Source organism: Physcomitrium patens, chromosome 16, assembly GCF_059467195.1.
Source record: "Physcomitrium patens ecotype Gransden chromosome 16, ASM5946719v1, whole genome shotgun sequence".
Lineage (NCBI taxonomy): Eukaryota > Viridiplantae > Streptophyta > Bryopsida > Funariales > Funariaceae > Physcomitrium > Physcomitrium patens.
The window spans coordinates 9,755,654-9,827,742 of NC_143425.1; the positions used below are offsets into that span (position 1 = coordinate 9,755,654).

Genomic DNA, 72,089 nt, shown 5'->3' on the forward strand with positions numbered 1-72,089 from the left:
AATCTTTATTTATAGGTGCAAGAGTTTTCATGCATGCCATAAATGAAGGGCCATCTTTTGATATATATGCCACATCTATTGTTGATGGATACAATAAGACTTTAGAGCTTATATCTAGAGATTTTTGGTGGCCGCAAATGTGGAAGGCAGTAAAAGACTTTGTCCAGTCATGTATTTTTGTTCAAGTTCAAAAATTCTTCATCATCAATTCTATCGACTTCTCCAATCATTGGCTATATCCAAATAACCATGGTCTTTCATTTATATGAATTTTATTACATATCTTCCAAGTTCAAGTTCATATGATTCTATATTCATAATTATAGATTGCTTCACCAAAATGGCATATTTTGTACTATGTATAAAATCTATTTTAGGTAAAAAAATATCTAAACTTTTCATTAACAATATCTATCACTATCATGGATTGCCAAAGGATATTATATCAGATAGGAAGACTTAATTTATATCAAGTTTTTAGAAAATCCTATTCAATATTCTAAAGGTGGATATATAGCTTTCTTTGACTTTGTATCCTCAAACTTATAGACAAACAAAATGGAAGAATCAAATTTTGGAGCACTATTTCAGATTCATGTCCTTGACAATATCAAATTTATTAAGATATTTTTGAGAAGAGGAATATATATATCCTTCAAGATCATCATCTATATGATTGTTCAATTTATTTTTAAAAAAGGACTTAATAGCAATTTGAACCAATCCATAGCTTATTACAAAATAAGTTGGCTGCATTTAAGGATATTGATATAAATCTTAGATAAGAATTTCATATGCCATTTTAAATCTCTAGTAGATGCTTCTATCTTATTTGTGAAGAAGAAAGTTGAATCATTATGAATGTATATGGACTATCAATGACTCAATAAGATCACCATCAAGAATATTTATCAATTAGTTTTAATTTTTTAAGACTTTTCAATCAATTCAATCAAGCAAAGATCTATACAAAAATAAATCTATAAAGAACATACAACTTCATATGCATCAAAGAAAGGAATGAATAGAAGACTTTTTTTAAAATTAGATATGAATAATTTGAATATAATGTCATTCTTTTTGGACTTATAAATGTATTAGCTACTTTTTAATATCTAATAAATAATTATTTTTTAAATTTTTTTGATGATTTTTTTATTTATTATCTAAATAATATTTTAATTTATTCTAAGAATACAAAAAAGTATGAACTTTATATTTTTTATGAGTTACAAAAACTTAGAAATGTAATATTGTATGCCAAGATTGATAAGTATATATTTTATACTACTTAAGTTGACTTCTGAATATACATCATTTAAAATGATGGCCTTATAATGGATTGTAAGAAGGTCCAGACTATCATGGATTAGAAGATTACAAAAACAATCAAAGATGTATAATATTTTTTAAAACTTGCTAATTATTACTGAATCTTTATGAAAAGAAATTCTCAAAATGAGGCTCTTTTTACACATTTGACTTATAAAGACAATCTTAAGTATAGCAAAGAAGTTGAAGTATTGTTTGAAGCTTTAAAAATAATATTTATTTTACACCAATTTTATATCTTGTTAATTTCATCAAAGTATTTTTTATGAAAATAGATTCATTAAATTATGCTTTAAGAGTAATATTTTCATAAATAAAAATAAATAACAAACTCCATCCAATAGCTTTTCATTATAAAAAAATATCAACAATCGAGATTATTTATAAGTTGTACAACAAAGGACTTTTGTAATCATGGATTTATTTCAAGAATAGCATCATTATCTAGAAGTTGCTTTGAATTGAGTCATTTTATATACAAATCTTATGAACCTTGAGTATTTCATGTTAATATATATTTTAAATTCTTGTCAAATGGGTTAAAACATGATTTTATTATGATTTAATTTTAAAATTATTTATTGACTAAAATAACAACAAGGTTTATTAGATGCCTTTTTTAGATATTCTTATCTTACACCAAAAGAAAATATAGCTTTTGATCAATTTAGAATAATTTTTTTGAAGCTAAAGTATTTTTGACTTTAAGCAGCAAAATCAATATTTATTATTGATTTAATATTTTTCAAGCAAATTCAATCAAATATGTCCTTTGATCTTTTTGTTCATGATGTAATAAATAATTATTCTAAATCTTATGATACTTCTAAGTTTAAGTACAAGAATAATCTATTATAATTTGAAGGTTAGTTATATATTCTAACAAATGAAGTACAACGTAAATTAAAATAAATCCCTATTAGTTAGAAGTCTATCTTAATTCATAATGATATAATTATCTAATAATGCTATTATTTTATGATTATTATTTGATTAATATTTAACAATTTCAAAAACTCTTCAGTTATAAATTTTAATAGGTGATTTATTAATAATTCATAATTATTAATTAACTTATAATTTGATTAAATAAAATATTCTTTATTTTTTATTAAAAGACTTTCAAGTTTTTTAACTAATTTATTTCCACTTTAATATCTATAATAATAATATAAGTAATATAAAATACTTCAAAATCCATATATTTTGAAAACAAATCATATGTTTATTTTATTTTATCTAGTAATAAAATCATTTAAGATTAAAATTTCATCCAAAAAATTTCATCCACAAATAAAAATTCATCTTCTTTTAATCAACATTCATCTATAATATTCACTGAATTTAAGATTTCAATTATATTGACCTAAATTCATTCAATATATTTTTTCATTCAATTAAATTTTTTATTTAATTTGAGATTATTTATCAAATCTAAATTTATTCAATTTATAAAAGATGATTGTTTTGTATACTATATAATTTGAAGAATTCTTGTTAAAGAGTAATAATTATTAGAAGAGCTTTTAAGTACTCCTAGACCTTTGCTTCCGCTTTGAGATTCTATTTGCTTTCAGCTGCCTCTCCTTTTATAATATCCAACCTTTACTATTGCAATCCTTTTGAGCCTCTAAAATTCAAAAGATTCTATTAGACTATTTGCTAATACAAAATCAGGAATTTTGCTTTTCAGATTGGATCCTTTCTTTTCAACTTTCAATCAATAAGTATTACAATTATAATAAATCTAAAGTCTCTAGTCCTGCTACTATAGCATCTAATTCCCTGCCTTGTACTAATTCATCTTTAATCAGTTAATGCATAACAGCCATTGACAATAGAAAGAATGTGCATGAGATAGATGAAGCAATTTCTTCAATAGTCTTTTCAAGAGAATCCGATAAAGTTTCAAAGATTGGTGAAGAATAGGATATTGGAGCTCAGGTCGCTCCTATTCTAATGTATAAGAATACACTAATAGCAATAAAATTAAGGCTAGTATGTTCAAAATTACTTAGTTGGTAAATTAAAATAAGAGCTTTTCTACTTGCAATATGGTAGCATTGAAAGTGCTTAAAAATTCAAGAATGTGTATAATATTGCCTAAAAAGAGATATTTATCTTGTAACCAAGTAAACTCCAATGAATACTATGCCACACTTTTTCTTTTCTATGCTTCGTTACGTTTTTTTTTTTTTTTTTTTTTTTTTTTTTTATTATTATTATTTTCACCTGCAACTTCTTAATTTTATATATATATTGATGCTATATCTTTTAATGAATTGATGCTACTAAATAATATTAATGAATTGGGATTAATATACTATACTTGTTGATGACTATTGCATTACTATACTTCTTAAGATGGTGTAATCGCTAAGTATTGAATCAACTCAATGAGACTGTAGTGCCACCTTTGAATATTAATCTACAAGAAGAACCTATACACTTGAAGTAATACTCTTTTGTACTAAGAAAAATAAAAAGAGCAAAATGAACCACAAGCATTATATGATAGGTCGTCTTAAGTCCATCAACTACTCATAGAAGAATTTCTATCCTTTTCTTTTGTACCATAGCAATAAGAAAACAACTTAGTTCAAACAAACAACCCCCTTTTGAAGCAGTTATAGCAATAGTACAAACACTTCATAAAAAAAAAAAAAAAAAAAAAAAAAAAGAAAAAGAAAAAAGAAAATTAGTGTTATCACATTATGAGCCTTGACCATCAAAACAACCATAAGAACAATGTAGCAAAAAAATAAGATTTTTGCAATACTACTCCTACCAACCTAATGTATATTTTGTAAAAGAGTATACATCAAGAAAATTAGAGCCTCTTTTTTTAATAAAAAAAATAGAGGTAGGTTCTAAGGCTACCTTGGACCCCTATCAATGCCTTCTTCTTAGATTTGAGGACCAGCCCTCATCTATCTAAATGTAAAAGCTTAATATTTGGCTTTGATTCCTTAGCAATCTAATACTCAAGCACACATAATCCAACCATATGTACATATATTTCATATATAATATAATATCATATATATTATATACTATAAAATATCATATATATAATATTAATACATCAATAATATGATATTAATATTATATCATATATCAATATCATATCTTATATAATTTTAGATTGTATCAATTTTATATACATATTAAATCTTATACAACATAATTCATAACAAAGATGGTCGTATACAAACCATTTCTATAATATATTCAAATCTTCTAATACTAAAAACTTGAATATTTAAAAAAAAATTTAGATGCTCTTAAGATATTTAAAAGATATTTAATTGATACCTTTTACATAAAAATTTCTATCAGATTTTTTATATTAACAATATTTTACCTATTTCTAACTCCTCTAGACTAATCATCTCATAATAATTGCAATGTTGGCACTTTTAATACACTCTATTGTTTTAAAATAATTAATATGTCAATTTAGTGACTCACATACAAATACATGTTATTTAAGCTCATTACAACTATTCAACAGTTGGTCATTTTGCTTACAACAAGACTTAGTAACTAATATCCAAAGATTTTTGATGGCTTCAATTATGGAAGGCAATCAAAGACTTTGTGCAATCGTGTGACATTTGTTCAAGATGAAAGATTCTTTGTTATTGACCTTACAAACTTTTTTAACTATTATCTATTTTAAAATAATCATGGTTTTTTTTTATTTCTATAGATTTTATTATGAATCATCTTGTCTCAAGTTTTTATGATTCTATATTCATGATAGTAGATTAATTCACCAAGATAGTATATTTTATATTATATATAAAATCTATTATAAGTAATAAAATAGATAAGTTTTTTTTTAACAATATTTATTTCTATCATGGATTGTTAAATGATATTATATCAGAGAAAACAACTCAATTTATATGAAGATTTTAGAGTTTTTTTTAAAGATTCTAAAGGCAGATATAATATCATTCTTTTACTTAATAAATATCTTTTTTTACCAATTATGATTATCATCCATAATTTGATACTTTTGACTTTTTAAAAGCTGATTATCATATAGCAAAAGATTTGACAAATTATTTGTCAAAGTTACAAGTAAGAATGAAGGCACTACTAAAAGCACTTAAGAATAAAAAAAGATCAATGTACATGCATATTATAAAGAACAATGTTAATTCTATATTGACAACAAGATATAATTATTTTGTTGTAATATCAAAACTATTTTCTTTTGTGACAAGTTGGATTATTGTAGACTTGGATCATTTCTTATTTGTAAATAGATTAATCATTTGCTTATCGATTGTATCGACAAGAGACTATGATGATCCATCCTATGTTCCATGCATGTCTTTTTGACCCATAGAAGATAATAGATATACCAAAAAGATGATAAATACCATTGTCTCTTATAGAAATGAATAATAATCAAGAATATGAAGTTAAAGAAGTCTTAGACTGTCAAGGACAAAGATTCAATGAGAAAAAATATACACCAAAAGGCTATCTCGATATAAAATATAAACAAGTAGGTATATTAAAAAGAAACTAGAATGGCTATTGCCACAAGACAAGAAACTAAAGACTCTTGAACCTAGACTAGAAGCAAGAAAGGAGTTGACAAGAGTGAAGAAGCCTTCACTCTTGTCTCTATATATACTATCTAACTAGGGGCTACGTGGCGACGTTCTATAGGACCTCCAATATGTGTTGACTTTGTAGGACACATGCCTTGACTTATAAGGCAAGTTTTTCTACGTGTGGGCCACATAGTTAGCTTGATCTTCAAGCTAACAACATGTGTGGCACATGGCCAACTTGTTGACCACGTTTCTAATCCAAAAAGTCAATTAAAGACACCTATGAAGTCAAAGCAGCGTCTAGGAAGTTTCTAGGAAGCTTCTATATTAAATATTATACAATTAACTTACTTTTATCTACTTTTACTTACTTCTACCTATTTCTATATGTAATTATTAGCTTACATGATTATGGCCGTGACATTACCCCCCCTTCTAGAGACGAGTTCCACGAGGAGCGGTCATCATATGTTGAGAAAATCTATGATGCGACGAATTATATTCGCCACATACTCTGATCTCTGTTCTCTTCGAAGATGATTGATAGGGCCTCTCAACCATCGGTAGTGTCCCATACCAGGGCGGGAAGACCACCCAGTTATTTGATCATTATTGAGGCCTTCATAACTTCCTTCGAATAGAATATTCGGAACACCATCAGGAGTTGTTCCTACCTCTAGCAAAATCACCAAACATCGGGAGTCCCTTCCCAAATCGTGATACCAAACGCATTGTATCTCACCATCTGTTCGAGGAAGAACATGTCGTTCTTGAAGATCTTCATCTCGATTGCATCGTCTTGAAGGTTGTGACAATTGTAATGTCTCATCCGGCAGGTCAGCAAACGAAGGTTCTTGAGTTGAATCCGCTGGTTGTTGGCTCTCCATCTAATTAGCGTCACAAATGTAAAGAAGTTACAAACAAGGATAGGAAATTGAATGTTATCTTGCCTCAATCTTGTCTCTTTTATAAGAGAGGTTTTCATCTTGGTTTTGATGGATGTCGTTGATGAAAAACTTTGACTTTAGTTGATGCATTTGCTAGATTCCTGGATGGCTCCCATGTGCGTTCACTAATATCATATCCGCGCCAATGAACAAGATATTCCAGCTTATTTCGGCGCCGCCTTGAGTCTAATATCTCTTCCACCTCAAATTCTTCATTATTATCTACTTCTATAGGAGGCGGTGGCATTTGTCTTCTTCCTTGTATATCCACTGTCTTATATGGTTCAAGAAGAGATACGTGGAATACAGGATGGATCTTCATTGACTCCGGTAGATGTAACCGATATGCAACTGGGTTGATCTGTTCAGAAACAGAAAAGGGGCCAAGCCTACGATAGTCCAACTTGTCACAAGGTCGAGTAGTCTTGATATTGCGACGAAGTAGCCATACCTTATCACCCACGTTGATTTGTGGTTGCTCCTTACGATATAGATCTGCGTTTATCTTTTGTCGTTCTTGAGCTTCCTTCAATTGTGTCTTCATTATTGCATGTAACTCTGACAACCGATTTGCCATATCTTCTGCTGCAGGATTATCAACTTTTGAAAAATCAAAAGTATCAAGTCGTGGATGATAGCCATAATTGGCAAAGAAAGGTGTTTGTTGCGTGGAAGAATGTACCGTATTATTATAAGCAAACTCTGCCAATGGCAGAAGGGTTGTCTAATCATCTTGTTGGTAGTTGATAGTACACCTTAAATATTGCTTCAAGACTTGGTTTACGCGCTCTGTTTGTCCATCAGTTTGAGGATGGAAAGCCGAAGATAGCTTTATGTCCACTTTTAAAATCTTGAAAAGGGTCCTCCAAAATCTTGACACAAATTGAGTTCCCCTATCCGATATGATATCTTTAGGTAATCCATGATAGCGATAGATATTATCAATGAAAAGCTTAGCTGTTTCTTCACCTGTGATAGATTTTGTACATGGCACAAAATGTGCCATCTTGGTGAAACGATCTACTATCACAAATATAGAATCATAAGATCTTGAGCTTGGAAGATCTGTGATGAAATCCATAGAAACAGAAGACCATGGTTGTTCTGGTATAGGTAATGGCTGAAGAAGTCCGTAAGGTCGATGACGAGGAATTTTTGATCTTGAACAAATATCACATGATTGTACAAAGTCTTTGACTGACTTCCACATTTGTGGCCACCAAAAATCTCTTGATATGAGTTCCAAAGTCTTATTATATCCAAAGTGCCCTGCTGCTGGAAAGTCATGACGTGCTTGAAGAACACGTAAACGTGCTTCTCCTTCTGGAACATATAGGCGTCCTTCAAAATATAATAGATTATTCTTGAACTCAAACTTAGAAGGATCATGAGACTTGGAAGAATTATTCTCGATATCATAAACAAGAGGGTCTGAGGACATACTGGACTGGATTTGCTTGAGAAAAGTTGAATCAACAGTCAATGTTGATTTCATTGCTCGGAGATGAAATTGCTCCAGTTTCAAGAGGACTGTTCTTTGTTGCTCAAAAGCTGCATCTCCTTCTTTTGGTGCAAAATAAGAACGTCTAGATAGGGCATCGGATAAACCTTGTTGTTTTCCAGGTCGATAAGTGATAATGAACTCGAATCTTGACAAAGACATACTCCAACGAGCTTGACGACGATTCAACACGCGTGCTGACATGAAATACTCGAGGTTCTTGTGATCTGTATACACAGTGACTGGACTAGAAGCGCCTTCTAGATAATGACGCCATTCTTGAAAGGAATCCACGATCGCAAGAAGTTCTTTATCGTGGATCTCATAATTGATCTCAGCTGCTGAGAATTTTCTTGAATGAAAAGCTATCGGATGGAGTTTGTCATCTATTCCCATTTGTGATAAAACTGCACCCAAGGCAAAATCTGATGCATCTGTTTCCATAAAAAATGCCTTGGAAAAGTCAACACGATATAAGACTGGTGCAGAGACAAACGATGTCTTCAAGGCTTCAAACGCTGCTTCCGCTTCTTGATTCCATTGAAATTTATCTTTACTAGTCAAGCGTGTAAGTGGAGCTGCAACTCGTGAGAAATCTTTGATGAAGATCCGATAGTAATTGGCAAATCCCAAGAAACATTGGACATCTCTTACCGTCCTTGGAATCTTCCAATCCATGATTGTTTGGACTTTCTTAGAATCCATCATGAGACCATCATTTGAAATGATGTATCCTAAAAAGTCAACTTGAGTAGTGTGAAATACACACTTTTCTATCTTGGCGTACAATCCTGCATCTCTAAGTTTTTGTAATACTTGACGAACATGTATTTCATGTTCTTCGACGTTCTTGGAATAGATCAGGATATCGTCTAGATAGCAGACGACAAAATTATCTAAGAATTCACGAAATACATCATTCATGAGATGTTGAAAAGCAGCTGGTGCATTCGTGAGTCCAAAGGGCATGACATTATATTCGAAATGTCCATACCTGGTTCGAAACGCAGTCTTCCATTCATCTCCTTCTTTGATCCGTACTAGATTATATGCTCCTCTTAGATCTATTTTTGTATAGATCTTAGCTTGATTCAACTGGTCAAGGAGTCCTAATATCAAAGGTAATGGATACCTGTTCTTGATTGTGATCTTGTTGAGTCCTCGATAATCAACACACATTCGTAAAGTTCTATCTTTTTTCTTTACGAATAGAATTGAAGCTCCTGCTGGAGATTTTGAATGGCGTATGAAATTCTTCGCTAAATTCTCGTCAATATATGTCTTGAGTTCAGCCATCTCATCTTGCGATAAACTGTAAATTGGTCCAAATGGTGGCTGAGTTCCTTCCTTGAGGTCGATTGAACAATCATATGGACGGTGCTCAGGAAGAATATCTGCATTCTTTTTCTCAAAAACGTCTTGATAATCCTGATATTGACTTGGAATGCCACTTGAAGTCTTTACGTTTTCAGAAATAGGTGCAGCATAAATAGCAAAAGTTGATCCTTCTTTTGCTGCGTGTATAAATGCTTTTGCACCTATCAGTACGGGTTTTACTGTACTAGACTTATAATTTTTTACTTGGTTCGTAGAACTATTAATAACGCTTTTGGAAAAGTCAAGTTTACGCGAATTCCAATCTATTCGAGGGTTATATTTTTCTAGCCAGGATAAACCTAAAATAATTGGATTGGACGGGGATTTAATTATGTTAATAGCTATGTAGCTATCATGACCGTCTATTGTTACTTTTATAGGATGAGTTTCATGAGTGACATCTCCAGAAGACAAGGGACGACCATCTATGACTTCTACATGTACTGGTTTAGGTTTCTGTATAAAGGGTATTTTACGACTTTTAACAAATTGTTCATCTAAAAAACATGCTGAGGCTCCCGAATCTAATAAAGCAGAGGCTTTGTAATTCTTAGGTCCTAAATATAAGTCTATTATAAAACAAGGAGAGGGTTCTGAGGAGAGGATAGGACCTTCATTAGGAATTGTACAAGGTTCCAGCTGCACGGTCCCTATTGTAGCTGGACGAATCCGTTTTCTGACATGTTGTCTTCTTTGACCGTCGTACCCCTCATTTTATAGTTGCGTCGTTTCTTTGGACAATGTTGAACAGTGTGCTTAGGTTCTCCGCAATATAAACATAATCCTTCTTGACGACGACGAATCTTTTCTTGCTCAGTTAGAGGTTTAAAATGTACCGCGTCAATTTGCATGTCTTCTACTTCCGAATGTACGTTTGACAAAGATGTTGATGTTGCCATTGAGTAATAACGTTGAGGTTCCCGTGAATGATTTTCGGATTGAAATTCGAAAAGTCAATTATCACATTTTACCACTAAATCGATTGCTTGACTCAAAGTTTGAGGATCAGGTAAGTTGAGCATCAATTTCTTTACTTCGTATTGCAATCCATAAAGAAATTGACTGATGAGTGCAGCATCATCCCACTTGATGTCAATTGCTAGTTGTCGAAATTGTGAAGCATATACTGTTACTGAGCGATTTCCTTGTCGCAGAATTCGGATCTTATTTGTTGCAACACGAGTTGCATCGTGTTCACCATACATAGATCGAAACTCCGCCAAAAAAGCTTCCAAATTTTCCAATATTGGATTTCGTTGTTCAAGAAAAGACGAAAACCATGATAATGCAGAACCAGAAAGTAGAGTGCCAATAAACCTGACTTGTGATCCTGGAGTTGGATAGCTTTGCGGTTGAAGTTCAATTGCCAATTGTACTTGATTGATGAACCCTCGAAACTTTGATCTCGTACCATCAAATTTCTCAGGTAAGGCAATTCTTGGTTCTCTAGTGCTTATAGGGTGTTGTACAATTGGAGAAGGAACGTGATTTGTTGTAGATGTTGAAGCAGCTCCAATCATCTCTATATCTCCACTTTCTGCTATTCTTGTTCTTTCCTGTGTTGGTGAATTGAGTTGATGCATCGCAAGCATTAACTCCCTCATTTGCTCTTGCATTTGTGCCATTGCACTCTTTATTTCAACAAGCTCTGCCATAATGACACTAAGAAGAAAAATTTGTTTGATATTGCTCAAGACAAAAGAAAAGAAAGACTTGATAACAAAGAAGATACTAAGAACAATATCAGTTTAGAAGTGGGTAATCCGCAAACTTCTAATACGCTTATGTCTTGTCAAGAGAAAGGGGTAATCCACTCTTACTCAAGAAAAAACAAAGCTCTGATATTGTAAGTGTACTCTTGTCAATCTGTCAAGGACAAAGATTCAATGAGAAAAATATACACCAAAAGGCTATCTCGATATAAAATATAAACAAGTAGGTATATTAAAAGGAAACTAGAATGGCTATTGCCACAAGACAAGAAACTAAAGACTCTTGAACCTAGACTAGAAGCAAGAAAGGAGTTGACAAGAGTGAAGAAGCCTTCACTCTTGTCTCTATATATACTATCTAACTAGGGGCTACGTGGCGACGTTCTATAGGACCTCCAATATGTGTTGACTTTGTAGGACACATGCCTTGACTTATAAGGCAAGTTTTTCTACGTGTGGGCCACATAGTTAGCTTGATCTTCAAGCTAACAACATGTGTGGCACATGGCCAACTTGTTGACCACGTTTCTAATCCAAAAAGTCAATTAAAGACACCTATGAAGTCAAAGCAGCGTCTAGGAAGTTTCTAGGAAGCTTCTATATTAAATATTATACAATTAACTTACTTTTATCTACTTTTACTTACTTCTACCTATTTCTATATGTAATTATTAGCTTACATGATTATGGCCGTGACATAGACTCAAGGTGGTGCCAAAATAGATTAAAATATCTTATTTATTGACATGGATATGATATTAATGAATGTACATAGGAATGAGCTAAGAATTTTATAAATACAATGAAGAAGGTTGATACTTTTTATTAGCAACATTCATTAAAATTAAGATGAAAAAAATAATTCTTTATTATAAAATAAACAAGATTTATAAAAGATTACATTATATCTTCTATTCTTATTTATAATTTTTATATATTTATGGCATTAAAGAGATAGAAAATTAATAATTAGTAGATTTAAGACAAAATATATTATTTATTGGACTATTAGATGAGATATGATAATTATCACAATTTTCAAGGTGACGTAATAGAAATGAAGATTCTCAAGAGTAACATGTTTTTCTTTAAGTGAATGATAAAATATAATGTATTTAAATTCATAAAATATTTAATGATAACTTATAGAATTTCATATAAATGTTATTATGTTTAGATATAGATTGTATGTGAGATTTATAAAATAACATGCATACAATTGCTGCGGCATATATAAAAGAATTGTTATTTTAAATTGTTTTGTTTTGATAGAGGATATATTGTTGTATGCAATTGATTGCTTGGAGGCCGTGACATGAAAAAAAAGCATTGAAAATTGGGCAACAATATTATTTGAAGATTCTTGAATCATAGATGAGATCAAATCAATGTTGTATTAAAAAAAGACCTGTTTTGTCAACTTTATGGTATACTAATTTTGTGTCTAAGAGAAATCCTAGCTTTGCTGAGCTTGTGCATTTTAGACCTTGCTAGAATCTTGAATGAATTAGAGAAATTGATCCATTCCAATCAATTGCAAGCTTATCTAAATAAATTGTTAAATTCATTGACATGTAGTCTTTTAGTAAACCAAGAATTGCAAGTACTTTTTTTTTGCCACACTCTCTCTTTGGACCTACTTGCAATAAAAGTCTTAGTAGATAAAAGCTTTAGTTCTTTCATAATTGGTGTCAAAACTTTGTAATTTTAATTTAAATAGTATTTTATATAAATTTTAAATAAATTTAATTTAACTAAAAATTCTATTTTTTATATTAATAACTAAAATTACATAAGGTTTTTTTATATTTCTTTTAACTATCAATTAATATTTATAAGTTTTTTTAATAATTAATATATATAGATAGAAGATCAATATATATATATTGATTTCTATAATTAATCAATAATATTTAATTATAAATAAAAATATTAAATTATTTAAAATAATTTCTACTAAGACTTATTGAGATTTTTTTTCTAATAAGACACTTCAATCGTACAAAAATTTCTAATTTTTTAAATATTTAAATAATCAAAAGAATCTTGAATTCTAATAATTTTATATTTAAAGAATTTAAAACCATATTTTTAGTAATTTAACTAATTAATATTTTTTGGTAGGATTTATAATTGGATGTGAAGTTTTTTAGAGGTAAAAGCTATGACTATAGAAGACATAGTTTTTTAATGACTCTAATCTAAAAGATAAAACATATAAAAAATAATAAAAGAGACAACTCTTTTTCTCAAAAATGATCTATTTCTTGTAATACAATTGTAGTAATTATTTCAATCTCATCACAAATTATATATACTATGTTTTTATAACAAAGCACTAAATTATTTAAGTGTATGTAGACTTGTTGTAGTAATAAGTTGTATATTAAAAAATAAAATAAATAGATATTAAAAGATGGTTCATTTAGATAATATCTTATTTTGATTCTTTTATTTGTTATTCAATATGATTATATTGGATAATCTTATAACCTACATCCTTTAAAATCAAAAATCAAAATAATAAAGCATACCACTTATAAAAATAAATGTAGCACATGATGCTTTTTTACACATAATATAGAATATAACAATGGTAGATTTTAAATTTCATGGTTTTTTTTGTATTTTAGAATGTAGCTCCTTTGAAGTCTTGTTTCTTTTGATTGCTATAGGATAATCTATCCTAACCTACGAATAAATTGTCACAAAGTGCCATTATTGAGGATGACACACTATGTAATGCAATTGCCATTTTTACATCCTTCATTTATCATTGAGTGCGTATAATTTTTTTTGCAATACTAGTTTATATGTTGCATAATGCCTCATCTTTAATTGCATTTTCATTGGCACAATCAAAGGTTGGAAACAAACGTGTACCTCACAAAATCCAACATCCATCTCTCATTCTTTTATTTCATCTCAAGCCTTGGTGTAAAGAATTTGTAATCTAATTCAACTTAAATATAGAATTGCCATTCTTTTCTTATGCAAGAACAATGCTTATTACCACAATAATTATCTCAAATGTTCATTGGAACATTGATTAGGAAGGTGATACAAGTAACTTATCTAGAAGCATGTGTGTATGGAAGAACTTTCTTATTGTGGTGGAACTTTAATGGGGTACAATTTCTTATTGCAATCACTTACTTTATCAATTAGAGCAAATAAATGTAGACAATCATCAAAAATTTCAATTGCCTCAAATCCTATAAGGGCACCAAAACCTTAATTAATGTGGCATATGAAGAAGTTGTTATTAGATCTCAAAAACTTAGGTCTTATAAATACTTAGGTCTCAACTATTTAATATTTTTTAAGTTTGTAGAATTTTCTTTAATAGCCAATTAAAATAAATTTTTATCTCTTTATCTTATATTTAAGTTGTAATATATATATATATATATATATATATATATATATATACACATATATATTTAGTTTTTCAATTTTTTTGTCTTCCAAGCAATGGACTGGAATTCAACTCATAAAAAATGCATGCATACAAAGAAACACATGTACATATGTGCATGCTTATTTTTTCATAGCATGTTATCTTGATGGATAATGTATTGCCAATGGCACCAACTTCTCAATGGATTGCAAGTTGTTACTTTTTTTTCACTCTTGAGTATAGCAAGAGACACATTTTTTCAACCTATCTATGAAAACAAGCTATATGGAAGCTTTTGCCCATGTTTTTCATACAATTCATATAATTTGACTTTTACTTTTAATTGATGGACCACACAAATAAGGCAATTCAAAAATTTTGGAATATGGTAATCATTGTATCCAACATATGGTATTCTTAAATAAAATATAAAATAATAGTTTATTTTGTATTGAGTACTCGGCTCCATGCTTCTTTTGTCCATATATCTACATCCTTCTATGCATGCGCTATTCCTTCTTCTATCCAACTATATAGATGTAAAGGTTAAAAAGTTGTTCCTTATATTTGATTGAAAAACATAAGGACAAACAAAATTTTAAGAGTCAAGACACTATCCATGTCCATAAGAGCATTATAATGTAGTAGCATACAAAAGGCCGTCCTCTCCTCTAGAGTCTAAGCTGTGTAGGAGTGTGACTTAGATTAGAGGTGATTTGGATAATGGAAGTTTAATTATCAAGGATATGAATCTCAAAGAAAGAAATCCTCAATACACTCTTATGTCACTTGAAAAGACCAAGAAATCACTCAAAGGTAGTAATATATTAAATTAGAATGGCTATTGCTAGAGACAAAAAGACTAAAAAGTCTTGAAACAAAACTAAAGACTAAAAAGACATTGACAAGAATGAAGAAGGCTTCACTTTTACTTGTATATATACTTTTTAATTAGGAATTATATAGAAATATTCTATAGGACCTCTAACATGTGTTGACTTTGCTAAACATGTGTCTTAACTTGTAAGGCCAGTTATCTATATATAAGCCATATAATTAACTTATTCTACAAGCTATTAACACATATGATACATGATTAAATTGTTGATTAAGTTTTTAGCTTACTAATTAATTTTAAATATGTATAAAATCAAAGCAAAGTCTATGAAGCTTATAGAAAGCTTTTCAAAAAGATATTATGAAATCAATCTATTTTAGTCTATTTTTATTTAATTATTTGGATAATTATTAGAATAAATATTTATTTCTTTGATATCAATCTCAAATACCCTCTATGAGGTTTTATGAGGCAAATAAAACCAAACTCTAAAGTCAGCAAAAGATAAGTGGGCATGTTACTACAGCATAAGTTTGTGATGACCTAAAGGCAATGGAGCTTAGAATTAAATCAAATTTTAAGGATTAAAATTCTTGTGGATATTATCTACATCGATCATGACTCTTCTAAAGGAGTTCATAATTCTTAAGTAAAAAATCACCTTAGTCAGACATCAAATTAAAGTACAATCTATAATGTTTGATAAAGAGGCGATTGGTAGTTATACATTAGGCTGCTAACTTCTTCAAGAGTCAATTGCAATTGAGTGTTGGAGCACAATTTAAGATCATGATGTAATAGGATTATTGTACAAAAGAGAATCACAATGCATTGTGATTTAATTGTGTTTTAATATCTTTATTCTTAATTTTTTTAAATTTAGAAGTAAACACAAGTGAGGATATTATAATGGATCCAATGCATACCTTATTCTTTCTATGCATACTAATCAAATTTGCAATTTGTATTCTCCATTAGATCCACTAAAATCTATGGATTAATGAATGGATACAACTCTAAGAAACAAACAAGGAAAGAATAAAGGGAAAATCTTGAATTTTGGAGTTGTATTCTTTTAAAAAAAAAATCATCATCATCATCATCATCATCATAAAGATCATGACAATGGAAACAAGCTATGAGAAAAAAAACACAAAAAAAACAAATCAAACATCCTTGTAGATTAGTCTTTGTAGGAAAGGAGGTGCATAAGTTCTATATGGATTATAGCACCTTAAATGTAGTTAGGAAGATAAAACTATAGGCTTGTGGCCTCTCTTAGAGACCCAAATATACTACATATGAATCTTGGTGATATTCAAATCTTTGATCTATATGCAAGTTATCCTTGAAATAAAATATTTTTATTTAATTTTTTATTTGTTTACTTGCTATTTCAAAACCTTCATAACTTTTTCATAGTAACTCGAAATTATTTTTTCATAGTAGATATGTTTCTTATATTATTGAAAAGATTAAAAAATTATATTTTTAAAAATATTTTTTTACTTTTTATTAGATAAAAACTTAGTGAAAAAATTATGACCAAGTTTTGAGTGTGTTATAGCTTAGTTTCATTCATTTTACTTGTTTTGTATTTGTTCTTATTTTTTCCTTCTTTTGTTCTTGTTAATTTTTTCCTTTACTTCACACCACTAATTACAAGTAACTTATAATATAAGCTATGTTATAATTTTAGTTGAGAAATAAAATTTATTCTTACACTAATATCTAAAAGAAATGAGAAAAAAATTATAAGACTTATTTGCAATAAGTTGGAATTTTTTCTTCTATTTTTAGATAGATTTGGTTTTAAGGTATATTTCACATTGCTTTTCATTAGTTTCTAAAATTTAAAGCTTTAGTTTTAGTAGATAATAGAATCAATATATTTAAATTGCTACAATATCTATTAATTAAAATATGATCTATTTAGACTATAAATATTAAAATATACAAATACTATAAATAATTTACGATAATATTATAAAAAATATTTATAATATGATCTATAAATATCATAAATAATTAAACTATAATCTATTTAATTATTTGGAAAAAATCTATTTAAATTCAATCTCTCCTACTTGATTAAAATTCCTAATAAATAGCATTTTTTATTGATGAAATATACAAGCATAAAAAAAATCTAATAAAATATTATAATCTAAATATAATTAAAATTATTTTTATAAAACTTAGGTTTAAAATTGAGAATTATAGTCTTTAGAATTTAATACTTTATGTAGTCAATTATATTTTCATTTGGATTATCAACTTTAAGTTCTTTATATGTTGATCATTACAAATATTTGGTATTTTATTTAGATTACTATTAAAAGAAAATAAGGTTATAGAATAAAAAATATATATTTTTAAATTAAATTATAATTAAATTAAATATAAAAAATAAATTTACCTAAATGAAATCACTTCATATTATTGTTAATAATACTTGAAGTTTTTTCATTGTTCAAACCTCTAATTGCCTTTTTCTTGTGGAATCAAATTTGTTTGTTAATAGTATTTAAAAATATACAATAAAAAATCTTAAAATTTAACTAAATATATATTTTTATAGATGAATGTTAGCTCCCTTATTTATTATCTAATAAATACTTTTTTTATTAATAAATGCTATAGAACTATGGATTAAAATTAATATGGTTACAATTTTTCTTTGATAATATTCTTCAAAAATAAATAATAATACATTATACTACTAAAGAATTTGTTGAAAAATAAGTTTAAAAAAGTAGAAAATTATTTCTTCTATTTTCTTCTAAGTTCATTCAACATCCATAATTTTAATAATATAAAATATTAATCATTAAAATTTAATCTCATAAGTGATAATTTGTTTAGTTGTTTTGAATGTTTTGTAGACTATAGATGTTAACAATAGAAAACCTATACTTTCTTATATTTTTATGTATTCCTAATTACTGAATATTGAAAAAATCTTTGATGTATTATTACTTTATTTATTTTTGTTGTAGCTAAGTCTAAGATTTTAGAAGATATTTAAAATGTTTATATAACTTACTTTATATCATAAAAACTTACATATTATGCCATGACCTTAGTTCTTGTATAATAGCATTTTTAAAAATTATTAAGTAGATATTTAATTTGATTTTTCTTTTTTAACTACTTGCTTTAACTTTTCTGTCATTTTGCTCCTAGATCTTATTAGAACTTTTAAACTAAGAGTCTTATTGTAGATGCAATTTATTTATTTATTTTTTTTTACAAAAATATTATGATAATAGATTGTGATTGTTTGTCATTCTAACATATACTAAGATTCTAGTCACCTATTGTTTGTTTGTTTGTTTGTTTGTTTTTTTTTTTTTAAATCTCCTATTATTAAATAAAAATGAAAAGAAAAAATTGATTGTCAATTTTACAAGATAAAGAAATAATAAGAATAATGTGGTAGTGTTTAAAATATTATGAATAGACTTAGATTAAGATGTAAATGAATTTGATAGAAAAAAATCTATATATATATATATATATATAATTACAATGAAATCAGATTCACTTTCATACCTTGAAGACTTGATGTCTCATCATTGCAAAAAAATGCTAGTAGACGAACTAATATGAAAGCTTTCTTCTACTACAATCTAACTTTTACTTTTATCATGTCTATTTTGTATTGATGGTTAAAATGAAAGATTTACAAACACAATAAAAAGAAAGAAAGAATGACAAAGCTTACTTTAATTTCAATATACAAAATATTAAAATGCTTAGAATTAATTAGTTTTCTTGTAAAGAACTAATACAACTATACATAATACTACTTAAATTGTAAATACAACTTAAATTAAACTTAAATTATTAAAAAACCATTAATAGTATCCTTAATTCTAATGAAACATCACATTTATAAACAACAATCACTTCAATCACAATACATCTTATTTAATACACTAATGTTGCATTGACAATGATCAATATGTGGTACAAAGTCAATACATAAATATTCAAATATACACACATACTTACTTACATATATACTACACTGACCAACTAAAGATTGGGTCAATTGGACGATCCCAGTTAGTCGTTCACAGACACGTCCACATGCGAAACAACATTCATCTGGGCCACGAGTCTCCCCCAAATGTGCCAGTTTTAGGGTTTCGTAGCAGCGCCGCATTTCGCGCATGTGTAAATTCCCAGTGCGGGGAGGGCCATGGCTCGCACACGAACAATGTGAGACTTACGAAGGCGATGTGTGGGTCAACATGGATACCTTGTAGCCTTTGGACGCCGATGGGTTGAGGCATAATTGATGCCTGGTGTGAAAGATGCAACAATGACACACGTCACTGCCGGAAGAAACTCACAGTCTAAGTCCTGAGAAGAACGTTGTTGCTGGATGGTGGTGCTGGTGCTGGTGCTGGTGCTGCAAGAAGAACGCCGAAATATGACGTGGAGCTGGTTGCAAACCAATTCTTTTCTTGCAGCCGAGGCTGGCTTTTGTATATGAGTTCTTCGCCGATCGCATGCGTATTCACGTGTTGGTTATGCGTCGGTGTGGAGACGATGGAGCGTATCAACGGAAAGATTGCGTTCCGTTGATGGGCTTCATGAATTCCAACTTTTTTCCTGTATCATGCAGGAAAGCCACGCACCGACGACTGGCTCACCACCGCTGAGCTGGCCCATGTCTGGTCCCAGCATGGTGATTGTCGATGGGGGGAGATGCTGTGTGCTTGTGCTCGCGGAGGACAGGCAGCAGCCGTGTGGAAGGATTAGCGCGTATTCGCTCTGTTCATTGAGATTTTGTTTGGGGGAGGGGGGATCGGGGAAGACCGTTTCGATGCAGTACTCTCATCAGGCGTGGCGTACTGGCATGGTGAGACACTAGAATGTCTCCGTCGACACTTGGTGCTGGATGCTGCATTGTTTGGATGGGTGGAAACCAGTGAAGTTTTTTCGTGGTTGGACCTGTTCAGAGTGCCTGACGAGGAATGAGTGAGAATCTCATAGTAGAACTGGAAAAGCACGTTATGCTTTTCCCCAATTTACCTCTGCTTTTGGCGTGTTGCAATCGATCGTTTACTGCCATTGCCTTCGTCAGGCAGGCAGGGACGCAGGCAGGGACAGAGGCAGGTAGGCAGGCATCCTTTGCAGTAAAACGGATTCCTTTCCGGCCGTAGTATCGCTCTACTGGGTCGCTGTGAAGTGCTGAGGCGCGCACCATTGTTTGGTCTCTCGTCTCGTGCTGGCCCACCAGAGAGCCGCCTTTCCTCTTTTTCCCTTGCCTCAGACACTTCACTCGCGCACTCAGTCTCCACCCGCACTTTCTTCACTCTCTCCCAACTCACTGATTGATGTCCCTCGTCCAGCCCCTCTATTGTCTTTGTCGTGTGCTTTTCGAAGGCTAAGCCTAGGGGAAGAGCGACATTGATTAGAGAGCTCTGGCCAGTGGTGTGCCTAGCGTCACAGTGGGACTGTTGCTAAGCTTCCGCTTGGAGACGTTGCTTGGATCGAGGCAGTCTTTATGAACGCGTTTGTTGCATCGCGGGGTTAGCCAAGTGGTTGTCTATTGCCTGCAGTGCGATTTTCATCAGGAAGTGGTGGTACGCTCCGAGTTGGTGTGCGAATTGAGGCGATCTATACGCAGTGCGTGCTGGTAGTGATGGTGTTGAGAAGGAGGTGATATCGAGCAGTGCTCGATGAGTGTGTGGAAGTAAACGATCTCCAGGGCAGGGATTAGCGGTGAGCAGTCGTCGGAAGAAGGGCTGAAAGAATGGCAGCCCCAGCAGTAGTTGTAGCTGGACCGCCTCCCATCAAGGAGTCGGATTTGCACCACCATGCATTAGAGCAGCTGCCTGGTCTGGCGTATTGTATCAACGATAATCCGGGTTGGGGTAAGCGCGTCTTTTCCCCTACGATGTCCAGCTTCCCTGCTTCGCAATAATCACCAGAGCTATCTCTCGGGCTCGTTCTCGCAAATTCCTTACACTTTCTCTAGAGCACAACTCCGGACCTGTTGGCTGTACACCCTAAATGAATCTGTACTTTCTAACAGTTGTGGCCTCAGATATTTTCCTCTTTTCAATTAGAAGAAGTGGTTCGTCTTGTTCCAATTACGCGTCGCAAGGAGCGTAGGTGGTTTGCACTGGTTTTTCCTTCACTAAGATCATCCAAGCTACTCGTAGGCAGCAAATTAGCTGTAATGTCCATGCTTTCTTCCTTTTAATATGTTGCCTGCTTCCTCGTTGGCCACCGCCTGGGGACGGTGTCGGAAGTTTTACCTTGTAGTGCATGTATCAATCCCGCTTGTTTTTAAGCATTTCGAAACCATGCTTGTTCCACTTTGAACACCCTCCCTCTTAATTTCCAAATCATCGAAGTGTAAACTCGCCATCAATCGCACAGCATTGCCTTAGATATGAGCTGCGATAAAGTTAACGCGTCACTCTTGTCATACAAATGTTAGAGCGCCACTGATAAGGAGAATGCTAACCCGAGTTATTTGTGTTCGAATTTTGACAAATTTACCCACTTCAGCTCTAAAAAAAAAAGATTGGCTTCTTCCAGGTACTGCAATTGTTCTAGGCTTCCAACACTACCTGGTCAATGTTGGTGTGGCGGTGTTGATTCCACTCCTAATCATTCGATCGATAGGTGGAGAAGCGGTATGATTCTCCTTTCCTTGTCTTCTACATTTGCCTAGTTGCCATGGATTTGATTTTCCTTCTATGATTGTGCCGCATTTTGTGAAATAAGATTCGAAGTGCATGTGCTCGTCTGCTTTGCTAACGGTTCGGAGATGTGCAGCATGATCTGTCTAGGGTCATTCAATCTGTGCTGTTCGTGTCGGCGATCAACACCCTGTTGCAGACATTTTTTGGTTCTAGACTCCCAGTGGTAATGGGAAACTCGTTCTATTTCTTGCCGATGGTCCTGTCGATTGTTAGCAGACGGGGAATTATTGATTACCCGGATCCCCATGAAGTACGCTCTTTCATCTCCTTTCAACATTCATATAATCTCAGTTTTGCATTATCATTTGTAATTCATTGGGGCTAGCAACTTCATTAACATACCGTCAAAATTGAGTAAAAGCAGGTCGTAGAGTTTGTCTAACTAGTTTTTGACATAACAGAGATTTCTTCGGGGAATGCGAGCAACGCAAGGGGCTTTCATAGCTGGATGCTTTCTAAACATCATTCTCGGATTTAGCGGTCTGTGGGGCATCACGATGAGGTATTAAATGAGTTATTTCGATGAACCAAGTTTTCCGTAACGCTCCCCTTGACCTGTTGTGCTGTGTGTCTTCTCACCTTGCCCGCACTCACCTTAACATGCATGTCGGTGCAGGTATATCAGTCCCATCGTGATTGCACCTGTGACAACGTTGGTTGGACTGGGAATTTTTGAACGCGGGTTTCCGGGGGTAAAGCTTCTTTGCAATCCTGGAAAGTTCAGACACTCTTCAGATTTACATTATCTCTTCAACTCAACTGAAACTCAAAGAATTGGTCCTTCATTGTCCTCCATTCTAAAGAGGAATACTTGGTGATCTCTTAACAGGTTGCGAAGTGCGTTGAGATCGGCATTCCAGCTCTCCTCATCTTTCTCGTCTTCTCTCAGGTAATATATTGCTGCTTTCACAGATTGAAGCATTTTGCAACGTTGTTGGAGTCGAGTCTTCATAGACCGCTTCATAATTATGTGATTACTACATATTTTTAGTGTACTCTTCTGATTCAAATCTGCATTCGATCATGCAGTACCTAAGACATGTCAGATTCCGCGACCATCACTTCATCGAGCTGTTTCCTTTCATATTCGGTGTGATCATCGTCTGGATCTTTGCTGTGATCCTGACAGTGGCGGGCGCTTACGACCACGCCAGTGAACTCGGCCAAAGGAACTGCAGGACTGATCGTTCAGGCCTGGTGTCGGCTGCACCTTGGTATGTTCACAGCCGTCGTTACGCAAGACGCATGTGCAGGGTTGTCGCTTTGTACGCTAGGTGCTACACGTTTGTGTGAGTTGGAGATGTCGGTCCGGAGACATGCACATATGAAACGGGGTGACGGTGGTGGAATTGTGGCAGGGTGAGGATATCGTATCCGTTTCAGTGGGGGTCCCCCACGTTTGATGCCGGTGATGTTTTCGGCATCATGACGGCCGCATTTGCATCCCTTGTGGAGGTTGGTCCCTGATGCCACGTAGCAAGTCGTGAGTGTTGCGGTGAAAGGTTTGGTGGTGTGCAGTGATGATGAGTGAGTGAGTGTGTATGTATGCAGTGATTGGGTGGTGTGCATGTGGGATTGTGTGCAGTCGACGGGTGGGTTCTACGCGGTGTCTCGACTCGCTGGAGCAACGCCACCTCCGCCGTATGTGATCAGCAGGGGAGTGGGATGGCAGGGGATTGGACTGCTGCTGAACGGGTTCTGGGGGACGTTCACGGGGACAACCGTGGCACCGGAGAACGTGGGGCTGGTGGGGTTGACGAGAGTTGGAAGCAGGAGGGTGGTGCAGATTGCGGCAGTGTTCATGCTTTTCTTTTCCATCTTCGGTACGTAACACGAGTGGAGTCGGTGTTGGGTGTGGGCGCGTTGTTACATGGGTTGATGCGAAGGCAAGGCCGTGGTGCTGAAGATGGTTGCAATGGGTGTGTGGGATGCAGGGAAGTTTGGTGCAGTTGTAGCGTCGATTCCTCAGCCAATTGTGGCAGCTATTCTGTGCCTGACGCTTGGGATGGTCGGTGAGTAGGGCGCTTCAGATGTGTGGCTCAGTGATGATGATAATGATGATGATGATGGTGTATTTTTGGGGATTGTAGGAGATTCGTTGTTGGCGAGGTAGATTAGGGGCAAGTTGGGTGACAAAGTTGTGTGTTGTAGCGTACGCGTTATGATTAGGGGTGGTGGTGGTGGTGGGTGGTGATGTTGGATGTGCAGTGGGGACTGGAATCTCGCAGCTGCAGTTCGCGAACATGAACATGACGCGAAATATATTTGTGGTGGGATTCGCTCTATTTATGGGGCTGTCTGTGCCGCAGTACTTCAGAGAGTTCGAGTTGAGAGCTGGACATGGCCCCGTGCACACGAATGCTCGATGGGTGAGTAGGTGGTTTTGTGTGGATGGGTGGGCATGTGATCGCAGTTGGATGAGGTTGAGGAGGTTTGTGGGAGGTCTAACATGTAAAACTGGTTTGTTTTTTGCAGTTCAACGACATCCTGAATACATTCTTCGGTGCGCCCGTGATAGTGGCGTTCGTTGTGGGGACAGTGCTGGACATCACTCTGACCCGGCACGTATCGAAGAGGGACCGGGGTATGCTGTGGACTCGCAAGTTCCGGCACTTCAGGCAGGATCCTCGCAACCACGAGTTCTACAGACTCCCTGCTGGTCTGCACAAGTTCTTCCCCCCGACCTAATAGCGCTACATTTCATCTCATCTCAGAAGGATTGCTTCATCTGCGAAAGTAAGAGCCATCTTGATGTACAATGATCTGGAGAATGTCATCTGGTCTCAAGAAGAACGTTGGTTCTCATTGGGTAGCTTTAGCGGTATGAAGATGATCGAGTCGTATATTGTGGATGTAGTGATTCACTTCGATGCCCGTAAATATGATTTGGGAGTCACAATGATATTGGAAAGTAATTTTGTAGTGGTACACATATCGGAGTGGAAGAAGGCAGGTGGTGGAGTAGTTGGCTTTGAGCCTGGGTCTGATTCTTACCCCTTTAGGCTATATACATATGCGTCCGTAGCTCGGAGTGGACATTGATCGCAACCCCTAATGGCGTTGCCTTTGTTCTCATTATACCAATGGTGATTCTCTACTTTAGAGCATTGAGGCTATTGCTCACAACGCTTTTGTGTGATCTGCAGTCGTTCATCACTGATCTCACTTTGCGAGCCCCAGCCTTTTGAGATTTTGGCATAGGAATTGACACTTGGACCCGAGCTTTGTTGCCTCTCCATGTGTCGTTATTTGTCCAAGTCGCATCAGTTATTGTCCTGGCAGTAACATGAGTTGAAAACGCAGAAACCAAAGCTCATGGAAGAGTAATGGCTCAATGTGAACATGCGGTGAGGTTTTTCGAGGATCTCCACTGGATGGTTGCGCTCTTGTCAGATTTTCCTTTACTAGCCAGTTCACCAGCAAATCATATAAAATCCGTTTTTATGGTTGTTGTACAATTGCCCCATCCCACTGCGCAAGGATGACTTGATGAATCATTATTAATTTGTCACTTTGGTACGAGCTTCATTGACCTTGTCAAAACTGTGATTTCCTCTGCAGTAACATACGAAACTGCGCGAAAGGTGTCACCAGATTGTTGAATGGCCACCACATTGGCATGAAAACGTCTACAGGAACTTCACCTTCAAGGTGGATCCTACTTCTCAGGTTTATCGAGTTAATGTTTAGGAGGACTCCGGACGATAGGGGAGCGAGTCTCAAATATTTCGCTCTTTTGTCGAAGATGTAGGCTGGTGGTGGTGATTTGCTGAATCACTCGTAGGTACATGCATTTAAGCGATGCTTTACAAATGATCTCATACAAACAACTCTCAAGCAACGTGCGAAATTCTCCAGACAGGAGCCAACACCCAATTCAATCGTAACGATGTGTAGATTCTGAATACCAACTGATTAATTGTTTTGATTGAGAGGGATTGAAAAGAGACCAGAGAGAATGCCAATATTACCTGATTTTAAGTGGCGGGAGAGTGAAGCGTGGGTGAAGATTGATGTCGAGCTTCGCACTGTGAATCCAGCAACGGCCGACATTACAAGTAATTGAACTCATACTTTCCTGCATTCAACCTATGAGGGAAATGAAGTTAGGTAGCGTTCCAAGAGTTGCATGATATGTTCGTTCAACAGATGATTACAAACCCTAACTCGATCGTCACACTGCGTGGGTATTCGTTTCGTACAGCAACTGAATGCTTCGTGAAGGTGAACAGTTATCCTTTCTTGTATCAAGTTGATCTGGAAGGAGAAATAGACACCAACGAGAGTACCGGTGTGGTGGATAAAACTGGTGTCCACTTTCATCTGATCAAGGTTGTTTCGAACACTCAATCAACGTATTGCTACTTGAACCTACGAACGCTTCAATCAGGGCATCAGTTGATCAAATAATTTATTAGGGTTCCCACATACCTTGCAGACGGACCAAAGGCTATGGAACAGATTGGCTGCTATCGGAGACAAGAAGGAAATTTTGGCACGACGAGAACGGTCTTTTGAAGCTATAAGAGAGCGATCCAAGGAGGTCTTCCGATTCCACTGCACAGTACACAAAATTGTGATCTATGTACTCCAGAATTCCTCCCATAATTTATGAACATCTATGAATTGGGTGAATTCGTTTGTGTGCAATCAGGTAAAGTCAAAGTTCCATGAAAACAAATCTATCACCAATCGGATTGCAGTTGGGAAGCAAATGCAACTAGATGAGGTATTACCCAAGCTCTTGCTACGTGCACTTCTCTCTTCCATGTTCGACCGTTTCCCGTAACCAGTCTTTCACAGATAGATCTAAAGACCAGGTGTTGTGTGTGTTGGCACGTGATGTTTGAAGGCTCGACGTAAGGCTATTGAAAATCACAAAACAGCCGAAATGCACCTTGAGAATGTAAGTACTTTCAATCACGTACCTGGAGGAAAATGGAGTAATTGAATGCTATTCAGGTTCGCCGGGCACCCTTTCCATGGTCTCATCAAAAGTTCTGAACGCTGACTCTCCATTTCTAGATGGAGCTCACGGAATGGAAGAAACAACTTCCTAAGGCAACAGCTAAGTTGCCGCAAGAGCCTACATCTGTGGAGTATGACGATGTTAACGATGTTGGAGATGACGAAGAGGTTGATACGATTGAGAAAACTGAGTACGAGAAAATACGTAAGGACTGGCTGAAAAATAATTCTGAAACTGAAGACACAGAGGAGTCGACAGATCCAGTAATTTTTAATGAGGAGAAAGTGAATTTTGCAAATCACAGCAAAAACAGGGTATCGGAAGCGCCACTCAAAGAAAATATTGGTCCTCCATATGAAGATGATTGGGATGGAGACGAGAAAGTAGACTCACAAAAAACAGCGGCAGCTACTGAAAATGGGAGGATTGTCTCCCGAAATGTGAAGCCCAAGTCCGTCTTAAAAGAGCGACAGGCAATTACATCGTTTGAGAAGATCATTCCTGCTCCTCGTAAAGTTTTTAGCGTGCCGATCTATTTCAGCGACAAGCCAACTCTGCCAGATCACCTGCCTGCTCGTGAAAGCCGAGGTAATGAATCCTTCAAGCAACAGCATGCTTAATTCCTGTGACATGTTTGGTCTTCAAACCTGTTAACCATTCGTGGAGACGACATTGGCCTTCATGTGTCCTCCCAGAAGTGAAGGTGGAGCTGATAGATCGAGCCAAAACTGGAGCTCCAGATACAAATGATATCTCTGAGAGGTTTGTGGGGATAACATTTGCTCCAATATGTTGTTATGCTTCCAAATTCCTGGAAGTCACCTCTCTTCCTGTGAATTCTTTGCCCTCCTCTGACTAGCCCTAACGCCTTCTTGGCAGAGAGCCGATATTTCTCCAAGACAAGGGCGATTTCTTCTTCAAGTTAGTCTCCGTCTCTTCGCTTCATTTGGGGTTAACCTATGCCTAGTTGAGATCGATCCATTCCCTGCTTCTAAATCTGGTTACTCTGAATATTGCGAGCAGAGGTGGAGATTACCAGAGTGCCGCAAATGCATACTCAGATGCTATCTCGAAAGATGCCGCTATGATTTAGTATCCTTTCTCTGATGTTTTCAGTCGCTCCTCTCTTCAATATCAATTAATTGCTAAGCAATTAGAAATAAACCCAGTACGTGGCATTCTTGACAAGACGACCCCACAGCTGCTACGCAAACCGTGCAGCTTGTAGATTACACTTCAATCAAGCGCAGGCGTGCATAGATGACTGCACCACAGCCATTCATCTTCTCAACTCAGACGATCCTATCTTTGACATGCAAGTGGACATTGCATGCTCTGCCTGTCCTGAGTACGTCAAGCGATACCGTGAGTACCCATCGGAAGGACTTGGCCTGCTCACTTGCTTGACACGGCAGCGAACCGCAGGCAACAGCATCCTCAGCTTGAAGAATAGCGTTAAGGCCAGAGTGTTGACACGACGAGGGACAGCGTATTGTATGCTTGAAGACCTCCAGAAAGCTGTAGCTGATTTTTATTCTGTAATCATTCCATCAACTAGCTTCTAGTGACATGTAGTTCTGATTGAAACTGAAGCTGCTACATTAGGCTTTTTGGGTTTTTCCATTTCATTGTTTTTCACACAGAAGCTCCCGTATGCGTATTGACAGGCTCTGGAGTTGTTTCCTAAGAACGTTGATGTGGAGGACAGCTTGAAGGAAATGCAAGCACGACTGGATTCAACCAAGAGGTCATAATTTGGTTGTAGCCAATTGAAGGATCTGTGCACACGGTGTCGATCAATGCAGGCAGTGGACATTCAACTTCGAACAAAAAAAAAGACAAACAGAATAGTTTAATTACAGGAAAAGAAAACCTGAAATTTCCCTGTTCTGAGACTACTTTCCACCTCTTGTCCTTGTTTTTATCTCATCCTTTCTTCTCACTCAGATGTAACATAAGCTAGTTGCCGATATAGTGGACGTGTCTGGAGTTTTGTTTTAGTTCGCAGTTGGGAGAAAGATATACATGCATTCTCACGTTTCCTGTGAATTAGTCTGAAAGCATTCCGACGTACTGTGGAATGCCAAGGAATCACGTGAGGGACTAGTAGATCGTCAGTGTCTTGGTTCAGTGACCAGCCACGAGTCTTCTACTTGGATTTTTACAATCTGCGAAGTAAGCTTGGGCGAATCATCACGAAATAAAGGTCTTGAATCTCCTCACGCTCATGTTTACTGATGAGTTACTCTTGGCACTGATCATAATCGGTTGGAAGAATGTTTGGCGTCAGACTTGAGGTGCAAAGGAGGAGCAAGGATAAGTTTGTGTGTAGTGGCGAGATGGATGAGCGGCGGGAAAGTGTGTTGCGGGGGGTTGCTAAATTGATGGTGTTCATGGTTGCTAAGGCTACTGTATGTCGTATTTATGTTCGCTGAGGAGAATTTTGGTCGTTGCCTTCGTAAGTTCTCCGTTGATTTCTATTTATAGCTTTGTTTTGGGCGAGTAGGAATCTCGAGATTTTAGAGGAAGCGGAGGTTGGATGCGAGGCAGCTCGACACAGATTCACCGCTGTCTTAGATTCTTGAAAAAATCGAAAAAGGGAAACATGCTAGACGCTGATTCTTGAAGGTGGACTTGGAATTAGGATTACAAGCAGTTTCGAACAGTTACGAGTAACGGGAGTGGTGTCAGATTGAGTCTCCAAAAAAAATTTGTGCGTATGAAGAGCATAAGATTATACTGTATCTAGACAAAATGTGCTATATTTTGAAGTAGGTATGAGGTCCTCGTAGGATGCAGCGGAAATGCTGTCATGGTTGATGTTGGATGATAAAGTAATGTGGACAAAGTGTTCAACTATACTGTTCATCTCTACCACAATATATCATTCATCCGTCCTCTCTCTCGGTTCAGAAAGGTATATATGTGTATCACCACTTCGTGTAATACAGTGAAGTTTGCATACTCATTCCAGTAGATTAGATAAGAGTTAACGGTTCTTTTTTGTATCAGTTGATGAGTTAAATTACTGAGGTTAAATTTCATACCAGGATGCCGTCTATCTTTAATCAACATTCATACTGTCGGACATACTCCCAGGCATTCTCTTGGCTTTGTTACCTCTTTTGTGCAACCATAGTTCTGAGGATGCACGTTTAACTATTTCACAGTATTTTTTTTGAATTTCAAGCCCTGCCGCAAGATATTCATGGTTACTCCGGTGCGATTAAAGTACCTTGTCACTCGGGGCATGGTTAGCTTCAGTCGATCATTGAACAAGTGATCTGAAGTTGGCGCACTAATAAGTTCCACATGGAATTGAGGTGCAGAGGCACTGCGTTGCCAAGAGCAGAGCTGCATGGAACTGTATGCAAAGATAGTTAGCAGTGTGTTGAACGCGAAGCGTAACAGCCAATGGTTAGTGTTGGAGAGAGCCACAATTTTGGCCTGCTCTTATCATAACGCAAGGAAATCCACCAGAATATACTTCGATGTTAGATTGTTCAGAGTTGTGGAAGCTTGGTGTCCAGGATGAAATTCAAGAAGAATTCCTTCAACCAGCAACATAATTAACCTACTTTCGTGAAGTGCGATATAAAGATGATGATGAAGGTGCACGTGAGAACATTGCAGGCCGTGAAAATGGTTCATGATTTACGACGCGGGTAAGAAATGTGAGACCCGCACTGACATTGGAAGCTCTGGGATTGTGGGATCTGCAGATGACTCTCCAGCCATTGAGGAAGAGGAGCCTGTTTGCCACGAAAGAGGTCATAGCCTTAAGTTAGCTTACGTTGAAAGCTTCTTCCAGCTTACATTTGTGCTATCAATGGTCTTTTCTGGGTGCTCGAAGTTCACCCTGGAATATATATATCATTTTTCGAGATCGATGGCAAAATACACTCTATTTTTATGCTTTTCCATGGACTTTAAGGATTCACTATCCTCTTAAAAACCCACTTAATGAATGTTAACTTGTTCAGTTCTTAATGGTAAATGTGTGCTGTTCTGCATATCGCATGTGAGATTACACCAACGAGTTTTGACAACTACGGTAATTTTCAAGCTAAGTGTGCGTTGTGGAAGTATCCTATTTTCTATTTTTCTTTCTGTAAAAAAACTGTTTGTAAACGCTCGGGGCATATTTTGACTAAGTTCGTCACAATGTCTACTCTTCAGTCCCATTTCTTCTCTCTAAGCTTTCCTATATCTCATCTGCATCGCTGTAAAGTTACCTTTATTAGATTCCATGATGAAAGTTTTGCGAGCAGTCTTAGATTCATATCAGATATTCGCACTGTTTGTAAAGCTATGTTGTCGGATTTTTGCAAAACTTGGCTTCAGTATCACAACAGATCACTTTAGTAAAATGAACATCTGACTGCTCGAATCAGTAGCCAAATTAACATTGCCGAGGCAAACTTATTGAGAACTATAATTGCTGAGGATGGTAGAATGTGAATAAACTTTCCGCGCTTGTGATGACGTCAGTGGACAAGTGAGCTGGTTCGCATCTTTACTAACCCTGTTCGCCTTTGTGTATGTGAAAACTGTCAGTGATTACGCAATTTTCACCTGTTGTTTCCTATATGAGTCCTCTTCTGCCTACCATATTTGATCGAATCCACGCGATATAGAGAGACGTTTTAGTGCTATCCCTGTACCGAAACTTCAGAACATGGTTGTACTGGATTCTCTTGGGCAGAATTTTCTTGTAACACATTTTCTTGCATTTGATCAGGCAAACCTACTTCACTTTGCTTTAACTCTTTTTCTTCCATTTTTCTCAGTCGATCGAACATGTTACCGTATTGCTTAGCTTCCTTTCTTCGATGCGCTGCCTGTCTTTGGGACAACTTCCTCTGCTCCAACTTCATATCCCTGCATTGCACAAATCCACGTTTAAAATCATATACTATACAAACTTTTGACCTAACAAGTTGTCATTTCTAGGGGTGCTTCATCTACAATATCTTGAGAGTGGGAACTTCTTCCACCATGAAGACTTTGAAAATCTTCGAGGAAAGAAGGCTAACTTGATTCGGACGAAGTTAATGAAATTAAAAATCTCAACTGCAATTGAGAAAGAGACAACGACATGCCTGTTCTCAGGATCAATTTCCAACGCCTTTTTGATGTCCTGCTCAGCTAAATCAAGGTCCATCATTGACGTATACGCTTGAGCCCTCCTGTACAGAGCTTTCACATTCATAGAATCTGTTTCCAAAACCTGCAACAATTCACCACTCTTGGTGAAAGTTGACTTCAACAGTGAGTTCCATGAAGTTAGAATACTGCGCTAATTCAAGAGGGAATAATTCAGCAGCAAAGACCTTGGTAGTCAATTCAACCACTTCTGGAAAGCTTTCTATTTTGAGTTTGCAAGCTGCATCATTCAACTTCAGAAGTTTCTTCAGGTTCAAAGCCTTTTTCTTCTCGTCTCCTTCGGCAAAAACCGTGTCATATTCTACGTATCTCGCTCCCTACGTATAGATCAGAGACATCGTTGTCAACATGAGTAGTGGTTGCTCCATCAATAAGGAGAAGGGCATTTGATTGTTACGTAACCAAGGGCCACAAGAGACATTAAGACTACCTTTTCATACTTTTTAGAAGCATGTAACAGTTTTCCTTGCTTGAACAGTTCATTGCCCTGGTCCTTTTTCTTTGCAGCCATGACAATCTTCTGGGGTCCATCCAAGTCCCAAGAATCTTTCTCCTGTGCATACATTCTTAAGACACTGTTAAAGTGGCCCATAATCCCAGCACGTAGACAGCGTGTGCATCTTAGATTCCCGGAAAATCAATTCGAAATCTAAGGAGGTGATTTTGTAGCCCAAGGGCCATCTAGATGGAAAAGTAGGTAATCAGGTGGCAATAGAAAGAGGCCATCCTGCTTAAGAATGTCAATGACATGTTCCACTAGGAATGCGGAGAATTCTCAAAACTCATAATTCTCAGCACCCCTGGTTGAAATTCTACAACAGCCGTCAGAGAATGAAATGTATAATACCTTCACAAAGCTGACCATCTCAACTTCGTAAGTTAGAGTGGAGTTGGCCGGAACAACCGCCAAGTCACACTGTTTCTCTTCTCCCTCGTAACCGTATTCGGAAGGAACTGTAGCAATGCAAATCTCCCCCTTCTTCATGCTAGCGAAAGTTTCATCCAAACCAGGAACAACTTGACCTGTAAAACATCCCAACCAGATAAAAAATGTACAGTGCAGTCGCATAAAGATAGAAATTAGGAGACTCGAACATCACCACTCACGTGTGCCACGAAGAGTTATTTGATAGACTGCGCCGTACCTTCATCAATTACCACTGTGAAGGGCTCTTCCGAATCGAACCCTTTCTTTTCAAAAACCGTCCCATCTGATAGAGTACCGATCCACTTGACTGCAAGCAAAGCAACATTGTTTTAGAAGTATCTTTCCACAATCATCTTAATTTCGAAAAGAATGCGATAATTATTTTCTGAATGTTTATCAAGCACTCAGAAAGGACAGATTTATACCAGTCGCAGTCGTTCCATCATTGGGCTTCTCGTAGCTCTCTCCTTGCCTTGTTATTTTCTTCACTACCTTATCATCGTCCGACACTTTCTCCACCGAGTTCCATCCCATTATCTCAAGGTCCATAATAAGTGTGGCGTTTGGAGGTACAGCTCCCTCAGAGTCCATACCTTCCCTACCTTTTATTCCAAAACCATCTGCATCCACAGAATAATGTTTCTATTATTCGCGTTGTCTTTCTTACCGGATAGATTTTTGAGAGAAGTTGCACGATTTATAGAGAACACGAGAAAAAAAACTCATACAAAGGAGCAACGGTTAGTAATTCTCCTACATTCGGGTTGGATGGTCAAAACAGCCCCCTCCCCCTTCTTCATACTCTTCACGGCATGGGCCATAGCAGGGCAAAACAATCCTGAAAGTAAAAAATTGAATACTGTCAAATAGAGTCACAAGATCATATTAGGCCACAAACGCAGTTCAATGACTACCTGAGGGGTTCTAAATACTGAAGCGTACCATCTTTTATAAAAAAATACAACCCCTCCTCTGGAGACTTCGATACAACCGTACCATCCACCAACTTCGCCTCGTACTTCACTGGCAATAATGCAATAAATATCAGTCGACATTAATCATGAAAAGGAATTCCATGGCAAAAGCAGCAAGGTGACGACACTCAAACATACAATGGACTCAATCACTCAAGCATAAGTTCTGCAAGTCAAAAATCACAATCGGATGGTAAATTTAATTCGCTTCAAGGAAAATCAACGGCTACAGGAGCATTTACAAAGAAGGGGAACGTCCACAACAATCACAAGGTTCTAAAAAAGTGCAATATTTGTAGGAAATAAGAACTTCACCTTTGACTTCGTCAGCCTCTTTCGGCCTCTCCCACGATTTTCCTTCACGAACGACTTTCTTCATAACGCCTCCATCTCTGGTCACATCCTTGACACTACACCACGACAGCAACTCAATGTCGAATGTGAGTTTTGTGTCCGGGGGAATCGCGGGTGGTTGACCCCCTTTTCCATACGCATAATCGGGTGAAATCGTAAATATGGCTTGTTCGCCCTTTCTCATCGTCTTCACGCCCTTATCCCATCCTCTAATCACCTGCCCTGCATCAAAAACACCGAATCTTTCGAAGCGTGATGAGTTTTACCCGCCTGGTACATACACTACTGGCTTGTCCAGTACCTGCATCTCCTGCGAGGGTCCATCTCAATTACAAGAAACAAAGCAAGAATATCACTTACCCACTCCTAATTTAAAAGTGAAAGGTTCCTTGTCGCGAGTTGAATCGAACACAGTGCCGTCCGGCAATGAACCCGTATAATGCACTGCAACCAAGAACCCAAAGAACCACTCACATCAATTCACATCAACCTCTCTAAAACTAAAACGCTAGCAGAGAGAGAGAGAATGGACCAACGCGTGAGACCCAACTCCACCTGAAGCCGTTAACACTCCCACAACTTGTCAAAAAGAAACTAGACACACAAACACACGCAAGTACGAACCTGTAACCTCATCCCCAAAGAGAGGGGTCTCGGGTGATGGATCCGTGCCATGTCGAACGAGCTTTTTCACAACACCACCATTCTTGAGCAGCTTCACCTCCTTCCCAATATTGTTGCTCGCGTCAGGAGCGGCGCCCTCCTCCTCGTCCTCCTTGTCATGCATGTTGCACACATGGGTCCCGGCTGGAGCCTCCAACATCTTCCCCTCCTCTTCCTCGGTCTCTTCCTCTTCCTCTTCTTCTTCCTCCTCCTCCACCTTGGCTCCTTCTTCCTTTCCTTCGTCCCTTGGATGCTCCTCCATGAGTTAGCGTGAAGCACGAGGCAGCAGCAGCAGGTGCAAGAAGCAGGAGTGGCAGGGTGGCGCAAGAGATGAAGATGGTGGGGGAGGAGCAAGTAAGAGGGGAGAGGGAGGGGGAGGTAGCAGAAGAAGAAGAAGACCAACCGTTTCCTTGGTTTCCTTTCCTCCTGAATGCCCTTCACATCCCGTTTCACACTGGAACCACGTATGGAAGTTGAGAATTTCCCCTTTCACACTGGTACTGTGCATCCGAGTTCATTTTTCCTTTTCACACTGGCGCCATGCATCGGGGTGTTGCTCGCCCTGTGGCATCTCAGGTATGGCTAAATAGGCTTTCCCGCACTGGCAATCCTGCACAGCCTTTGCCGTGCGTCTTTGTAGTGTTGTGTATTGCCTTCTAGTTTGGCAGCTTACTAATGGAGGATTTTGCATAAGAATGAAGTTAGATGAATACATAAAGAATTCATCATCTTTAAAAATAAAAATAAAAACTCAAAATCAAAATTTCCTGATAAATATACATAAAATCTATTTCTTTGATTAATCATTGTTAAAAATTATGCCTGAAATCAAATTTTATGATTTACTTTATTTTTTGGAAGAAAAGTATTAATTGGAATTTATTATTTTTTTATGAATTTAATATTGATTGATTGATTGATTGATTGATTTTTTCTTTTTTCTTTTTTCTTCCTCAATACTACACCACTAATTTCTATATTATTAACATTTATAAAATGATCAAGTAAAATAATTTTAATTTTTCAATCTTTAAAATAGTTCTAAATGGTCCTAATTTCTAATTTTCTACTAACCATATCTATCTTATGACTTTTTTTTTGTTTTTTTTAAAGCCAAATATGTCTACTAATTTATTTTGATATTTATTAAAAAAAATTAAAGACTTAAAAGAATTTTTCTACAGATTATTAAATTATATATTGAAGACCACTCATACCAAGAATTAGAGACATTTGATCAATCTTAAATTTAAAAATACATATCATCTAAACTAGTAAATTCCAAAAGATATATCCAATAAATTACTTACGAAAATTCCTTAAGTCTTTGTAACATTCTAATTAATAAGAATACTTAGAGCAGGCATCTTATTAATTTAGTCATATATAAAATGTTTATTCTTAAATTTTTACAACATAAAATTTTAGTATTATATTACTTTTAAGAAATCTAAAGAAAAATTAAACATAAATCTAAAGAGAAATTAAATAATTTTTTTATTAAAATTCTTAAAAAAACATCTAAAATCAATCATTAAAATTTGAATAAAATTCTATTATAGATGTATTTTTTATAAAATATTTTTATCAAATAAATATTATATTAATAAATATATAAAATAACTTTCTTTAAACTTATGAAATACCTTGTTTTAAGGTCTTGATATCCTTTACCATATAACGTTACACCTTATCATATTTTGATATTGTACTTGATATGGCCTAAATCACATGCTTCTTATGACTCTTTAGATACCACAAAACATAATCCTTGACTTAGAAATCTTTTTGTTTGTAGTACTATTGGCTCTACATGGATATGTTCTAATACTTGGTCCCTGTAACTTCTAAGTCATCATTTTGTATATTGACAATTTACTCTAAGTTAGAAAATCTGGCCATCAATACTCAATTAGTAATATAATCAATTTTTTTTTTAATCATTTAATCAAAACTAAATATTTCTTAGGCATCAAGAAATACAATCTATATACTAGCTAGAAAGAAGTATGATTTGTAGTCACCTTGTAAGCTATCCAATATAAGAATAATATAATGTACAAGTATTTGTCTTAGTTAGTTCTCTTGTCATTGATATGTTTTATAAGTATTTGTCTTAGTCAATACTTTAGCACATCCATGTATAGAGTAGGCCACTAATATTTAATGTCTAATATCTATTTGGTGGTAATATCTTGTAAAAAATGACCTTTAACTATAGCGTTATGCATATCGTTCATCATTGTCTCTACTAGAATTGGATCCATCGTACACCTTAAGACTAGATCTTAGTTGTTCTTATGCAATATTTCATTAATTAATAAATATAACAATAACTTCAAGATCAACTTTCTTTATTCTATATTGGTCAAGGCATGCCAAATTACACTCATCTTGAGGTAATTGATAACATCAACTAGTTACTTGAGTCATATATAGAACAAAATTTTGAGTTTTTTGAAAAGAAAATATGAAAGATTAGAAATTAAGATTTTTAGAGAAAGTCGAAAAAAAAATTAAAGATTAAAGAAAAGGATAAAAAAGAAGATATGAAAATTAGGATTAGAGAATGAAAAAAATTAAGCAAGAATATTAAATGAGAAAAATTTGGATAAGATACACTTGATTTGGTGCTTGAAATGTGATAGAAAGTGGTAAGAAAGAATTCATAAATAATTAGATGGACCAACTTTGATATTTAGAAAGTAAAAGCATAATGTAAACTAGGATCTAGTAATTAGGGTAGGAAGACTAATTCAATTAAGAAAAAAAAGAAAAAAAAGAAAATAAGAAATAAAGGAATTAAAGTAAAAAATTTAAAAATTAAGAGAGAGATTAGAAGAGAAAAATTTTTAAGTGTATGTTTGGATGTAGGTATTGGTTATTTTAGGAAGAAACTAGGATGAAGAGAAAAGAGAATTAAGACCACTATAAAATCTTATTTGATATGAGTAAGTTCAACCAAAAGATAAGAAGAGAGGGAGATCAAAGAATAGAAAGAAAAAATTATTAATCAATAGCAAACAAGCATAAAGAAGGGTTAGAATTATTAAAATATCAAGAAAAATGGTAGATATCTACAAGAAGAAGAAAATCATGACAAACTATCTTTACATGCCTAATAGGACCAAAATTAAATGAAAGAGAGGAAAAAAGATTTAATTCATTTTTTTGCCTACAGAATACTAACAAAGTTGGAGGGACATCAAGGATGATACTTAGGCCAAGAATATGAAATTAAGGACTTTTTATGATTATACTTGGCCAAAGCCATGCTTAAAGCTTGTGATAGATTTTTTACCAGAGTTTATATACAAGAAGTAGGAGAAGGCAAGAACATACATTTGAATTTGAACTTTGGTGAGGGATATTTATGTAGAGATTATTATATGAACTATCTAATAGGCATTGGAAGATTGAAGGTACTAATAATATAGAAGACTTCAAGGCTAAGAAATTTCCTTCTTGAAATTTACTATTCTATCTAGAATAATAACATACTATCATAATATTAATGAAACCAATGTGAAAGGCTTCTAGGATTTATACTAAGTTTAAGCAAGAAGATATTAAAATAGTATAGATCAATTTCGTTTTGAATTAAGGAGTAGATAACTTATACAAAAATTAATTCTAAAAAAATAATATTAAAATATTTAAAGGCATATTTAAGCTAAAAAAATATTATTATCTAAATATTTAATATATCAATAGTTTAGACTAATAAATTCCATTGTTATTAGATAAATCTTGAGAAGTTATTACCTTATTTGTAATAACTATATTTAATTAGTCAAATGAAGATTATGATCGATGAAGATTAGGACTTAGTAGATGAAGATTATGATCGATGAAGATTAGGACTTAGTAGATGAAGATTATGAAAGATGAAGACTATAATAGATAAAGATGATGAGCCACTAAATAGTATTATGTTGGATGAAGATCAAGATGGATAAAAACCAATTAAGACAAATGATGGCAATTAGGATTTAGAAGATAGTAAGACCTTTCAATCCTCTCTCTCTCTATTCTTTTATTAATATGTATTGTTGGTAATTGTATTATAAATATGATAAAAGAGTAGTAGAAGGTTATAAGAGGTTAAAAATATTACTAAAAAGAACAAGAAGAGGACTTAAGAGACTAGTTTATGTATACTGTTCTACAATATTATGAACAATATTAAAACCTTTAATATTAAAGAAGTAAAATCATACCCTGTTAGTTCTTAAGTTATATAGAAAATTTTGGATCAAATTAATAGGTAGATATTATAAATTAACTGATTATATATATAGATCTCTATTGCATTTAAGTGAATAACTTAAATATGGTTGTAGATCTAAGTTTCAAAGTTTTAGGACTAAAAATATTATTAAAATTAGAAATTATATTAAAGTTTTTTATTTTTTATTTTTATTATTTTTTTATTCTTTTGAAGATTGATAGACAATTAGATTTGATCCATTTACTTAGATCTAATATAGATTCATACATATAATCATCTAATCTATAAGATCTATTTATTAGTTTGATTTGAAATTATCCATAAAATATAAGATCTAATAAGATATGATTTTTTTCTCTTCAATATCAAGGATCTTAATATTAGTCATATAATATTATAAAATTATATAAAGTTGCTTTAAACTAACTTTTTAAATCTTCATCCTAGTATTTCTAATCTTACATCAAAATTCTTACATTTTTCTACTACTTCCTAATAACAACAACAACACCAATAATAACATACCAAAGAGTGTCAAGAGAAAGGCTTGAAAGCTCTTCCTATCTTAGAAGCCATCATAATTTCAATATTTGCCTTAATTAGATTTCGTATCCATCCATATCAAAAATATATCCTATCTTAGAGGTCATCTAACTAATTAAACATAATCACTATAAATAAGGAAATAATTATCTAAAATTTATGTAATATTAATTATTTTATTGATCTAAATTATTGATTTATTAAATACTCAATGAACACAAATATTGCACTATAGTTTAATTTTGTTTTTGGTAATAATTTTGTTGTAGGCTATGGTAGAATTGTTGGTACTATTTATTTATTTTTCTATGAAAATTCTTAGACTTTGGTGGTATTTTCATCTCATGTTTATTATTTTTATTTATTATTATTTTTTTAATTTCTCTAAGGTAGCAACGTCATTTGTTTTCTTCTTCTATCATTATCTACGTTGTTGGTGATTTGAATGTGACATCAAGGTTCTTGTTTTCATCTCCTTGTAGTTCATATTATAGCATGCAATTAAATTGCAATATGCAATAGCTGAGTCAAGCTCAAAGACTAGTTTGATGATTAAGCATAGTATATTTTTTTTAATCATATAAAAGTATTATTTTATTTCACTCTCTTAAAGAATGGTAATAATTACTTGTTTGTCAAACCTCAAAAAAATAAATTATTATCATAGATGCTTTTATTGTTCTTTTAATTGTATTTCTAGAACTTTGATCCACAACTAAATCTATTTAATTTGATCTAATATAGTTGTATATACAATCACTTGATCTACCATATTCATTGAATGGATTAATTTTTAACTACTTACATAATCCAAGATCTAATAAATAAGGTATTTGTCTTCTTTATGAATATTAAGATTCATGTATCAGTTGTATATTTCAAAATCAATATACAATGATTCTATATTAGCCTCTTCAGTCTTACTCCTAACTTCTAAACTTTCTTACTTCAACACATTAATTAAACAATACCTCCACCACATACCTATTATTGACTCTCAAGATAGGATTGAAAATCCTACTTGACTTTGTAATCCTAATCCTAATCTCTATCTTAATTTTATTATTTATCCATTTTAGTCTTCATCTACAGTGGTCTTCATTTATTTGCTAAATATAATTATTGTTTTTAAGTAATAATTGCTCAAGATTTATCTAATAATAATAGAATATATTGATTTAAATTCTTAATAGTAAATTAAAAGAATTAAATTGATTATCTCTCTTAATTTTCTTTATAGTTTGCAATGTCATCTAATAATTTCTTTTTAAATATAGTTAAAAAAATACTTACCTAATCTCTAACAAATAAGTAAAGAGCTAGCTTTTGCAATCTCTATTCAATGCCTCAATTGCTAGTTCTCTACTACCAATTAATTAAAGCCATTTAGTCAAGTACTTATCTTAGTCTCCAATTCTGTGCGCTGTTGTATAATGTGAATTCTTGCTTGAGAATGTACTAAACATCTAATTGTAGAAGGTAAATAGAAAATGAAACAACAAGATCTTACCAAGTCTAATAGAATCTTAAATAAATTTTAAATAATCCTTCACAATTTTAATTAAATTTTTACTAATCCAAAAGAGATTTAAAAGAAATTTCAAAAAACCATAAAAAAATCATAAATTAACTTCAATAAATAAATAAAAATTCCTAAAAAAATAAAAAATAAAATCATTAAGAAATAATAATAATCTTAAAGAAATATTGAAAATAAAATCTTTAAAGAAATAATAAAGAATTATAATAACATACTATAAATAAAAATATTATTTAATTATAAATCCTAAATCCTAACCAAATCCTAAATTGCAATCAAATCCTAGACCAAATCCAAATAAAATCCTAAATCCTAACCAAATCTTAATAAAATCCTAATGAAATCGTAATAAAATCTTAGCCAAATTCTAAATAATTTCCAAAAAAATCCTTAATAAATTATAATTAAATATTATATATTTTTTGAAACCTCAATTAATATTAATTGAATCATTTATTTTGACTAAAAATTCACCTAGACTTAAATCTATAAGCATTTTTCAATCACATAAAATTTTTAAAAAATTAAATTCATCAATTGAAAAAAAAACTTTTAAAATATCTTGGATGTTGGCCGCTTCTTAAAGATATGAACCTCATTTTAAGAAATCCTCAATATACTCTTGTGTCATTTAAAAGAATGAAAAATTCACTCAAAAATAATATAACATTAAACTAAAATGGCTATTGTCAAATACAAAAAGACTAGAAAGTCTTGAAATAAGACTAAAGACTAGAAAGGCATTGATAAAAATGAAGGAGGCTTCATTCTTCCCTCCATATATACTAGGAGCTATGAGCAATGTCTTATAGGACCTCTAAAACATGTTGACTTTGCAAGACATGTATCTTAACTTATAAGGCAAGTTTTCTATATGTCCCACATAGTTAACTTGTTTTATGAGCTATCAATATGTGATTAACTTGTTGATCAAGTTTTTAACTTATCAATCAATTACAAACACATTTAAAATCAAAGAAGTATCTATGAAGCTTCTAGGAAGCATTTCTAAAAAATATTATGAAATAAATCTTCTTTTATTTATTTTTATTTAATCATATAGATAAATATTAAATTAAATAAATATGTCTGTAACATTACTTCTTCTTTTAGAGATGAGTTCTACAAAGAACAATCATCATATGTTAACAAAATCTAAGATATGACAAATTATATTTGTCACATATTCTAATCTTTGTTTTCTTCAAAGATGGTTGATAGGTCTTTCAACTATCAATAGTGTCTCATATCAAGGCAAGAAAATCACCTTATTATTTGATCATTGTTGACACCTTTATAATTTTTGTATTTAAAATATCATAAAAAATAATGATATTTAAAATATTATCAAGAATTGTTCCTATCTCTAATAAAATCATCAAACATCGAAGTCTCTTTTAAGATTGTAATACCAAATATGTTACATTTTTCCATATATTCAAAAAAAAACATGTCATTTTTAAGGATCTTCATTTCAATTACATCGTCTTGAAGGTTGACATCATTGCAATATCTTATTTAATAAGTTGGAAAGTAATAGCTCATGAGTTGAATCTGCTGGTTTTTGGTTTTTCATCTACTTAGCATCATAAATATATAAAAGTTACAAACAAAAGTAGATGATAGAATACTACCTTTTTTGGATCTTGTTTCTTTTATAACAAAGATTTGCTATTCTTTATCTTGATTTTGATGGATGTTATCAATGAAAAATCTTAATCTTCTTTATTGTATTTGCAAGATTTTTTATTTGGTCTTATATACGTTTATTAATATCATATCTATGCCAATGAATAAAATATTCTAATCTATTTTGGTGCCGCCTTGAATCTAAAACTTCTTCAATCTCAAATTCTTGATTATTATCTACTTCTATAAAAAGATGTTGTATTTATCTTCTTTTTAAGATATTTATTATTTTATACGGTTCAAAAAGAGACAAATGAAATATGAGATGGATCTTCATAGTTTTCAATAAATATAATCAATAAGCAACACGATTGACTTATTCACTAATAGAAAAAGGTTCAAACCTACAATAGTCTAATTTATCATAAAGATAAGTAGTCTTGATATTAAGACAAAGTAGCCATATCTTATCACTTAGGTTGAAATATGGTTGTTCTTTGCAATAGGCATACGCATTGATCTTTTGTCGTTCTTGAGCTTCTTTTAATATTACCTTTATTGTTGTATGTAGCTTTAACAAATAATTTACTAAATTTTTTGTTACGAGATTATCAACTTTTTAAAAGTAAAAAATATCAAATTATAGATAATAATTATAAATGGTAAAAAAAGATATTTATTGAGTAGAAGAATATATCAAATTATTACATTCAAACTTTGCTAATGGCAAAAGAATTGTTCAATTATCTTGATGATAATTGATGATACATCTTTAAAGCTTGATTCATTTGTTTTGTTTGTCCATCAATTTAAAGATAAAAAGCCAAAAAGAGTAATATATCCATCTTTTAAATCTTTAAAAGAATTTTTTAAAATATTGATATAAATTGAGTCACCTTATTCAATATAATATCTTTAGATAATCCATGATAGTAATAGATGTTGTCAAGAAAAAGCTTAACCATTTTTTTTTATGTGTGATAGATTTTATACATGGTATAAAATATGCCATCTTGATAAAATGATCTATTATCACGAATATAGAATCATACAAATTTGAAATTGAAAGATCCATTGCTGTATTGTAACACAATTATATGATAAAAATATAATCAAAAATAAATTTTTAATTAATATTTAATCATCTTGGTTCAATAATAATTCAATATATTTAAATATAGCTTTTATAATAGCCTCTTAATTTATTTTCTTATCTTAATAGCTAGTAGATTGAAAGTTGATTAGTAATTTTACCTTCTTAAATGTAGAATTTCTTTTAATGCCTTAAAAAGGCTATAAATTGATAAAAATAAGATAGAAGAGATAAATAATTAGTATGGTTGATACTAGGATTAAATTGAAGATAAGATTGGTCTAAAAAGTTTCTAGGATAAATTGGATTGATATATAAGGGTCGACCATTTGTGAGACAAGGTCGAAATCAAACCTCAAGCTACTAAAATTGCTGCCTAAGACAAAGTAGAGATTCATTTGAAGATTGGAAATTAGAATTTATGAGCTAGCTTCAAGCTTATTCTTTAACATCCATCAAAATCAAGATAAAAACCTTCCCTATAAAAGAAATAAGATCTAGAAAAGATAACATTCTACTTTCAATCCTTGTTTGTAGCTTCTTTGTAGTTGTGATGTTAAGGAGATGAAAAACCAATAACTAGCAGATTTGATTAAAAAGCCTTCGTTTACTGACCCATTGGACAAGACATTGCAATTTTGACAACCTTCAAGATGATGCAATCGAGATGAAGATCCTCAAGAATGACATGTTTTTTCTCAAATAAATAGCGAGATACAATGCGTTTGGTATCACGACCTTGGAAGAGACTTCCAATGTTTGGTAATTTTATTAGAGGTGGGAACAACTTTTGATAGTATTCTAAATATTTTATTTGAAGGAAGTTATGAAGGCCTCAACAATGATCAAATAACAAGGTGATCTTTCCACCCTGATATGAGACACTATCAATGATTGAGAGGTGCTATCAACCATCTTTGAAGACAACAAAGATCTAAGTATATAGTGAATATAATTCGTTGTATCATAGATTTTTTTAACATATGATGATCGCTCTTTGTGGAACTCATCTCTAGAAGGAAAGATAATGTCATGGACATATACATGTAAGTGAGTAATTATCTATATAAATAGATAGAAGTAAGTAGAAGTATGTAAAAGTAAATTAATTCTATAATATCTTCTATAGAAGCTTTCTAGAAGCTTCATAAACATTACTTTGACTTTATAGGTATCTATAATTGACTTTTTGGATTAAAAAAGTGGTCAACAAGTTGGCCTTATATCACACATGTTGTTAGCTTGAAGCCCAAGCTAATTATGTGGCCCACACCTAAAAAAACTTGCCTTGTAAGTCAAGACATATGTCCTACAAAGTCAGCACATATTGGAGGTCCTATAGAACATCGCTACATAGCTCCTAGTTAGATAATATATATAGAGACAAGAATGAAGCCCTCTTCACTCTTGTTAATTCCTTTCTTGCTTCTAGTCTAGTTTCAAGAGTCTTAAGTTTCCTTGTCTTTTGGCAATAAGCCATTATAGTTTTTTTTTTAATATATGTACTTCTTTATTTCTATTTTGTTATTCTTTCTTTGACATAGATTTCATTGATTTATGTATTATCTTTTAGTTCATGTCCTTGATACAGGGACCTCAAGGCAAGAAGATATATGCAAATGGCTCTTCATCATGTGTCAGTACGTCCAATTATCTGAAGCAAACTTTAGCAAAGGGATTATATATGCCTCTAGTTATTTGAGAGCTGGAAAAATCATTTAGTGGTGATATCAAGCTCAAAGCTATGGACCTTAAGGTAGATTTGGTAGTTAGAAGGAATTTGAGACTAAGCTTAGGAATCAATTTTGGCCCATTTATATGAAGAAATTAGCACACAATCAATTCGCTAACCTTACACAATCTAAGTCAATACAAGATTATGTCTCTTAGTTTAAATTCCTTTCTCTCTAAATTGGCAATATTTTAGAAGTAGAGATGATGGATTGGCTTATATGAGGGTTGAAATTTATCATCTAATAAGAAATAAAATTAAAGGATCTATAAATATTTGAGGAGGTAGTTAGGATTGCAAAAAGTATTGATATTATAGATTTTAGAAATTATTGAGTATGACCTATAATACAAAATCTTATATCATTAGCTAATATTATAGTACAATAATCAATGTTAATGGAGATTGATACTTTACAAGGACCATTGATACCAGAGAGATGAAAAATATTGAGTCTAAAGGGATTATTCTTTTACTATCGGGAGCCAAACTATCAGATTAAAGATTGTTCAAAACATCAAAGTTCAAGCACCAACAAATCACAATGGATTTACAATCTGAAGAGCCACAAAGTTGATGAAGAAATAGAGTAGAAAAATAGAGCTCCCTCATAAAAGCATTGAGGACTAATATTGGAGATAGTTACTATTTTTCAGAGACAAATAACATTATCTTGGATAACTATATGAAAGATCAATTGGTGTATCTAAGAAGTCACCTAAAAAGACAATTATGTCAAGTGCTTGTGAATTGCAGCTCTACAATAAATTGCATCTCAATAATAATTTTCAATCAATTTAAGATTAAAATAGATGTGATCAAAGGAAAAGTGTATCTCTAACAAATGATAAAAAAACATGTTGAGCAAGACAAAGGAAGAAAAAATCCTAAGGCTAAGTAACACCTATCCCTTAAGGAAAAAGTTCAAAGTAACAAAGCTTAGATATGATGTTATTATTGATATGCCATAGTTAGAGGTAGAAAATAAATAAGTCAATTAGCTAATAAGGATAATCTCTTTCAAGGATAGAAGACGCACAATGATTTTTTGTGTCCCTATATCAAGTGGAATAGCAAAATAATCTATGGCTAAAAACTTACTTGTAAGAATAATCTTTATGAAGAAGATAATATAACATAAGTAACCAATATATGTGGTGGTTCTAAATCTTGCTTCAATGGTGGAAAAGAGAGTAATAGGAATAGAAGAGGTAGAACAATTCATATTTGAATATAGAGATGTCTTTTTAACCAATTTATCTAGTAGCATGTCACTTGATTAAGATGCCTCTTTTTAAATAGAATTAATGCTTAAGACCAAATCGACAAGTTAGCCAATTTATTACCTAGTATCGAATAAACTTGAAGAGTTGCAAAAGTTATTAGATGAACTCTTGGAGAAGGGCATCATTTGAAAAAACACATCACCATAGGGAGCACTTGTACACTTTGCATCCAAAAAAAATGGTGGATTTTAATTTTACATCAATTATTAGGGCCTCAATAAGCAAATTGCTAAGAATGCATATCCACTTCCATGTGTGGATGATCTTCTTGACCAACTTCGAGATGCAACCATCTTTAGTAAATTGGACCTTTGGAGTAGTTATTGGCAGACTCTTGTTGTCAAAGATGATATAAAAAAGATGGCATTTTATATGCATTATGGACATTTTAAGTGGCTTGTATTACCTTTTGGCCTCACCAATGCTCTATCTTCTTTTATGGATCACATAAATAGATTATTTTAAATTTTTTTAAATAAGTATGTAGTTTTTTTCATTGATGATATCCTGATCTATAATAAAATCCTTGAGAAGCATGAACAACATCTATGAAAAGTTCTATGCCAACCATGTGATAGTCACTTCTATTGCAAGCAATTGAAAAGTAAACTTTGGAAGTCGGAGGTCACATTTTTGGGGTAGATAGTGTCCTCCAAAAGCATGCATATAAACTATGACAAGGTGAAAGCAATAGAGGATTGGCCAATTGTTAAGGATACTTCTAAAGTCCATTCATTCTTAGGCTAAGAATGTTAGATATTATTGCTATTTTGTTTGATAATTTGTACACATTGTTGCTTCACTAATAAACTTATTATAGAAGAGTGTCCCATTTGAATAAAAATTGGAACAAAAATGGCCTTCAAAAAGTTGGAGGCATTGATTATTGTTCTAGTATTGTAACCATATAATCCTGACCTTCTATATACATCTAATATTGATGCTTTTGACTTTGTTGTTGGCACGGTCCTCTAATAAGACTTTGATAGGGACCTTCAACTTATGATATATAAATCATGCAAATTCAAAAGGATAGAGCACAATTATTATTTATGTGATTGAAAACAACTAGCAATTATATGTACCATAAAGATGTGACAATACTATTTATTGAAAAAACTAATGACTAGTTAGATTGACCATTGATCCCTACTACATAATTTACATTTGAAAAATATGAAACCATAATATTTTTGTTAGAAAGAGCAATTGCAACTCTTTGACATTCAGCTTGAATATAAGCAAGGGCAATAAATATCTTATTATATAGATCCAATTTAAAATCCAAATTGAATGATAAGATAAAAGTTGTTACTATTAATAGTATCATTTCAAACTTAATAAAATAAATAAATAAAAAGAAGCTATATATTGTAATGCTTATTTTAAGATGATTATTGATCCACCAAAGATAGATAATGTGTAATATTGAGATTATTGTATCTATGATGGCTTACTCTATTTCAAGAAGTAAATTTATGTACTTGATAATGTCATACTTTGGACACACATATTTTAAGATGGACATAATATTCTAATATCTGGATACCTAAGATATAAGAAGACTCTAGAATAGATATCAAAGATATGGTTTTGAGTAAGTTTGGATCGTAATATTCAAACTTTGTGCATTTTTATGAATTATGCCAATATAACAAAGTATACAACGCATTATTTCTTAGGTTGTTGTAGCCAATTCTTTTACCTATGGCATGTTGGAAGTAGGTGACTATGGATCTCATTACATGTTTATTGCAGACACGTCACAATCACACTACGGTTGCTGTCTTTGTAAAATAACTCTCAAAGTAACTTCACTTGGCTATAATGCATTCTAATATTTATGTCCCAGCACTTACATAAGTCTTCTTTCACATTATCTTTTGTCACTATGAATTACTTTGTATCATCATTTTAGATTGAGTTCTATTCTTCATAGAGAATTTTTGGCAAGCCTTATTTAAGCTATTGGGCACATGACTTGCCATATCTATGACTTTTCATCTTCAAACAAATGGACAAACAAAGCATGCAAATCAGATCTTAAAGAATATGCTACGAACATTTGTGGCAATTCATCATAATAATTAGAATGAATATTTCATTTTCTTAGAGTTTGTCTATAATAATCATATTCAAGTAAGTACTAATCATTCACCATTCTTCTTTAATATTAATCAGCATCTGATTATGCCAGCAACCTTCCATTGTCCTATCAACACCAAAAATCTGACAATGAAGGAGTTTATACAATGACTTATAATAGCCTTGTAGGAGGTATGATATTATTTTTTTATTATACAAAATTGATAAAAGTAGTATGCTAATAACTAGCGGCAACATAAGACTTTCTGGGAGGATAATCAAGTATTATTCTCTAATCTCAACCTTCTACTTCTTACATCAACCTAAGTTTGTAAACTAACACTTTAATGGCTTAAATCTTTCCGCATTTCTAAAGTAATTTTTGATGTTGCATATTGCCTTGAACTTCTACCACATATTTGGATCTATCCAATCTTTTATGTTTTGTAGCTCAAAGAGTTTCATATTGAATCAAGGTACTTTTCAGACTAATATCAAGTACTACCACCACCAGAGGTTGTGATTGATGACTAACAAGAGTATAAAATAGATAATATTTTAGAACATTGCTATCTTTATTGTGGCAATAGACATCCGCAACTTTAGTATAAAGTCCTCTAGAAAGATTATTTCATCCATAATGTAATATAGGAACCTATATAAAATCTCACTCATTGTTAGGAAATCATTTGAAAATACTATTGAGAGTGAAACAAGGATATTCAACATTAGAAGAAAGAAATTAGCTATAACATGGCATAGATAGGATATTTGTATTATTTGCACATTAAGATATGTAGTTGGAGTTATTTTTGAGAAGTTTCTAGAATTGAGGTTAAGGTGGTGATTTGTATGGGATCTAACATGGAACCTTTTAGAAAGGCTTAAGGCAATTATTATAGTTGGATCCACCTTTAGAATCTTCTACCAAAGTAATTATCATGATAGGATCCACCTTTAGAATCTCCTATCAAGGCAATTATTTTGATGGAATCTACTATTAAGAAAATTCTAGAAAATTTTAGGATATTTGGATAAAATATATATAAGACTAATTGAGGCCATTTCGAGCATTTGGTTAGGTATGGCTTTAGATTCTTTCTTTCAATAAAGTTTGGTTTTCTTGTTTTATTCTATTTAGTTCTGTTTGATTTTATTTGATTCTATTCTCTTTTATTCAGTCTTATTTTTTATATTTTATTTTGTTTGATTACTTTTAGTTTTATTCTAATGTACTTGGTCTTATATTGTATAAAGATTTTTGTTGTTATAAATTTAGTAAGGTTTTAGACTTTCAAGAATTTGGTCCTCTTGTACTAATAATGTAATTGGAAGATATCTGAGTTTTGATACAAGAAGGTATTAGAAGTTGGTAATTTATATGAAATTTTCTAAAAATATAAAAGACTTATAGTGGTATTTATATATAAAATTATGTATGAAGTAGAAATTCAAATTAGAAGTTACAACTCACCAAAGCTCAGTGATTAAGATTAGGACTTACAAAAAAAAATCAAATTTTTCTAATTATGAAAGTAATAAAACAATTAGAGTTTATGTATGGTTGAGGTTATTAAGAAGAGTGTATTTGAGTACTTTATACTGGCTTTATGCATTTTTGTATTAAAATTCAAATTGCATTCTTCTTATATGGATGAAATCTATTAGGGTTTCTTAGATATTTGTAAAACACAACTTCACCTTATACAACCAAGTGCCTAATACATTTTGAAATAAAAAAATGCATATTATGACACCATAATAAAATCCATAGAAACAAAAGACCATGGTTATTCTAAAATAGATAATGGCTAAAGAAGTCTATAAAATCAATGATGACAAGTTTGTATCTTAAATAAATATCACATGATTATACAAAGTCTTTGACTATCTTTCATATTTTGAGCCACCAAAATTCTCTAACTATTAGTTCTAAAGTCTTATTATATCCAAAATATTTGGATGCTAAAAAGTTATAATGAGCTTAAAGAACACGTAATCATGCTTTACTTTTTGGAATATATAATTATTTTTTAAAGTAGAATAGATTATTTTTGAACTTAAATTTAGAAGTATAATGAGACTTAGAAATATTATTCTTGATATCATGAAGAAGAAGATCAGAAGATATACTTAATTGAATTTTCTTGATAAAAGTTGAAGTAATAGTCAATGTTGATTTAATTGTTCAAAGATGAAAATGCTCCAGCTTCAAGAAAATCATTCTTTGTTGATTAAAAGCTGCATTTTTTTCTTTTAGTGCAAGATAAGAACATTTAAAAAAGGCATCTAATAAACCTTGTTTTTTGAATCTATAGGTGATCTTGAAATTAAATCTCGATAAAAACATATTTCAACAAACTTGGCGATAATTCAATACGTATATTGACATGAAATATTTGAGGTTCTTGTGATTCATATATACAATAATTAGACTAGAAGTGCCTTCTAAATAATGATGCCATTCTTAAAATGAATCCACAATTATAAGAATTTCTTTATTGTAGATTTTCATAGTTAATCTTAGCTATTAAAAATTTCTTGGAATAAAAAGCTACCAAATAGAGCTTATCATCTGCTTCCATTTGTCATAAAATAACATTCATAGTAAAGTTTGATGCATCTATTTCTATGAAGAATGCCTTAAAAATATTCATGCAATACAAAATTGGTACGAAAATAAATATTGTCTTCAAGGCTTTAAAAGATGTTTCAACTTCTTTTCTCCACTCAAGAATGTCTTTATATATCAAACACATAAGAGGACCTATAACTTGAAAAAATATTTGATGAAGATTTAATAATAATTAGAAAATTCTATAAAATATTACACATCTCTAATTATTTTTGGAACCTAATCTATGATAGTATGGACCTTTTTAGGATCCATCATTAATTCTTTGTTGAAAAAAAATGTATCCTAAGAAATCAACTTGAGCAATGTAAAATACATACTTTACTATCATTGCATATAATCATGCATCTCTAAGTTTTTGTAATGCAAAAAAAAATATGAAATTCATATTCTTGTCATTTAATCTCTATATTTATTGAAATTGATATTTTTATTATATCCTAAATTTTTTTCTTTTAGTATATTAGATTCCTTCTTTTATACTCATTCAATCAAAAATTATTCTAATAATATCAAATCTAATCCATTTATTTATTAATTTTTTTTAAAATATATTTTTATTATATCTTATATTATTGTACAATGATTCTAAACTCTTATTGAGTTACTTATCTTTCTTACTACATTCTCTTTTTTCTCTTCTTCTTATCCACTCTAATATATATATATATATATATATTTTTCCTCTTCTTCCTTATTTCTACCATCTCTCTTTTTATACTTCTAATTTCTTTTAGATCCTAACCACTATCTTGACTTTAACCTTAATTCAAAAGGGTTAGACATTTTTTCCATCTTTTTATCTTCCATAAAGTCTCTTATATCCTAATCTTCATCCATTTAAATCTTCATCAAATTTTGTCATCTTTCATTTTAGTCCTCATTCATCTTATTAGCATGGTTACTGCATTATATGTAATAACTAATAAAATTCATCTTTCCATGCATAGTCACTAGCCAAATTCATTAGTGAGCTAAAATATCTAATTAATAAGGACATATGAAGTTTTTGGCTATATTTTCATTAATGTACTCTTTAAACTCATCTAATTAGTTTTGTGATAAATTGTACATTGGTTTGAATAGCAATTGATTTTTTTTTAAGGTCAATTGAATAATCATTAAAAAAAATGCTTCAAAAGAATATTTATATTTTTTATTTAAAAAAAAACTCAATAATCTTAATAATGGCTTACAATACTATTTGAGTTTTTTCTACTATTAAAAATGGACATGGCATAAATAACAAAAAATGATAAAATTTTTGTAGCATGCAAAAATGCTCTTGTACCTATAAATGAAGATTTGGTTGTATTAAACTTATAAATTTTTATTTGTTTAATTAAACTCTTACTTATGTTTTGAAAAAAGTCAAGAATATTAAACATCCAATTTATTTAAGAATTATACTTTTTAACCAAAATTAATCTAAAATGACTAAATTAAAAAAAAATCTAATTATATTAAATATTAATATGCTATTTTATTAAATAAAAAATTATTAAATAAAGAATAAAATAGATGTAGGTTGAATTAAATAAGTATTCAAATAGTTGAAGACTTCAAAGAAGTATAAAGAGACAACATAGATGGCAACTTGTTTCAGAGAAGGAACCATGCTATAAGGGCAATAAGGATTTAAAAGAGGATTAGAAGTATTGGGAGAGGGAGATAAGAAAGTACAAAGAGTGAAAGACAAAAGAGAAAATAGAAAAAAGGTAGATGGAAAGAAAAGAAAGAAGAAAAGAAAGAAGGATTAATATGGTAGAAAAAAAACAAATTCTTATAAGATTTATTATTATTATATAATAAAGAGAGATGAAACAAAAATAATTTTTATTTTATTTTATTTTTTAAAAATACTAATATAAAAAAAAATTGATTTAATATTACCAAAATAATCTATAATTGAAAGAGTAAGAAGAATGGATATAATAAATTTAAAAGTAATTCTTTGAAATATGAATGTAATATCAATTTCAATAGTTATAGAGGTAGTAAAAAAAAAATAATATATTCATGGTAATAAGAATTGATAAGAAAATTACTTCTATCTTTTTTATAAGAAAATTAGCCAAAAAAATACCTTTTATATTGGCAACCATGCACAAATATGAATTATATGGCTTTTTTACTATTAAGCCAATATTACACTTCTTCCACCAAAGCTTTAATTATTAGAAGGCACTATAGTTGAAGAATAAGGTATCAATGCTATTGGAGCAATAGATAGTACTAGGAAGAAGATGGCACATGTGCATGATCATCATCCAAATCAAAGTTGAGGACAATTTTGTCTTTAAAAAAAAAAAAAAAAAAAAAAAAAAAAAATTACAAATGCATGATGTCTACACCAAAAAAAAAAGAATCAAAAATCAATTCTAGAAGAAATGCTAGCACAATTAGTAATTCTTTTAGAAAGAAAATTTATATAGCTGTATTGTATGAGCTCTCGATTATGCTCCAAAATTTAAATTTTTATTATTTCCTTATTTTATGATAATTTCTCATATTAGATTAGGATTTAAATAAGTAGAATTTAGTTTTATAGAATATATAGGATTGTAACCTTTGATGATAAAAATCATAGTTCAATTCCTTGATTTAGGTTAATTAAGACCAAAGTAAGAAAAGTTAGAAAAATATAATAGGAACTTAATTAGTTTTAATAATTTAGAAGTTACTAGTCACTATTATGAGGGTTGACTAAGAACCTATGAGTTCACCTACAACTATTTCATATGATTTAGATTGAGTTAGAATTATAATTTTTTAAAAGCTCTAATGAAATTTAGTAATGACAGTTTTGAAATTTCTTCCAAATTCAACAAATTCAAGCAGCATAGTAGTTCTTTTAATTAATAGAAACCTGTCTAATGCAATGGTAGCACCAGATTCACCTCATGGAATGAAGAAAATAAGATCAGCACCCTCTCCTTCAAAATACAAGTGGAGCAATGAAATTCTCATTTTGAAGAATTTTACAAGAATTGCTAAGATCCTTGGAGGTAAAAACTTTTATAAAAATTACAATTAAGTATAGAATGAGGCATGTGATTAGTCAATCTTTGCATAAAATATATTTTTAACACAATGGTGAAGTTAGATTCACAAAAAAATGCTTTCTTTGACCACTTATAAGGGCCATCAGCCTTAGTAATGAAATTAGCTCTTAGATGAATGAAGGCCATAGATCTATATTAAGAATCTTAGAAATCAAGGGTGGAGATGTGGCCACCCTTCCACAAGCTACCACTCAATTGTATAAGAGTGGCTTGGTTTCCCAATCCCTCTCTCTCTCCTCTTTTAGTGAAGAGCAAAGCTATGTCAAATTTTTTCCTAAATCCTAATCTTAATTTTATTTTTGAATTTTAATCTCATTATGAACTTTGTAGTTTTTTGTGCATGGATCTTAAGTAGTGAATTATGGTCATTTGGTTTTAAGACATATGTTATTGTCGTAGATAGCTCCCTCGGCCTCCCAAATACTCCAAGGATTTTAAGAGCCTCTAACTTCCGTCAATTAGTCATTCAATTTTTTGAGTTTCAATGTGAAATATTTTGAATTTGTAGCTTTTGGTGTTAGATTTCTAATAAGATAAAGGTTGCTAAATTTGGATTAAGGAAGAAATTTTGGTAGAATTTTGAGTGCATAGGGATTTGCAGCTTTGAAAATGCATTTCTCAATGCCTCTTGATTGGATTATTGTAAAATTTTGGAAATAAGTGCATCTTTAAACTGAGTTTCAAATGGAATAAATTTAATTAAATTTAAAGACGAATTGAATTTTTGATTAATTTCCAAGTAAAGAGAAGTTGCCTACTTTGGCAGTCCTAGTTATTCAACATTGAAGGAGCATTTTTCATGGCTTAGATATTGGATTGAATTTAAATTTTTTGGAACAAGAGCACCTTTGATTTAAATTTGAAAAAAAATAAAATAATTAAATTTAAAGCTAATCAAAATTTTTAAAAAATTTTGAAGCAAAAAGAATTTGATACCCTTTATTTTTGGGCATTATCAAGATATCTTTGCTTTTATCTCTCTTTAGTCCCACTTTTACTTTTATTTTTATAGTAATTTATTACTTTCATATTTCAACTTTTGGATTTTATTTTTTAACTTTAACCTTTAATCTTCTCTCTTTTATTTTTAACTTTAATTTTTAATCTTTAATTTTTTAATTTTTAATTTTTAATTTTTATTTTTAATTTAACCTTTAAGTTTTTTACTTTTATTTTAGATTAATGGTAATAACTTAATCAATTACTTTTACCATCAATTATTTAAAGAATAATAATTTATAAGTTTTAATTTATTAATTATTTATTTATTCTAATTATTTATTAATTCTAATTAATTATAATTTTATAATCTCATAAAAATTAGTAGTTAAAGATCATATAAATGATCTTAAAAAAATCATTGAGATTTAAGTAGAGATCATGCAAATAGCCTTAAAAGACCATAGTAAATTCCATTAAATATTTTCATTAATATTCATAACCATTGCTTGAAAGACTTAAAGTTAATTGAACTGCAAATACTAAGATTTAAATTAACTTAGCAATTATACAATTAGAAGTTCTTCTATTTTATTTCTTGAACTTGTTGTGTGGTATCAATTTTATTGAATGGTGGAATTTGGGCTCACATTACAAAATAATTTAATAAAAATCTTATATTATAAAATATAACTTTAAAAATCTAAACATAGTAGAACAACAAAAATAGATATAGTAATTATTCACACTAAATCAAAATGGATTAAAGGCTAAATAAATAGAATATACTACTAAAGAATCAAAGAGCATAAAAGACCGCTATATAAGAAACAAGAGGAGGAATAGGATAAAAGAAATCTATGGTATCTATTCAAACAATCACTTTGATGGGCAACCTCAACTTACTTAGTAAAGCCAAATAGCACCAAATATCAACTATTGAAAATACTTGAAAGAAAGAATATCATCCACATCAAAATAGAGAAAGACTATTAACAATTAAATAAGAATAAAATAGCTATGCAACAAGCTGTTATAGATATATAGATTTATCTCAATAGTTATTTATATGATTAGGTAGAAGTAGATAAATGTAGATTAATTTCATAAATTCTTCTAGAAAATCTTTCTAAAAGCTTCATAGATGCGGTTTTGATTTTAGATGTGTTTGTAGGTTGAAAATTTGGCCAACAAATTAACCACGTGTTGGTAGCTTGTAGAAAAAATTAATTTCATATAGTAGCTTCTAAAACAAGCTAACTATGTGGTGCATACATAGATAACTTTCCTTGCAAGTTCAGACATGTATCTAACAAAGTCAATACATGTTAGAAATCCTATAGAATATCGCCACGTAGCTCCTAGTTAGAGAGTATATGTAAATACAAGAATGAAGCCTTCTTCACTCTTATCAATGCTTTTCTATTCTTTAATCTTATTTCAAGACTTTCTACTCTTTTTGTTTTTGGCAATAGCTATTCTAGTTTAATATTACATCACCTTTTGAGTGACTTTCTAGTTCTCTTCAGTGACACAAGAGTATATTGAGGATTTTCTTTGGTTAAGATTCATGTCCTTGATAGTTTGACAAGTGTGCTAACATACTATTTCTATCTTATTTTAGAAGTAAGTGGATTATCTTACTTCCATTATTATATTTTGAAGGTTGTGAACTATGAACCTTTAAACAAAAAATCTTATTTTCTAATATTTATCTTTTTCTTAAAGAGAGTGGATTATCCTTCTTTATAGAATTTTTTTATTAGAGGTTGCGGATTACCCTCCTCTAATTTAATTTTTTGAATTTGTTTGAATTGTCTATGGAAGGCAAAATTATGGATGCTACTTTCAATAGAAGTGAGAATAGAATTGTAATTATTGTAGATATTCACAAACTTCTCAATACTCTTAGGGTGGAAATTTCATGCATCACAAACGTCAACCATGGGAGTACTACTTCTATATCTATAGAAAAAGTCTAGAGTATATGTCAAGAAATTGTGTAATTGAGGAAAACTAATCAACTAGCCTCATAACCAAATTTAGGAGGTCTTGCTCCTACAAGCTCAAGACAAGCAAGAATTAGTATGCTCGAGAAGTTTGATGGAATAAGATCAAAATTTTGAAGGTTTTTACAATAATTTAAGCTCTACTTAAGATTACATCCTTTCCAATACATAGATAGATTTATTCAAGTTGGCTTCATAAGCACACTTCTGTCTAAAAATATTCTTTCTTGATTTGCATCTTTGATGGAAAAAGATTCATGACTTCTTTATAATTTAAATTCATTTTTAGAAGTATTTACTGCCACATTTGGAAAAAAAGATAAAAAATGAATAGCAGAAATCAAACTCTTATCTTTACAATAAGGATCACAATCAGCAATCACATATACTACTGAATTCTAAAATCTTACTTGTGACAAGGACTAGAATAACAAAGCACTTATCAATCAATTTTGATATGGATTGAAGGATAGTATTAAAGATTTTTTTATTAACAATGCAAAAAATAAAATCTTTAGAACAATTTATTGCTCAAGCCATTGCATGCAACAATCAATTATTTGAAAGACGTTAAGAACAAAGATTTGGCTGGAGAGGAACAAATCAAATAATAGTGGTAACTTCCAAGTTTTTTGAAACATATTCATGAAGGCTAAAACCAATGTAAATTGATATGATATGTTTTAAATCTCTTATGGAGCAGGAAAAGACTCGAAAATGCTAAAAAGGTTTGTATTTATATTATGGAGAAGCTAAGCATACTATTCAAAATTATCTTAGGAAGCAACGTAATTACAAAATGAAGAACACAATTACCAAAGAAGATAATATGTTAAAAAACGAGTTTTTCTAGCTATAATAGGGACCGTGCAGCTAGAATCATATGCAACACCTAGTAAAGGTCCTATTCTTTCATCAGATCTATCACTATGATTTACAATAGATGTAGATTAGGACCTAAAAATCACAAAATCTTTACTTTATTAGATTTATAAGCCTCAGCTTCTTTTATAGACAAAGATTTTGTCAAAAATCAAAAAATACATTTAATCAAGAAAATTAAATCCATACATGTAGAAGACATAGATGGTCATTTTTTGTCTTTTGAAAATTTTATCTATGAGATTATTCCTTTAGATGTAGCAATTATAGATCATAATAGTGTAGTAGTATTTAACATAATAAAATTTCTCTTTAATCTAGTTATTTTAGGATTATCATGGTTAGAAAAATATAATCCTCAAATAGATTGAATTTTTGATAATCTTAGTTTTTTTAATAGTATAATCCAAGATTGTATTAATAAAATAGAAGTATATAAGTCTAGTACATCCAAATCTTTACTAGTAGATGTGAGAGCTTTCATACATACTACAAAAGAAGATTCATCTTTTGTTATATATGCTATGTCTATTTTTAATGGTAAAAAAATATAAAGTAGTATTCTTAGCCAATATCAAGAATTATAAGATGTTTTTGAAAAGAAAAATACAAATATTCTTACAATTCATCAACTTTATGATTATTCAATTGATTTGCAAGAAAGAGCTCAACTACCATTCAGACCAATCTATAGCTTATCGCAAAATGAGTTGGCTCCATCAAAGAAGTATATTAATGAAAACTTAGTAAAGAACTTCATACGCCATTCTAAATCTCCACCCAGGGCTCCTATCTTATTTGTGAAGAAGAAAGATGGATCTTTAGGGATGTGTGTGAATTATTAAGGACTCAATAAGATCACCATCAAAAATAGATATCCTTTGTCTTTGATTTTAGGACTTCTTGATCAATTCAATCAAGCAAAGATGTATATCAAAATAGATCTACGAGGAGCATATAACTTAATTTGTATCAAAGAAAGAGATGAATAGAAGACTGCTTTTTGAACTAGGTATGGATATTTTGAATATAATGTCATACCTTTTGGACTCACAAATGTACCAACTACTTTTTAACATCTTATAAATAATATTTTTTGTGATTTTTTAGATGATCTTATCCTTTGCTATTTAGATGTTATTTTAATATACTCTAAGAATATAAAAAAAATATAAATTTCATGTTTGTTGCATGTTACAGAAATTTAGAGATACAAGATTATATGTCAAGTTGAAAAAGTGTGTATTCAACACTACTCAAGTTGAATTTTTAGGGTACATCATTTCCAATAAAGGCTTATGATGGATCTCAAGAAGGTCCAAACTATCATAGATTGGAAGATTTCAAGAATAGTATAAGATGTACAATGCTTTTTGGGCTTTGCTAGTTACTACAAAATCTTCATTAAGAACTTTTTATCAAGTTCTAGCTCCACTTACACATTTGACTTGTAAAGACAAATTTAAGTGGAATAAATAAGAAGAAGCATCATTTGATGCTTAAAAAAAAGAATTTACTTCTGCACCAATCTTATATTGTGTCAACTTTTCCAAGGCATTTTTTGTAGAAATAGACATGTCAGACTTTGCTATAGGTGCCATGTTGTCACAAATAGGAATAAGTGAAAAACTCCACCCAGTAGCTTTTTATTCTAAAAACTTTTCAATAGCCAAGATTAATTATGAGATCTATGATAAAGACCTCCTTGCAATCATGGATTCATTTTAAAAATGGCATCATTATCTAAAAGGCGCCTCAAGTCTAGTCACCATTGTCATATTGTAATTGCTTATAATATATAAAAATTAGTTAGAACATATAATATATTTATAAGTCTTGGTGTATATCAAAATGGTTTATAGATTAATTTAAAGAGAATTGATATAAAAAACTTTACTTTGTTTTTTTACTTATTTTGATTATAGCATTTAAAAAAAATTATAAGATCTAAATATTTAGTATAAAGCCTTGAGAGGAGATTAGAGCCTAAAGATAAAAATCTTAACTAGTAGTAGGCTTATTGGGAGGGATGAAAGTAAGACATGGTTGGATGAAAGTAAGGAATGGAGATCTTCATTCCTATTGGTCGAAGGCTATGCCCAATGGATTTCAAAGAGGCTGCCTAAAGCCTTATTAAGGATTAAAATTTCTTCTTTGAGGTCAGTCGAGCTTTAGAGGCTAGGATCATCAATTTTAGGTTTTTAGATATAGATTGGATGCAAATTTTGTGTGATTTAGAGTTTTTATGAAGGAATTATTGGCGCTCAAAGTTAAGGTGTCAATTTCATACCTACTGTCACTCTTTGGGGCATAACAAATATTTACAGAAAGTAATGAAGGATCGGAAAATAGGATTGGAGAGAGCACTTCTTCAAATATACTTTTTATATATTATTTGATGAATTTGGAGTTTAGATGAAGAAGTTATAAAGAGTTAAAGTCAGCACATCCAAATCAAAGGTAGTAAGTAAGTGATTTTATTCATAGTAATGGTTGGAGCCATAGCTTGAATTTTTGGACGAATTTTTAACTCAAACCTTTTTAGAAAAGGTAGATTATTGTATTAAAAAGTTATAAATACAAATTTTGTGGCATTTGAATATTTAATTTGTGAGATATAAAGAAAATTACACGTGGGTGTATAAAAATTAGGATATGAAGCTATTATTAGGATTTTGGTGATATCTTAACATCTACAATGAATTTGAGGTTGAAATTTTTTTTGGTAGTTTTTACAAGTACATCAGCACTTCATGTAAAATTTGAGTATATTTGAACTGTCCGATTGAAAGATATGAAAGTTTGGAAATAAGACCCCATAAGGATATTTAAGGATTTAGAGGTTTTATCAAATTTTGGGTGTTTTTGGGAACTTAAGACTTATATATTTGATGTAACAGCACCTAAAAGTACTATATATATACATATATATATACAAACTTGGTCTTTCTTATCTTAAGACTTGATTGAGCAATTAGTGGCAGCCAAGAGCTTAGTGCTTTCTTGAGGCAAACTCTCTCTACTCTGTGTCAAGGACAAGAATTCGATGAAAGCTAAAGAGTAAGTGAGACTTTTCTCAAAGAAATAGGACAAAATAGAAATATGTATATTAAGAAAGAAATTGGAATGGCTATTGCCGAAATACAAGAAAACTAGAGATCCTTGAAACTAGACTAGAAGCAAGAAAGGAGTTGACAAGAGTGAAGAGGGCTTCACTCTTGCCTCTATATATACTATCTAACTAGAAGCCACATGGCAATGTTCTATAAGACCTCCAATATATGTTGACTTTCTAGGCCACATGCCTTTGCTTGCAAGGCAAGTTTTCTATGGATGGACCACGTAGTTAGCTTGTTCTTTAAGCTTCCAACATGTGTGGCACATGGCTAACTTGTTGACCAAGTTTCTAGCCTAAAAGTCAACTATAGACTCCTATAAAGTCAAAGCAGCGTCTATGAAGCTTCTAAGAAGCTTCTCTAGAAGATATTACACAATTAACCTACTTTTATCTACTTTTACATACTTTTATCTATTCATATAGGTAATTATATGTATGTCCGTGACATTACCCCCCCTTCTAGGGACGAGTTCCACGAGGAGCGGGGATTATATATTGAGAAAATCTAATATGCGGCGAATTGTATTTGCTACATACTCTGATCTTTGTTCTCTTCGAAGATAGTTGATGGGTCCTCTTAGCCATCGATAGTGTCCCATTCCAGGGCGAGAAGACCACCCTGTTATTTGATCACTGTTGAGGCCTTCATAACTTCCTTCAAATAATACATTTGAAACACCATCAGGAGTCGTTCCTATCTCCAATAATATCACCAAACATCGAGAATCTCTTCCAAGGTCGTGATACCAAACGCGTTGTATCTCACCATCTATTCGAGGAAGAACATGTCGTTCTTGAGGGTCTTCATCTCGGTTGCGTCGTCTTGAAGGTTGTGACAATCGCAATGTCTCATCCGGTAAGTCAGCAAACGAAGGTTCTTGAGTTGAATCCGCTGGTTGTTGGCTCTCCATCTAATTAGCGTCACAAAATGCAAAGAAGTTACAAACAAGGATAGGAAATTGAATGTTATCTTGCCTCAATCTTGTCTCTTTTATAAGAGAGGTTTTCATCTTGGTTTTGATGGATGTCGTTGATGAAAAACTTTGACTTTAGCTGATGCATTTGCTAGATTCCTGGATGGCTCCTATGTGCGCTCACTAATATCATATCCGCGCCAATGAACAAGATATTCCAGCTTATTTCGGCGCCGCCTTGAGTCTAATATCTCTTCCACCTCAAATTCTTCATTATTATCTACTTCTATAGGAGGCGGTGGCATTTGTCTTCTTCCTTGTATATCCACTGTCTTATATGGTTCAAGAAGAGACACGTGGAATACAGGATGGATCTTCATTGACTCCGGTAGATGTAACCGATATGCAACTGGGTTGATCTGTTCAGAAACAGAAAAGGGGCCAAGCCTACGATAGTCCAATTTGTCACAAGGTCGAGTGGTCTTGATATTGCGACGAAGTAGCCATACCTTATCACCCACGTTGAGTTGTGGTTGCTCTTTACGATATACATCTGCATTAATCTTTTGTCGTTCTTGAGCTTTCTTCAACTGCGCCTTCATTATTGCATGTAACTCTGACAACCGATTTGCCATATCTTCTGCTGCAGGATTATCAACTTTTGAAAAATCAAAAGTATCAAGTCGTGGATGATAGCCATAATTGGCAAAGAAAGGTGTTTGTTGCGTGGAGGAATGTACCGTATTATTATAAGCAAACTCTGCCAATGGCAGAAGGTTTGTCCAATCATCTTGTTGGTAGTTGATGGTACACCTTAAATACTGTTCCAAGACTTGGTTTACGCGCTCTGTTTGTCCATCAGTTTGAGGATGGAAAGCTGAAGATAGCTTTATGTCCACTTTTAAAATCTTGAAAAGAGTCCTCCAGAATCTCGACACAAATTGAGTTCCCCTATCCGATATGATATCTTTAGGTAATCCATGATAGCGATAGATATTATCAATGAAAAGCTTAGCTGTTTCTTCACCTGTGATAGATTTTGTACATGGCATAAAATGTGCCATCTTGGTGAAACGATCTACTATCACAAATATAGAATCATAAGATCTTGAGTTTGGAAGATCTGTGATGAAATCCATAGAAACAGAAGACCATAGTTGTTTTGGTATAGGTAATGGCTGAAGAAGTCCGTAAGGTCGATGTCGAGGAATTTTTGATCTTGAACAAATATCACATGATTGTACAAAGTCTTTGACTGACTTCCACATTTGTGGCCACCAAAAATCTCTTGATATGAGTTCCAGAGTCTTATTATATCCAAAGTGCCCTGCTGCTGGAAAGTCATGACGTGCTTGAAGAACACGCAAACGTGCTTTTCCTTCTGGAACATATAGGCGTCCTTCAAAATATAATAGATTATTCTTGAACTCGAACTTAGAAGAATCATGAGACTTGGAAGAATTATTCTCGATATCATGAACAAGAGGGTCTGAAGACATACTGGACTGGATTTGCTTGAGAAAGGTTGAATCAACAGTCAATGTTGATTTCACTGCTCGGAGATGAAATTGCTCCGGTTTCAAGAGGACCGTTCTTTGTTGCTCAAAAGCTGCATCTCCTTCTTTTGGTGCAAAATAAGAACGTCTAGACAGGGCATCGAACAAACCTTGTTGTTTTCCTGGCCGATAAGTGATAATGAAGTCGAATCTTGACAAAGACATACTCCAACGAGCTTGACGACGATTCAACACGCGTGCTGACATGAAATACTCGAGGTTCTTGTGATCTGTATACACAGTGACTGGACTAGAAGCACCTTCTAGATAATGACGCCATTCTTGAAAAGAATCCACGATTGCAAGAAGTTCTTTATCGTGGATCTCATAATTGATCTCGGCTGTTGAGAATTTTCTTGAATGAAAAGCTATCGGATGAAGTTTGTCATATGTTCCCATTTGTGATAAAACTGCACCCAAGGCAAAATCCGATGCGTCTGTTTCCATAAAAAATACCTTGGAAAAGTCAACACGATATAAGACTGGTGCAGAGACAAACGATGTCTTCAAGGCTTCAAATACTGCTTTCGCTTCTTGATTCCATTGGAATTTATCTTTACTAGTCAAGCGTGTAAGTGGAGCTGCAACTCGTGAGAAGTCTTTGATGAAGATCCGATATTAATTGGCAAATCCCAAGAAACATTGGACATCTCTTACAGTCTTTGGAATCTTCCAATCCATGATTGTTTGGACTTTCTTAGAATCCATCACAAGACCATCATTTGAAATGATGTATCCTAAAAAGTCAACTTGAGTAGTGTGAAATACACACTTTTCTATCTTGGCGTACAATCCTGCATCTCTAAGTTTTTGTAATACTTGACGAACATGTATTTCATGTTCTTCAACATTCTTAGAATAAATCATGATATCGTCTAGGTAGCAGACGACAAAATTGTCTAAGAATTCACAAAATACATCATTCATGAGATGTTGAAAAGCAGCTGGTGCATTCGTGAGTCCAAAAGGCATGACATTGTATTCAAAGTGTCCGTACCTGGTTCGAAACGCAGTCTTCCATTCATCTCCTTCTTTGATCCGTACTAGATTATATGCTCCTCTTAGATCTATTTTTGTATAGATCTTAGCTTGATTTAACTGGTCAAGGAGTCCTGATATCAAAGGTAATGGATACCTGTTCTTGATTGTGATCTTGTTGAGTCCTCGATAGTCAACACACATTCGTAAAGATCCATCTTTTTTCTTTACGAATAAAATTGGAGCTCCTGCTGGAGATTTTGAATGGCGTATGAAATTCTTCGCTAAATTCTCGTCAATATATGTCTTGAGTTCAGCCAATTCATCTTGCGATAAACTGTAAATTGGTCCAAATGGTGGCTGAGTTCCTCCCTTGAGATCGATTGAACAATCGTATGGGCGATGCTCAGGAAGAATATCTGCATTCTTTTTCTCAGAAACGTCTTGATAATCCTGATATTGACTTGAAATGCCACTTGAAGTCTTTACGCTTTCAGAAATAGGTGCAGTATAAATAGCAAAAGTTGATCCTTCTTTTGCTGCGTGTATAAATGCTTTTGCACCTATAAGTGTGGGTTTTACTATACTAGACTCATGGTTTTTTACTTGATTAATAGAACTGTTACTAATGCTCTGAGGAAAATCAAGTTTACGAGAAATCCAATCTATTCGAGGATTATACTTTTCTAACCATGATAAGCCTAAAATTACTGGATTAGAGGGAGATCTAATTATATTAAAAATTACGCAACTACTATGACCATTTATTACTACATCTACAAGAAGTGTTTCGTGAGTTACATCTCCAGAAGACAACGGACGACCGTCTATGACTTCTACGTGTACAGGTTTAGTTTTTTGTATTAATGATATTCTATGATATCTAGCAAATTCTTCATCTAAAAAACAAGCTGAGGCTCCTAAATCTATCAAGGCAGAGGCTTTGTAATTATTAGGTCCTAAACGCACATCTATTATAAAACAAGGAGATGGTTCTGAGGAGAGGATAGGACCTTCATTAGAAGTTGTACAAGATTCCAGCCGCACGGTCCCTATTGTAGCTGGACATACTCGTTTTTCGACATACTGTCTTCTTTGATAGCCGTACTCCTCATTTTGTAGTTACGTCGCTTCTTTGGACAATGTTGAGCAGTGTGCTTAGGTTCTCCACAATATAAGCACAATCCTTCTTGTCGACGACGAGACTTTTCTTGCTCAGTAAGAGGTTTGAAACGTACCGCATCAATTTGCATATCCTCTACTTCTGAAGGTATGTGTTGAGGAGACGTCGGTGTTGCCATTGAATTGTAGTAACGTTGAGGCCTACTTATGCGACTCTCGGATCGAAATTCAAAAAGTCGATTGTCGCACTTCACAGCAAAGTCAATTGCTTGACTCAATGTTTGAGGATCAGGTAAATTAAGCATCAATTTCTTTACCTCATATTGTAATCCGTAGAGAAATTGACTCACAAGTGCGGCATCATCCCACTTGATATCAGTTGCAAGTTGTCGAAATTGCGAAGCATATAATGTTACTGATCGATTGCCTTGTCGCAAAATACGGATCTTGTTGGTTGCAACACGAATTGCATCATGTTCTCCAAACATGGATCGAAACTCTGCCAAAAAAGCCTCCAGATTATCCAATATTGGATCTCGTCGTTCAAGAAAAGATGAAAACCATGACAATGCTGAACCTGAAAGAAGTGTACCAATGAATCTAACTTGTGACCCTGGAGTTGGATAGCTCTGGGGTTGAAGTTCAATCACTAATTGGACCTGATTGATGAATCCTCGAAACTTGGATCTGGTACCATCAAACTTCTCGGGCAAGGCCACTCTCGGTTCTCTAACACTCGAAGGGTGTTCCATTCTGGGAGAAGGGACATGGTTTGGTGCAGATGTTGAAGCAGCCCCAATCATCTCTATATCTTCACTTCCTACCATTCTTGTTGCTCCTTGTGGTGGTAAATTGAGTTGATGCATCGCAAGCATTAACTCCCTCAATTGTTCTTGCATCTGTGCCATTGCACTCTTCATTTCAACAAGCTCTGCCATAGTAGCACTTAGAAAAGAGAAGATGTCTAATAACGCTCAAAACAAATAGAAGAGAGGAATTGATAACAAAGAAAATACTAAGAACAATATCAGTTTAAAAGAGGGTAATCCGCAACTTCTAATGCGCTTATGTCTTATCAAGAAAAAGGGGTAATCCACTCTTAATAAAGAAAAGACAAAGCTCTCATATTGTAAGTGTACTCTTGTCAATCTGTCAAGGACAAGAACTCGATGAAAGCTAAAGAGTAAGTGAGACTTTTCTCAAAGAAATAGGAAAAAATAGAAATATGTATATTAAGAAAGAAATTGGAATGGCTATTGCCGAAATACAAGAAAACTAGAGACCCTTGAAACTAGACTAGAAGCAAGAAAGGAGTTGACAAGAGTGAAGAGGGCTTCACTCTTGCCTCTATATATACTATCTAACTAGAAGCCACATGGCAATGTTCTATAAGACCTCCAATATATGTTGACTTTCTAGGCCACATGCCTTTGCTTGCAAGGCAAGTTTTCTATGGATGGACCACGTAGTTAGCTTGTTCTTTAAGCTTCCATCATGTGTGGCACATGGCTAACTTGTTGACCAAGTTTCTAGCCTAAAAGTCAACTATAGACTCCTATAAAGTCAAAGCAGCGTCTATGAAGCTTCTAAGAAGCTTCTCTAGAAGATATTACACAATTAACCTACTTTTATCTACTTTTACATACTTTTATCTATTCATATAGGTAATTATATGTATGTCCGTGACACTCTGATACTATGTATATGAATCATAAGAACCTTGAGTATTTCATGTCAATACATGTTTTGAATTGTCGTCAAGCTCGTTGGAATATGTCTTTATCTAGATTCAATTTCAAGTTCATTTATAGACCCGATAAACAACAAGATCTATTAGACGCCCTTTTTTTATGTTCTTATCTTACACCAAAAGAAAGAGATGGATCTTTTGATTAATAAAGAACAATTCTCTTAAAGCCCAAGCATTTTCATCTTCAAGCAATAAAATCAACATCAACTGTTGATTCAACCTTTGTCAAGCAAATTCAATCAAGTATGTCTTTTGATCCTCTTGTTCATGATATCAAGAATACTTCTTCTAAGTCCTGTGATACTTCAAAGTTTGAGTTCAAGAATAACCTACTATATTTCAAAGATCGCCTATATATTCCAAAAGACAAGGCATGATTACGTGTCCTTTAAGTTTGTCATGATTTTCTAGCAGTCAGACATTTTGAATACAACAAGACTTTGGGACTAATATCAAGATATTTTTCATGGCCTCAAATGTAGAAGGCAGTCAAAGACTTTGTACAATCATGCAATACTTAGAAAGACATGTCATTCTTGAATAGATGGCGAGATATAACGTGTTTGGTGTAACAACCTTGGAAGAGACTCTTGATGTTTGGTGATTTTATTAGAAGTAGGAACAACTCTTAAAGGTTTTCTAAATATTTTATTTGAAGGAAGTTACGAAGGCCTCAACAATGACCAAATAACACAATGGTTTTTTTGCCCTAATATGGGATACTATCGATGGTTGAGAGAGCCTATCAACCATCTTCAAAGAGAGCAAAGATTGGAATATGTAGCAAATACAATTTGCCGCATCTTGGATTCCCTCAACATATGAAGACCGCTCTTTATGGAACTTATCCTTAAAAGAAGGGGTAATATTATGGACATATACATTTATCTCAATAGTTAATTATATGATTAAATAGAAGTACGTAAATCTATATTAATTTCATACAGTCTTCTTGAAAAAGCTTCTTAGATGCTTTATAGATAAGGTTTTGACTTTAGATGTGTTTCTAGGTTGAAAACTTGGCCAAAAAATTAGCTACATATTGGTGGCTTGTAGAACAAGTTAATTCCATGTAGTAGCTTGTGAAACAAGCTAACTATGTGGTACATACATATATAACTTGTCTTGCAAGTTAAGACATGTGGCTAGCAAAGTCAACACATGTTAGAGATCCTATAGAATATTGTCACATAACTTCTAGTTAGAGAGTATATATGGAGGCAAGAGTGAAGCCTTCTTTACTCTTATCAATGCCTTTTTAATCCTTAGTCTTGTTTTAAGTCTTTTTTGTTTTCTTATTTTTGGCAATAGCCATTCTAGTTTAATATTATATCACCTTTTGAGTGAATTTCTAGTTCTTTTTAGTGACATAAGAGTATATTGAGGATTTTTTTCTTTAAAATTCATATCTTTGACATAAGCAGCTGAAAGATGAGTCAGATATGAGATTAAATGACAAAAAAGAGCAACTAAAGTAAGAAGGAATATGGGTGGAGAAATTAGCTCTGAGAAAAATATTTCTAAAAGAAAAAATATGAACTTAATAAATATAGACTTAGTAAGAAAAATTTCTATTAAAAAAATATTACTAAAAATAAGCATAAGAAAAAGATTAAGAATGAATAATCTTGCTTTATGTATTTTTATTTGATAAAAAGAAAGAAAAATAAAGAAATATGATAGCTTCATGCTATTATCAATGCCTAAAAAGAAAAAATCTTTTAAACTAAGAGATAAAGATATTTTACAATATTGATATTGGATATTAAGAATGGCAACAACCTTTAATTAAATTTAAAAAGAAAAAAATAAATGTGATAGTAGACTAGATACTCCTCAATTAAAAAACCATATTTTGAGTGATTTTAAAAAACTATAGAAACCATAAAAAATCAATTGGAGCAGCTTAAGACAAGGAAAAAAAATGACTTAAATAATTTTTGAAATTTTAAAATATCTAATGTTATAAGGCGTGGTCAAGTACAGTCAAAAAAATATAGGATGCAATTTATCTAAGAATAATTTAAAGGCACATAAATAGATAAATTTAAAGTATACAAAAGATAATTTTAATTACTTAAAGCCTAATAATTAAAATGAAATAAAATAAAAATAAGATAGAATAAATTAATAAAATGTAAAAGAATAATATTGGATGTAAATAGAAGAATTGAACCAAGTAGCCTACATTAAAGAAAGTATGGATAATTGAGATACAAAATAAAAAGAAGATATTAAAGTAAAAGAAGTAATGCACCAATGGTAAGAAACTAAAAAATTAGAAGGACAATAATATGATAGTCAAGAAATTATCAACATCTAGCAAAAGGCCTAAAGACAAGAAGAAGTGAAAAAAGAAGTTGAGAGACAAGATGCCCTTCGGTAAGATTTATTATGCCAAGAAGCTACAAGGTTCTGGCTAAAGACTCAAAGATTGGCAGAGCAAATAAAAGAGGCAAAAAGATAATAAGTACAAAGTCAAGTTGTCTTATTTCAATGGCAATAAATAATAAAAAAATAAAAAACAAAAATGAGAGGCTAAAAAAAAAACCGCTTTAGGATTCTAGTATAAATCATTAGAAGTAAAGAAATAGAGATCTATTCGAAATAAAGAGGATAAAGTATTAAAATTTAAAATTTTTTAGCTACAATTTTAAGGCAAATAAAAGGTAGTGAGGTGTATAATCAAAAGACACCAATTGTTCCCTTGGAAGGCAGAAGTATACCAATAGTATATTTGAATCACCTAATAAGTAATGAATATAAATCAAATACATCTAAATTAGCATATAAGATAAGTAATAGAACCGGAATAGGATCAAGACATTCAATAGTAAGGCTTGACTTTCAAAGGCCAAATGGACAAAGGAATATAAAAACTATACCAAAAATAAATAAGGTTCTAGTAATAAATATAAGAAGTACCATTCACAATTACATGGAGTAATTATCCTCAAGTAGGAATATCAATGCTTGCAAACATACAACTAGTAGTTATACCAATGGTGCAATAAATTATACCAACAACAATGATATCACTTTATGGAGTGCTAAAAAAATCACTATCATATACAAAGTATAAAAAAGAAACTAATTTAAATTCCTTCATTTCGTACTTTGAAAGAACTTTGTGGCATAATGAAAAAAGAACTGAATAAGTAATAATCAATTTTTTGGATAATGCATTAATGAATAGGATAGGAGTGTAGTATAAGATTTTTTTGGAAAATTATCTATAAAAATTATGATCAATGTTGTATTGATACAAAGCCTAACAAAATTGGTAGATGCTATATTATGCTATTAAGAAAATTACACAATTTCTAGTAAAAAACAAACTAAGATTGATATTCAAAAAAATAAATCATATATAATAAAATAAAAGCTATATCCAATAAGCATGCAAACAAGAATGAAACATCTTAGTAATATTGTAGTATATAAAAATAAATTAGGCATAAAGTTAAAAAATTGCTAGTTCAATTCCAATAATTTATGGAACTTCCAAAATAAGAA

At 32.4% G+C, this 72,089-nt stretch overlaps 3 protein-coding genes across 6 annotated transcripts; 2 read left to right on the forward strand and 1 right to left on the reverse strand.

Moving 5' to 3' along the window:
• Window positions 1-21,005: 21,005 nt before the first annotated feature.
• On the forward strand, window positions 21,006-25,870 carry LOC112293570 (nucleobase-ascorbate transporter 2). Its single transcript, XM_024543159.3, has 13 exons — window positions 21,006-21,572; window positions 22,246-22,343; window positions 22,486-22,662; window positions 22,814-22,914; window positions 23,029-23,104; window positions 23,242-23,301; window positions 23,442-23,626; window positions 23,771-23,867; window positions 23,998-24,235; window positions 24,347-24,424; window positions 24,621-24,781; window positions 24,888-25,148; window positions 25,559-25,870. Exons 1-12 carry the CDS (start codon window positions 21,452-21,454, stop codon window positions 25,098-25,100), a joined length of 1,605 nt encoding a protein of 534 aa, XP_024398927.1. The 5' UTR covers window positions 21,006-21,451; the 3' UTR covers window positions 25,101-25,148; window positions 25,559-25,870.
• LOC112293571 (uncharacterized) lies at window positions 25,618-29,603 on the forward strand. 3 transcript variants are annotated; one of them, XM_024543160.3, is made up of 12 exons: window positions 25,618-25,759; window positions 25,974-26,470; window positions 26,617-26,744; window positions 26,851-26,955; window positions 27,067-27,141; window positions 27,265-27,318; window positions 27,438-27,969; window positions 28,077-28,143; window positions 28,261-28,302; window positions 28,405-28,473; window positions 28,583-28,919; window positions 29,049-29,603. In XM_024543160.3, exons 2-12 carry the CDS (start codon window positions 26,371-26,373, stop codon window positions 29,133-29,135), a joined length of 1,596 nt encoding a protein of 531 aa, XP_024398928.1. In that variant the 5' UTR covers window positions 25,618-25,759; window positions 25,974-26,370; the 3' UTR covers window positions 29,136-29,603. The 3 variants fall into 3 exon arrangements, with proteins under 3 accessions (XP_024398928.1, XP_024398931.1, XP_024398930.1); XM_024543163.3 differs by having other exon boundaries at window positions 28,583-28,875; XM_024543162.3 differs by lacking the exon at window positions 28,261-28,302.
• A 1,742-nt stretch (window positions 29,604-31,345) lies between these two features.
• Window positions 31,346-35,847, reverse strand: LOC112293569 (70 kDa peptidyl-prolyl isomerase). Of its 2 annotated transcripts, XM_024543157.3 has the most exons (12): window positions 35,428-35,844; window positions 35,164-35,247; window positions 34,765-35,025; window positions 34,418-34,498; window positions 34,233-34,313; window positions 33,901-34,095; window positions 33,693-33,782; window positions 33,395-33,570; window positions 32,978-33,100; window positions 32,715-32,864; window positions 32,484-32,611; window positions 31,346-32,262 (listed from the first exon to the last, which is right to left on the reverse strand). In XM_024543157.3, the coding sequence occupies exons 1-12, from the start codon at window positions 35,726-35,728 to the stop codon at window positions 32,034-32,036; spliced, it is 1,899 nt and encodes a 632-aa protein (XP_024398925.1). In that variant the 5' UTR covers window positions 35,729-35,844; the 3' UTR covers window positions 31,346-32,033. The 2 variants fall into 2 exon arrangements, with proteins under 2 accessions (XP_024398925.1, XP_073396039.1); XM_073539938.2 differs by lacking the exon at window positions 32,715-32,864 and having other exon boundaries at window positions 35,428-35,847.
• Between the last annotated feature and the right edge of the window lie 36,242 nt (window positions 35,848-72,089).

Excerpts from the sequence above, each read along its gene's own strand:
- LOC112293570 (XM_024543159.3), top strand. The coding sequence starts at position 21,452 with ATGGCAGCCCCAGCAGTAGTTGTAGCTGGACCGCCTCCCATCAAGGAG. Across the intron at positions 23,627-23,770 it reads CTGGTGTCGGCTGCACCTTG|GGTGAGGATATCGTATCCGT; the intron begins GTATGTTCACAG and ends GAATTGTGGCAG. Across the intron at positions 24,236-24,346 it reads GCTTTTCTTTTCCATCTTCG|GGAAGTTTGGTGCAGTTGTA; the intron begins GTACGTAACACG and ends TGTGGGATGCAG.
- LOC112293571 (XM_024543160.3), top strand. The coding sequence starts at position 26,371 with ATGCCAATATTACCTGATTTTAAGTGGCGGGAGAGTGAAGCGTGGGTG. Across the intron at positions 26,745-26,850 it reads TCCACTTTCATCTGATCAAG|ACGGACCAAAGGCTATGGAA; the intron begins GTTGTTTCGAAC and ends CATACCTTGCAG. Across the intron at positions 28,474-28,582 it reads AAAGATGCCGCTATGATTTA|CTGCTACGCAAACCGTGCAG; the intron begins GTATCCTTTCTC and ends ACGACCCCACAG.
- LOC112293569 (XM_024543157.3), bottom strand. The coding sequence starts at position 35,728 with ATGGAGGAGCATCCAAGGGACGAAGGAAAGGAAGAAGGAGCCAAGGTG. Across the intron at positions 35,248-35,427 it reads CTTTGGGGATGAGGTTACAG|TGCATTATACGGGTTCATTG; the intron begins GTTCGTACTTGC and ends TCTTGGTTGCAG. Across the intron at positions 32,263-32,483 it reads GAAATTGATCCTGAGAACAG|GGATATGAAGTTGGAGCAGA; the intron begins GCATGTCGTTGT and ends TGTGCAATGCAG.